Source organism: Magnolia sinica, chromosome 12 (assembly GCF_029962835.1).
Source record: "Magnolia sinica isolate HGM2019 chromosome 12, MsV1, whole genome shotgun sequence".
NCBI lineage: Eukaryota > Viridiplantae > Streptophyta > Magnoliopsida > Magnoliales > Magnoliaceae > Magnolia > Magnolia sinica.
In genome coordinates, this window is record NC_080584.1 from 46,345,152 (window position 1) to 46,417,240 (window position 72,089).

The following is a 72,089-nucleotide window of genomic DNA, read 5'->3' on the forward strand; positions in this document are numbered from 1 at the left end:
GGATGGACTTGCTCCAAAAATCCCCTACAATACAGCAACACTACATTTCAAATATATGGCCTGCAGTTATGAAGAGAAATACTGCCATGGTCTGTATTCAATGGAGGAAAATGACCAAAGACTAACCACAAGGAAGACTCTTGGAACAGATCAAAGGGGTCTCGATTGCCAAACAACAGGCTCACTTGTAAGAACTGAGAAACTAAGTGCACAGCACTAACTCTGGTCGATAATCTTATAATTCCTCTAAAACAGAAAGGGAAATTGATTAATACAAACCTCCAAATAATTCAAAGTTCTATAATGTTTATATAATAAATGTTTATGTTAAAACTCCTTCCTACCCATCCGTTGACTAATCAAACCGTTTTCACAGAGTGTGAAAGAGAATTCTCTTTCATGGCTATTCTTCAAATCATAGAGTTCTCTTAAGACAAAATTGAGAACACAAACCCATAAGTTGTTCATATCGGTACAGTTCAACATCTCTGAAAATAATAATTCGAGTTATGGAAAGCCCGACGGAGAAGGTCCGTTGGTCTGCGGCGGCGGCGGCGGCGATCTGGGTCTTGCATACTCCGCAAAAATTACCCAACCATCTAAGAACTACATGAGAAGAAAATAAATATCAGAGATTCAAAACATAAGATAAAAGATAGAATGGTGGAAATAACCTTAGGGCACATTTGAAATCATGGATTCCAGGAGAAAAGAAAAGAAAACGCAATGATGTTTCACCATCAGACGAAAATAATGGATATGGCTGTGTTTGATTTGAAAGGAGAACTCATGTGAAAAAGCCTAACAATGACTGTGTGGAATCCATTTTTGTTAACAAATCAAATGGCAAAAAAAATGTCAAATCAAGGAAAACTATTTTCTTTTCCCATGGAATTCATGATCTCCAACAGGCCCTCCTTGGACTTTCTACAATGTGAAAGACTGAAGCAGAGTGTGATCGTTTCAAAAGACTAGTAATGCAATGAAAACGAAAGCGGGGCCGCACTGCAGCTGAAAGGAAGTGGGCATTTCTGTTATTTTGTTGAAAATATGGTTTTCTTGTTTTGGAATTAACAAATCAACCCCAATTAATTGGGATAAAGACTCGATGATAATGACGGGCAGTGACAAATCAATGTGTCTAGTAATTAGATAAATTCATGAGGAATTATAAGGTCCCGATGAATTAGGGTGTGTAGTGCTCTGATGCACCTGGTACATACAAATGGGGCCTGTGATTTAGTGATCCAGACCGTTGGTTGAGACCCTAATGGATTGAGATTGCCCCAAAATCTCCATTCTGGACGAGATCCCAAACCTTCAATCAGCAGCCTGTAAAGAAAGACCTTCAAGGGCATAGAGAGAAGTCCAAAGATCCAATAGTCTCCCAATCTGGAGGATTTTTGGGGAATCTTCCATCAAAGGTGGGCCCCCATCAGAACAATGAAATGGATCAATGAACCATAAGCCACACTTCCACACACTTGGGCATTTGGACACTATACCCTGATGGTCATGGTACCCTATAGTTCCAACCAATACAAGAGGTTCAAACCTTCCTGCAAAATCATATGCTGATTCTTATACAAAAAGAAGCAATCCAGAATTTCATCATCCCGATGTATGGTCTAAGATGCTCGGATTTGGCATGGATATTAGGGCTGCAACTTGGGTTTGGCTCAACCTGGACCCAATTGACCCAACGCAAATTTGCATCAGGTTGGGTTGGGTTGTCAAGGTCCTTGGGTTGAGTTTGGGATGGAAAATGCCAACCCAAATTGAAATTGGGTTGGGTTGGGTTGAGCAAATTCAGGCTGGGTTAGTAACAATCACATGTATTTGTGTTGGATCAGGTCCAGTCAGGTCGGGTTGTAGAGGAATTCGGTTGGGTCCTCTAGAGGTTCAGGTTGGGTTGGACTCAGGTTGACCCTCAACCCGCCCGGGTTGCACCCTTTGTGGACATGACACGAATGACTTCTGCAACTAAAATTGAAGAATTGAGCATGATATGATATGGACATGTTAATAGTTTTTAAGTATCTCGAAATCATAAAACATGGTGAGGGAAAAATAATCTAGAGACTGCTAGTCTCGAAGATAATCTTGAGGTGCCCACACAAGGAGAGATTGGCAGGTCAATTAGCGTGACATGCCAAATTTTCATGGTTTTATCAGGTGGGGGTGGGGGCGCAGCATGAACATGCCTTGGACCAAAAATCAGGCTAGTCCATTCGTCAGGCAGAAAACACACCCATTTGAGATACAGTCATCAAATGGGCCATGTGCATGTTCATGGTGGTCAGCATCTCGCACACCCATGCCATGGAAATCACCTTGGAACTTCTCACTAATATTCTTTCATTCTAAATGTCCAGTCGGTAGGAGCCTAGTTGTGATGATGACTAACTTTTCATAATCTCGCACAGTGAAATGTATAACTCATGTAAATGCTAAGGGTGATGTTAGCTAACCTTTCCATCCATGCCCTTTATACCTTCGGCGGCGTCTTCTAGGGTTTCATATCTTACAAAACCGAAACCTTTAGAATATCCTGAAACCCGGTCTGTTACAACTCTAGCTGCAAATCAAAGTATCATATGAGAATTGGTATTCTCAAAGATGCAAATTTCTCAGTAATTCTAGAAGTGAAGCACGTACCATGGACAACTTGGCCAAATTTCGAAAAGGCTTCTCTAAGACCCTCTGATGTTGTACGTTTGCTAAGCCCTGTACATCAACATTTATTTAAAAGCAATAAAAAATGAAGGTTAACATGCGGGTGTAAAATACCATTTCCCACGATTGAGAAATATTTAGGCATAGCATGTACAAACTCAACTGACTATTACAGTAAAGAAAGAAGGGATTTTTACAGCACAGAATTCCTCAGTAATTATAATTTTACTGCATAATGCCTCTGGTAATCAGAATTTGTCCGGTGCCTTTCTGTGGGGAGAAATTACCAAAATGCCCTCATCTTCTTTTTTCTTGTTTAACAAGCGGTAAAGTTGAGAATTGTGGGGGCCACGTGGTATGTGCACCACACACAACCCATCCATAATATGCAACCCAACATGACGATTAGACGAACCAAAAATCTGGCTGGTCAAATAATCAGATGAGCTAAATGCGAATTTAGATGTGTTTGGCTGGTGTACATTGTTTTTCATTGTGTGCCCAACTCCTCATTGGATCAGCCATATTTTTATGTTCAGTTGATCATCATGGTAGGGTGCATCTGTTAGACAAGTTGGATGTCATACATAAACCACCTGGGCCCAATAATTATTGAATTTACCACTTTTTAAATAAGAAAATAAAGAAGGCAATTTGAACATTTCACCTCTCCAAAAGCACATCGAGGGAATTTTGATTCTTGGGGGCATTTTTTGGTAAAATTAGAAATAGTGAGGAATTTTGCAGTAAAAATCCCCAAAAATAACCGTTTCACTTACTACTTTGTAAATCATTAAGCCATAAGCATGAAATCAGATAATCATAATAAGTTTTGTTTTCTTCTTGGTAAGAATGTATCAGTTTCACCCATGTTGCCGTGGCAATCCAGTCCAGTCAAAGGTGACTAATTCTACTAACCAGCAGATGTTCTGGTCAGGGACTCTAGGTTAGGATAGCATCGTCTGGTTCTCAGTTTGTACAAGGAGGGCTCATTGATCAGTAATCCAGACAGGAGATGATGGGTCACAGAGTGAGTCGATCATGCCCTTAACATCCGCCAAATAGGAATATCCAGGCCAGCCAATATTTCACCCTTTCTTTCATTTGAATGTTGACCATGCTGTATTTCTTTTCCCGGTCATCCATTTGCATGGTACCAACGGAAGGGTTAATACTGTCCTATCAGAGTTACAGCTGCAATTGACCCAACCCAAGTGCCGTTCGGATTGATTTCCATTGTCAAGGTCCTAGGGTCAGGTTTGTGTTGAAAAATGACAAACCCGATTTGAATTCAAGTTGGGTTTGCCGAGCAAGTTCGGGTCAGGTCGTGTTAGGTTAGGTTGGGAATAATCATGTGGATTTGGGTTGGGTCAGGTTAGGTTGGGTCAAGTATAGAGGACTTCGGGGTTGGGTACATCGTAACAGGTTGGAATTCAGGTTGGGTTGGGTTGCGGGTTTGTCCTCTTGAGGTCAGGTTGGGCTCTGGTCAAACCTCAACCTGACCCAAAATGCCCAAGTTGAACCTCAACCCGACCCAACTAGACACTTTTTTTCATTTGAATGTCGACCATTGCTGTATTTCTTTTACTGGTCATCTATTTGAAAGGTACCAATGGAAGAGTTAATACTGTCTTGTCAGATTTGCAGCTGCAATTGAACCAACCCGAGTGCGGTTCAGATTGATTTCCGTTGTCAAGGTCCTCTGGTCAGGTTTGTGTTGGAAAATGCCAACCTGATTTGAATTCATGTTGGGTTCGTTGAGCAAATTCAGGTTGGGTTAGGTTAGGTTGGGAATGATCACGTGGATTTGGGTTGGGTCAGTTCGGGTTGGGTCGAGTACAGAGGACTTCAGGGTCGGGTATAGCCTAACAGGTTGGAATTCAGGTTGGGTTGGGTTGCGGGTTCGTCCTCTTGAGGTCGGGTTGGGCTGTGGTCGAACCTCAACCTGACCCAACCCGCCCGAGTTGCACCTCCAGTCAGAGTGCTTCTTGGGGCATCGGCCATCCATTGTGGGGCACAATTAGGTGATTTGAGAAAGATAAAAGTACATTTTTCCCCTCTTCCATTGTTCGAGTTATAGGTAACCACATCCCCGGAGTCTATCATTGCCTCATTAGAGAATTCCAAACTGAAAATAGATGGATTCACTTCTAAGAAGATGCAATATCACGACGAACATCTACCATCAATATCCTCCCCAACTAGCAAACAAGTGAATGCAGTTTACTTGACAAGTAAACTTCACTATTCATTATTCTTCAGATCTCTTGATTCTATCAGCTCCAAATTAAGGGAGGACTTTGCAGAAGGCATGTAAAGAAAGATTTGCAGATCTTATCAGCATGCTTGATTGGTAGAGCACAGATTGGATTCCTAGACATTTCCAAGTATCAATACTATAAAAAGAAATTAGAAGGAGATTAATCAAAGGAGCGAAGAGGATCCTCACAGGATATGTTTCAAGGCTCTGCCCATGTGTAAAATCCAGGCCATTCATTGGGTCAGGCATACATACCCCAGCCCAAAATCAGGCTGGTCTACTCCTATGCAGGCAACGCATATGTATGAACAAAAAGGACAAATAAATAACTGCTTGTCTATATTCAACATACAAAACACAGCCACCTGATGGAGTGCAGAAAATGCTTTTTTAAGTATAGGTTTTTTGTTTGTGTTTATATATCATGATCTGAGCCTTATCCTAGTTAATTGGGGTCAGCTACCCCAGTCCTGTTCTGGCAGTCCACTCTATCCAGGGCAATACCTATCAGTTAGACCATAGGTCATCAATTCATTTCTTACTACCTCCATCCACGTCTTTTTGAGCCTTCCCCTGCCCTTTTAGAGCCTTCAACTTGTACCAACTCAACCCCTTCGACTGGCACAGTTCTTGGACTTCGTTGTGCATGACCAAACCAGCCAAGTTTACTTTCCCGCATCTTTTTACCTATTGATGCTGCTCCTAAGTTCTCTAGACCATAGGTCATCAATGCATTTGTTTTTTTAATTATATCCTTCCTTGTCATGCCACTCACCCATCTCAACATCTTCATTTCAGCTACACTCATCCTATAAACATGCTGTTCCTTAACTGTCCAACATTCTGCCCCATAAAGCATGCCTGGCCTTATAGCTATTCTATTAAATTCCTTTTCAGTTTGGGTGCTACACGACGATCACATAAAACTCCAGAGGCACACCAGCTTGAATTCTATGGGTAACATCCTTCAAAATCTCTTCACTCTCGTGAATCTGATAATTCCACACCTCCACCCCCAAATTCTCTCCTACTCCCTCTCACTGTTTGCGCAAGTGCAACAAGGTAGACGCAACAAGATCAAAATGATCATAAATCTGATGTACATACCAGATTCAAAGACCAACTTGTTACAAACTCAACAATTAGGCCATACAATTGAGAAATACCACAGATGAAGGTGTGGGGGCCTAGCAACTAATGGTATCAGAAAATCAAGCAACACGTGTTAAAGAGCCATTTCACTCAAAATGATCATCACCCACCATAGAGAGAGGCTGTGGCATTTATAAGCCCCTGACCAGTCCTTACTGTTTGGCTCCATGGAATACTAAACGGATGTGAAACTATTTCCTGGAAACAGATTCCCAGTGAAAGAGATTTTATCTATGGTGTTTGAGTTCTGGGAAAGCTATTCTTAACATGGTATGCCAAAACAATTATGTAACTGCTGTTACATAGTGGTAATGGTAACCGTTGCGCGTTACTAGGCCGAAACGGCCAATATAGAAAAATGACCAGTAACAGTCCTGAAACAGTTTTTTTTTTTTTTTTAAAGGAAAGGCCGGAATGGCTGTATCGAAATGGTAATGACAGTAGCCATGATGGCGACTGTTAACGTTATGGAACACCTTCATTCTTAGGAAAATCCAATTTTGTATTTGGATATTGGGAAACAGATTTTAGGAAAGGAGAGGCCTTTTATCCTTTTCAAAAATATGACGTTTTGATAGAAATCGATTTCCCAAAATTTTGCAACTAATCTTAAAGATAAGAATCATAATTTTGGGATTCCTAGCACCCAAACATAAATTCACCCTCTCACTACTGGAATCCATTTCCCAAGGGTTGGATTCGAAGGAACCAAACGACCTTTTAATTGATGGATTTGCATTGGATTTGGATTTGACAAATTCCAAAATTCAATGTTTGGGAATCAAACTACAAATCCATGGATTTGGACGAACTCACATGCAAGTTATAGATTAGAAAATGTGCAACTAGCTGCATGTGAGGCCAGACATGGGGTATGTACAACATCCAATCCATCCAACAGGGTTGCCCGATCATGAAAATAGATTGGCCCAAAATTCATGTGAATCCAATCATCATGTCGACCACATGATAGAAAAATGACCAATCACCCAGAAACCTTGAAATTCGTTTGATGACCCACTTGATGGTTGGATCAGCATGATTTTGGGGCATCCCATTGGATGTCATACACACAATTGGGAAAATATATTAATTTAGGTGAATCCCCAACAAAAAAGCAAGCATGAGAGATTTGAAATCCATGGATTTTGCAAATTCCTGCCCCAACTACCTCACTGAAACAGCCCATAAAATTTCTTTCTATTTAAAACAATGATAACTTTTTTTTTTGAAAGGCAACAATGACAACTCCCTTCTACTGCCATAAAGAAACTTTCTAAATAAAAAATGAATATTAGAGAGCAAAATATTGCTTAAAAAATGCAAATCCACTATACAAAATCAATAATGCCAATTAAATAAATAATACCAGTTGAATAGGACATATAATGGCTGTAGCTGGTTGTATACACTTAAAAATAACAATCTGTAGACAGATATTGTTGGAAATAGATGCTGAATATAGAAAACACTATGCTGGAAATATGTAATAAACTATAGGAAATAGCATCTGATTGGTATATCTGGCCACCCAATGACCCAATTGATTATATGGGGCCCATGGTACAATCATTAGACTGGATAGGCTCCCAACTAAATCTGTGGGTCCCTCAATGTAATTAGACCATAGATTTGGTCCAGACCTGTCATCAGAACATGGATCTGATCAAAACCCTAAATCAAGACAATTTGGACCACCAATGTCATCCGAACATTAAAAATTGAATCTTTGGATGGTTGGATTTGTCAGATCTTTGATCAGGCACCCTTGGATGGGCTTGATCATGAATTGGCTAGCTTATAGGACCATCTGGGACCCATCTAACAGATGTGTGGCTTGGATGCATCAGTAGATTCCTGTAGATATCACCCCTCAATAGAGTATATAAGTTAACTAACGCAATCCACCCTTAAGGACGTCTTGCATCGATTCAATCCATAAATTGCACAATATCGTGTGAGCATCCATGTCCTCAATCTAAGCCTAGCCTAACCTAGGTCAGAATCAAACTTCACCAGAAACCCCATTCCCAGCATAGGGTGTGAGGCCCAACTCAATCCAAAGTGGTGTGGGACCCAATCTGGAATAGGGTTGGGGCCAAGGTATTCAATAATGGTAGCAATGGCCATTATGGTCCTCTAACAGTGAAAATCTTTTTCAAGGAAGAAAATGTAGCTGCCCTGTATCAGACCGTTACGGGCATTACAACCCCATATCGCCTGATGGTTCCCATCATTACCATTACTTAACAGCCGTTAAGTAACCATTTTTTAATACCATGGTAGGGACCCACATCCACTTTTCTGTACACAATATCTGCATGCAGGAAAAACTTTTCAGCGTTCCAGGGATTCGGCAACAAAATATGGGCCCTTGTAACGGACAAACTTTTTCAGTGCCCAAGGCCGATGCCAACTCTTTTAACAGTCTTCGGCTCTGATTTTTTAGGTTTTCCATGTCCAATTCCTTTGATTGATATGTCCATCTTGTTGCCCATCAAATTACCATTGCAATGGACCTAATTTCAGCTCAATCAGACCAATGGGCACCAAGTTATGATTGAAAAACCGAACAGTGCATGAGATCAATTGATTATTGCAAGCTGAAAAGTTGATCCGACTTGTAGACCTTATATCTCCCTAATCCCTAGGAATTTGACCCTCAAATCAAAACTATAGTTAGCCTATCCAATTTCCTTTCAAACAAGCTATAAACACCCAAACCCCGACGCCTGAGAACCGAGTTATGACCGAAAAGCTGAGAGGTAGGTGTGCAGGTAAAACGATGTATGAAATTATCCAAAACCCAAATTTGAAATTTCATTGAGCCGTTGACCCTTTTTTACCAAAATACTGTAAAAGACTTAGTTTGACCTTAACCTATAATCTTTTTACAAAACTTCCCCCTAACAACCTTACAAACGTGAAATCCCAATTCTACCCTTCCCAAGCTCCAAGATCATTACAAGTGTCTCAATCCCAACCATTCAACTTCAAACCCTCTAGAAACCTCCTAGAACCAAGGTATCCCGTATCGGTATCGGTTGGCGTAACGGTGCCCTCCAAAACCGATACGGATACGGGGGCGTAACGGCCCGTAATTGCACATTTTTTTTTGCCAAAAAAATATGAAAAAATATGGATTAAATCCGGAATATTCTAAGCATTCCAAATATGCATTCATTTATAAATTGGAACATGTTTATGGTGGTGTAACGGTCCACTCTTTGGTGAGAAGTTGTATCGGACTGTCTGATTAATTTTTGAACCAGGTAACCTGAATTTGACTACAAAATTCATATATTTAATTTTCTAAATATCTAATTTATATACTTAACAATTTAATATCTTTCTCCCAATAGTTCTTTAAAAAAATGAAATTAAATTAAGGTAGATGGCGTTGCCAATTTCGGGCTGACTTGGAGGACCAATCTATGCCCCAAATTAGCCTCAAATTCATGCAATTTATTGCCATTATCCCACTTATGTATTGGTGGACATTTATTGGATAGTGAATCATGAAAAAAATCAAAAGGCCCTATTTTAAAAAATAAAAGTCCACAAAATAACAATTAAAACTATTCAAATAATTTGATTTTGGCATTGTGAGTTAGCAATTGCAGTTCATAATTTAATCGGTAAATTTTAAGTTAATATATGTCTCGTGTACAATTTTTTAAGGGCCCGAATTAGGCGGGACTTGGATTGTGAAGTGTAGCACACGTGTCAAAGTTTTTTGGGGCCCACCCATGATAAATGTGTTATATCTAAACCGTCCATTCATTTGACGAGATCGTCTTAAGGCTTGACACGAAAAATAATACAAATCTAATTACCAAGTGGACCACACTGCAACAAGCAGTGGGGGATTAAACGTCTACCATTGAAACCTTTTTTGGGATCACAGAACTTTTGGATCAATATGAAATCTGTTTTTCCTCTTCATTCAGGTCTTTTTGACCTTATGAACGGATTGGATGGAAAATAAATGTTATGGTGGGCCTACGAATTGTTTAACGGTGAACATCATCATCTCCACTGCTATTTTTGGTGTGGTCCAGACGATCTTTGGATACGATTCATTTTTTGGGTAATGCTCTAAAATGATATTTAAAAATAGATGAACGGTGTAGATATAATAAATACATCACTGTGGAGCCCATATAACTTTGATCTCCTTTGAACCGTTTGTACAACTCGAAGCTCGAGGAGTGTCAGCGCTCGTCTTAGCGTGACACGTACCTACAACAGCTGTCCGAGAAGAGGAAGAAGAAGAAGAAGAAGAAGAAGAAGAAAGAGAAGAAGAAAGGTAAGTTTTTTTTTTTTCAAGGCCCGTAACAGCCGTTACAGGTCCGTAACGGCCGTTATGGCCTGTAATAGCCCCGTAACGGCTGTTATGGTTACAATATCGGCCCATTGCCCGTTACGCCCCCGTATCGCATAACGGGCCCCACCGTTACCGTTGCGTATCGGCCGTTACGTAACCGATTTGGGATACCTTGCCTAGAACCCTCCCTTAAACTCAATACTCCTCAATTCACTACAATTTATGGTCTGATCACCCAATCAACAACCCATGGCCTAACTTGTCATTCATCTAACGATTCACTATCTTTTAGATCACCTAATTACAACACTAACAACCCTCTCCTCCAGAGGCCCTTTTTTTTGGGGGGCGGGGGGGGGGGGACTCTTGGTAAGAAAATTTTTGCTAGCAGTGGAGAAGGCGGACTTGAGCCAAGAACTAGTAGCTTTGGGAGTTCTTCTCCCCCAAGGCCAACGAGTAACTCTTCGGAGTGGTTAGCTAAGGTTTCGGAAACCTTTGGAAGGAGAATTATTCCCTTGTTTTTCCTTCCTCGATTCACTTTTAAAGATCAAGTAAGACACACAAGGTAAGACACTCCTTCAAAAGGCAATTGAGCGCCACATCAACAAGAACAAAGTCAAGCATCAATCCTACTCAATTTGAAGATGAAGCATCAAGACATTGGGAGAACCAAATTCAGGCATCAATTTTATGCTCAAGACATACATAGTCCTGGCATGCCACACATAAGCCTTCTAGAGTTCATACGAATGGAAGATAAATATGATCCTAGTCGTCTATACTTCTATGATATGTTATATCCTACACAAGGACGCAATGGTTGGCAAGTGGGGGCAAGATTGCCATTGGTGCACGTGCAGCTTAAGGTTGCTTGTCAATTTTCTGCATCTTACATGGGTGCTTTCAACTTATGCATGCCATTGTCTTCACAACTCAACTCAGTACCTAGAAAAGTCAGTGAGTTAACTCAATTCCATCAAGACCCATGACAAATCGTGGATATAATTTGGTTATTCTATTGTACATGACAAATCATCCAATACTTACCAGCCTGTTGCAACTTTCCCAACTTGACCAAATCCAGGATTTTTTTAATGGGTAACAAATCCAATCATGCCTAGCGAGTTTATCTAGCACTGCATGATAGAGACCTCAACTTTTTTGGCAAATTCCTCTTTCCAAATAATGCACAAATATGGTTAGGCGGAAGTACAATGTTGGTTATGATCAGTGTTTTAAATATCAACGATATCAGTCGATATATCCCACATGTTTGATCCGGTAAACATTTTTTTATTCTCGATCCTTTTCTTTTTTTGTAAATCATGTTAAATCAGTGTCAAATTGTTACAAATCCATGTTTTTTCATGTCTTGCATGAAAAATCATGGATTGGGAGCTTCGATTTTGAGATTTGTAGAAGGACCAAGCTACAAAATTTTGAAAAAAAAATCCCAATTTCTCACAAATTGATTGCAATCTTTGTGTCCAAACATAAAATGAAACATGTATGTAACCTGATTTAGTGATTCTTCTTTTGCTTTTGAATATATTGCTTGTGTTTCCACGCGTCTTTTTTACATTTATAAATTATATGAATAAACTTTGAATATACTTGCATCAATTTAGTTAGACAACACATAGATTAGGACCCCATACAAAGAAAACCCATTATATTCACTTGTTTTTTTGTAATGTTTTGATTTTTAAGTGTGTATTGATGTCTTTTTTAACAATCACTAAAATTTCGTTGAAAAAATCTACCAATTTCCAATGTTTTCCCATGTTTCCAACAACAACGATACATTATGCGATACAACTGATATATCCCGTGTGATAACCGATACGTATCCGTATCCCAAAGGTGCGATATGTAATGCGATACCGATATTTCGAACATTGGTTATGATTGTGTTTGCATGTGGATGGTGTGTGGTAAACATGCATCAGTGGCTTCCCTACTATTTTGAGACAATTGCTTAAACACAACCCTACATGTGTGACTTCATGCTTAGTGGCTTGCCTAGCAATGACACCTCTATGACCTACTTTGCCTATTGTTCTTTAGGTAGTTCATGTAATAGCCGGGTTGGCGCAAATAATGGGTGGGACCTTACTGGCAAGTGTCAGTGTGAACCTTTGCCTTCGCCAATTTAAAAGCCAAGATAAATGAGGAAGGTTGGTGTCTAGTAGGAAGCTTATCATAAAAGTTTTGGTGATCTACAGTTTAAGACCCGGCCTTGAATTCATGGGGGACAGGCTACAATGATGATGATAATAATCATTATATAATTCAAGAAAATTGTAGAACACTTAAGTAAAAATCAGATTCCAATTTTATTTTTTTTCAGTCTTTCAACAGTTTGTTGGGTTGTAATCTAGTGTAAGACCATCCCAAATCTGTTCGTTCTTTCCCTTTCTCCTCAATCCCAAATTTGGGAACTTTAGGGCATGTTTGGAATGGGGTTAAACTGGGAAGGAAAGGAAAAAAGAAAACTGTGACATAAGCTGATGGTGAACTAACAACAGCGTTAAGGAAACCCTTCGCACTTATTTGTTTTGCTACTGAAAGTTCCGAAAATGCGCTTTGCATTTTTTGATGTTTGGTTTAGCATTTTTCAAGGAAAATTTCTTTTTCCTCCAATTTTCCATTTAAAATGTCACATCAATGGGTAACTTCTTTTCCCACCAATTGGCTTTTTAAAAAAGGATTTACTCCCTTGCTAAGGAAATGGTCAATTTCTTCTCTTTTTATGTTTCTCAAACAGAGGAAAACTTAGATCAAAGGAATACTATTCGCTTTCCTTAGTTTTCCTCCAATCCAAATCCAAATGTGCCCTTAGTGACTTTATTTTGTCATACCACCACCATTTGAGAACTCAATATCTATATGTTTGTTCTCCAATCCTCTGAAGATTTTTTGATGATTCTAAGGAGATGAAGCTCATTTTTGGTGGTTTATAATCCAGGATTTTGCTTATGAAAGTCCAGACACCAACTTCCCAAATGACAAATCCAACTAATTAAAGCAAAATCTTTTCCTCCTAATTATATTGTGTTTCCATATACAATCTAGCGAGGACATCAAAGTCCACCTGGAGGACATCTGGAGCGTCCTCCAACAGTTGGACCATGTAGATCATTTGGATTTTAAAAAAAATAAAAATGGGCCAGCCGTTCGCACAAATCAACAATTGTTGTTGATCCAAAAGGTCAGATCCATGTATGGCCTGCCGCTCTCCAACAAATCAAGAAGCATGGATAAGTGGAGTATCCAAGTATGCGGATGACAAGTGGCCCACGACAGAAATTGAAGCCAAATCTTACCAAAGCCCACCAAGGCAGGCCTAAGCTACATACAAATGAAATCCAAGTGCATGCAGAAATTTTGAGGGCCCACTTTGGGCCTTCATATCTCAATCTTTACAAGCTGGATTTCCATGATTTTTGCATCATTGCACAGCTAACATGTCCACCTGTCAAAAAGGTGCTTGGGTCTCTGTGTCAACTTTTTCACACTTGCTGTTTGAAAGCCTCCAAAAAAACAGACTTTAACTATCATGGGCAGACTGTAAAACATGTGTGAACGCGACTTTGGCAGAAATTTCTTCTGCTTCCTCCATATTTTTCAAATTTCTCAAACCATTGTGTAGGCCCCAATCTCAAGTTCATGCGGGTCCCACGCAAAAACATGGATCTTCACAAGTTCTCCCACGCAAATTGAAGGATTCAGTTGTGGGAGAGGGAAGTGTTTGTTTCCAAATGTTAGAAACTAAAAGGGCCTGTTTGTATGAGGGTAAACTAGCAGAGCATTCAATTTGTGTCTGCAGGACATTTGCTCTTGCTTGGGAAGTGGAGGATGCCACAATATGTTGTTTGCCTTTGCCATCCCCACCTCAACAAGGAAGTGTAGCTTCTTCTCCTTCTTTTTTTCAAAAAGTCAAATGGAGGTAAAAGAGTTTGCCTCTGATGCGACATTTTAAATGAAAAAATTGGAGGGAGACGAGGTTTTCCTTTGTGGAGTTGCAAGTTGCAACCTAAACACTCAAATGCAAAGACAGAGCGTTTTCCATGACTTTTCTTTAGCAAAATGAACAAGTGCAAAGGGTTTACTTCCCCTAGTGCTGAAGTCAGTTTGTCATCCGTTTATGTCACAAGTTTGCTTTGCCATTGCATTCTCCTAGTTAATCCCCAATCTAGATAGGCCTTTAATGGCTAAGAAGTGGAAGCAAGAGTGGGAGCATGAATCCAAACTGCATTTAGAAGTAGGAGTGGCATCAGCATAGAAGGATTAGGTGACTAAGCACAGAGGGAGGGAATATGAGTGTCCATGATGTATGGGAATGTTTTATTCCACTATATGTAACCAATGTTTGAAGTATCGGTATCGCGACAAGTTTCATTGGTCAGGGATATGGAAACAACATTCATATTGCTGATAATCAGAAATGTGGGGAAAACGGCGGAATTTTTCAGTGAAACTTCAAGAGATGCTAAAATGCATATATTTGCATATTTAGGAATAAAAAAAATTGCAACAAAATTGCAAAATAAAATAAAATAATGTATATACAATAAGTTTGCATTTAATGGAGGTGTAAAGCATGTGTTGTCAAAAGAAATTAGTCCAACCATCCCACCAATCCCATTTATCCATCCAACCATCCAAACATCTATCGATATTTTAGAATGTAGACAACACACAATATCTCGTCGACAACTAAAAAGGAAATGAAAGACTATGGCCTCAATAATGCCCATGTTGCAAATTGCAATAAAGATAATCTCGCGATATTATCATTAACAATTTGAACATTACATACAACCATGTGCCATAAAAATTTTAAATTTGATTTTTTTTTTAATAAATAGATTTTTGGCAATATCGACACATTGGTAGTATTATCGAAATATCATAGATACACTGGTGGTAAAAGCAACACCTGGAATTTACGCAATCAACAATATCGGCGACACAAGCAACACTTGAAATTTATGCAATCGAAAATATTGGCGACACAAGTGACACCTGGAATTTACACAATTGAAAATATCAGCGATGTCGATACATTGATGATACTCAGTGATACATCGCTGATACGTAGAATTTCTGGTACTACCAATATTATCAATATCGCTACCACTGTTATCATTATCACCGGGCTGGAGATTACGGATAATATCAGGAATACTTCCAACAATGTATGTAACCAATAAATCTGCCACAACATTAGCCTCTCTACTAACATGGATACTCCATCTAGCCACTGTCTTTGATGTCCACTTACACCTTTCATTACATATACCGTAGACTTATGATAATGGAATTAAGTAGCGGTTTCAGAGTGCAACAAGCTTGGGACCGAAACCGGTCTGACTCAATCCAATTTCTGTCCCATATCAGTGTGGTGACTTGTTCCATTTTGGACCGAACCAATATGGCTCAAAAGATACTGTGCGTATTGGATGATTTTTCAAACCATGTTGCAAATGGGTAGATCACCAGAACTAAACCTCTTACAAGACGAGAGAAAGGCAACAAACATCCATGAGGTCTTCAGTTGTTGTTGATACATGCACATGGGCACATCATACTAAAAAAGGCTATTGAGGCATCTTGAACCACTATAACAAAAGCATAACAGAGAAGTAAATCCACCATCGCTACTGCCTGCTAATACAATTGAACCCCATATGCCGCATGTGTGTCCATGAGGGTAACTTATCTAAAGTCAATACATGCATATGGACTGATCTGTATTCTTTTAAAATATCCATGGTGGTGACAACTTGGGTGTCGATAAGAGATCTTTGAGACGAATGGCTCTATTATAACCAAAGATTTTATATTAAAATAACCAAATTTATTATTAATATTTTGAAAGACGAAATTTTATTAAGAGAAAACAAGAAAACCAACAACACAACAAGGGAAGCAAAAGAAAAGGAAAGAAAGAAAGAAAAAAAAAAAAAAACTATATAATCTGAACCCCCTGGCTGGCAAAACCCCCAAAGAAAAGCACTATTCCTAAGAAGCCCGGTCCCTGAACAAAATTAGGACTTTGCTAAATATCCCAACCTCTGACATTCTTGAATTATTGAAACACCGATTGTTTCTGCAAACACTTTGACGAGAAGTAATTTCTCGAATTCGCCTGGAAAGAGGAGCAAGAGTTCATGGCCCTAGTGCAGGGAGATATGACGGTGGCCCAATATGAGGCCAAGTTCACGGAGTTGTCTCACTTTGCCACCCATCTAGTAGCAGACGAACCGCGCCGAGTGTGTAGTTTCCTACGGGGACTAAGGAGTCAGATTGAGGGCAAGTTGGTTGCCCTAGAGCCTAGAGCTTCTATAACACCCAGAAAATGGTGCATGCGCCCTTACCTCCACTCTTGAGGTGTGACTTGGTGAGTTTTATTTTATTTTATTTTTATTTTTATTGGTTTGGTAGCGTCTCCCCTTAACAATGATATGACAACATCCAAAATATATATCGATTCAATTACATTATTACATTCCTAAATGAAAGAGTTAGCAAAAGATGAAAAGGAAATCCGCTACTCATCCAGCTACCTCGACTGGCTAAGGTTCCTTGAAAAGTTAAACAATAATGGAGTTAGCTTTAAAAGCCCAATGGGTATATCTCATCATGAGTAAATCAAAACGCAATAAACATAATAATGAGAATGTAATACAAGAGTCATCATACTAGTCATCAATACAATAGGCCATGAATGCAATGCAAGTATGGGCCATCTCCACATATCCCAATACAATAGGCCATGAATGCCATGAATGGAAATGCAAGTATGAGTAAATAATGGAAACACAATAAACAATATGATGAGAATGTAATACAAGAGTCATCATGCTAGTCATCAATACAATAGGCCATGAATGCAATGCAAATATGGCCCATCTCCACATATCCCAATACTGTCAATCTGAGTGAATAATAGGGACATCCCTTCTAACATGGCCTAACTCTCTTGCCACTACCCAACCATGGTGATGGGGTATCTATGCACTCAAGGTACTCGCCCACCCAACCCAATGGTAAATCACATTTAGATATGACACATATGGTAGGCTTGTTATACCTCTACTCCATCCGACCTCGGCAGTAGGACTCCCGCGGGTCTACATATCTATCATATTCAGCCCAATGATGAAGGGACACATTCGTGATAACCCTAACTTACCTCAACACTCGAGGACCCCAGTCTACAAAATACATCCACCTGACCCGGCCCAATAGGTAGGCTTCTCAAATCTCTTCTATATCCAACCTCGCTGATGGCGCATCAGTGTACTCAAGGGACTCACCGACCCGGCCCACTGGTAAAATGCATTTGGAAAGGATGCATTTGGTAGGCTCATTACACCTCTACTCCGCCACTACTCGATCTCGACGATGGGGTATCTGTGCACTCAAGTCAATGACCCACCAGATCCGATGATGAGGGTCTCAATGCGCAAGGGTATGAATATTTACGACTTATCAAAAGGTCCCAACATCCCACTCCCATAAATCCACCACCCTCAACAATAACCATGATCCCCATGTATGAGTCATCATGATGTAACGGTGAAATACATTCAATACGTGGCAAGTCTGCAAATAATACTAAAATGAACATTTATCGAAGTCAAGGTACATATTTAGAATCTATAATACGAGTTCACTCACAATTCACAATATCATGATTCAGAGGTCTAGGAATATCCGTATCCATACAGTAGATCAACTACATGAATCTATCATATAATTTTGATATCATCATTTATTAAAGTCAAGGTACACATTCTTAGTACATAACACAAGTCCACTCACAATTCATAATATCATGATCCGAAGGTCTGTGAATATTTGTATCGGTATGCAAGATCAATTACAAGGATCTGCCATACCACACTAGGCCTCTGTGCTACAGAAGGATTTCAGTAAAGTACTAGAACAAGGCTAACTGCACATCATAGAGGTGTATATCACATAAGTTAAATGTGTCACTTAAGTATACCCGAACAATAGTCTACATGTGCATACCATTGTGCACATTTCATTAGTCTAATATTTCCTTAGGAGCACAGAGGTCGTATCAGCGGGAGCAGCAAGTGTAAGGGTTACAGTATTAGTAAAGGCCACCGATTCAACAGAGGTCGTAATTCTAGTATTCGTTGAGGCTGCAATTTCAGCAGCAGCAGTTGAGACCCTAGCAACAGCATCAGCAACAGAAGAGAGATCGAGCCTCGCGCCTATCATCCCAAAGTTGGGTTTTTGCCTTGATGCAGGGAGACCCAAATGCTTCTTGATTCGTGGTGGAAGGTACCGTAGTCATTTTTGCATCCCCTACTAAGGTTCTTTTTTATTCCAAAGGTATACATTTTTTTATTTCTAATGCTTTTGCACAGACTTTAGGTATATTCTTTGAGCCCCTTGTGAAGCAGTTAGTCGCAAGGACACCTTTAGGGAGATCTGCCACCTTAGACCTTTCATGTAGATTCTGCCCTATATTAGTTGCAAATTTTGTGTTGTCCACCGACATGATCGTCCTGAAGATATCGTAATAGGAAGTTATTTTAGGGATGCATTGGCAGTCAGCATTTCACGCTACATTAGACTCCTGTGAGAAGACGATGACTTTCTCCACTCATGGGCAACCGTTATTCTAATACCTGAGGATGTTGAGAGAGGGACCACTGGCGAGCCTTCTAGCTCTCACGAGGAGACAAACAACCAGAGTTGAATATCGACTTGTTGCCAGTAGTCTGCAAGTTTCCAAATGTCTTACAGGAGATACTCAATTTACTACCTGCGAGAGGTGTTGACCAAAAGGAATAGATCCAATTGAAGGCCATACCGCTTACCTCTTGTGAGGGTCCAGTGAGGGTATCACAGTGAGGTGAGGCAACTTGGGAGCGCGAGGCCAAGATTAGAGAGAGATACGCTCATCTGTTTGATTAGTTGTTGTATTTGTGCCTTCAATTTCAAGGACAATTTTTTTTTTATAATGAGGGTATACTGTAATCTCTGGACTTTCGATATATATGCTTGGAGTTGAAGATTTACTATTCATGTGTACTTTCCGCATGTGTGCACCAAACTACATAACCCCGCTCAAGTATACTACCCCACGCACGTACGTACTCTCGCACATGTTCATAGCACATGCGCACATGCACACACAAATCTCTACATGTTGATTTGTTGACCAAAGAGCTGGACTTGTTGACCAATGACTTGAAATGGACCCCATATGCCACATCAACCCTCACTTTACACCTCGCTTAGCTTTTGTTGGCTTAGACTTAGTTCAAGTCAACAAAGAAAAGGAATTCTCTACCCACACCCCCCTCCTTTACCCATAACATCACTCCCCCTCTCCTCTCCCATACCTGGCCCATACTCTCTCTCTCTCTCTCTCTCTCTCTCTCTATATATATATATATATATATATATATATATATACCCATACTCTCCCTCTCCTCTCTCATATCTCCTCCCATGCTCCCCCATGCCAAAACTAATAGAGAGAGGAAAATCGTTGCTTTACACACTAGGTGAGTCATCTCGCTCCACTCTAGCCTTGTTCTTTTTGGGCTCAAATCGAGCCCACCATGTTGTATGTGCTATATCCATGCCATCCATCCTCTTGACCTAGGGCGTGGTTGCAGCAGGACGCTGCAACGTTTGGCGGGTGGGTAGGAACCATAGTCCCAGCCATGGGCCCCACTGTGATGTGTGTAGAACATCCATGTCGTGCATTTGGTGGACCCCCTCCTGGTTGTGGGCAACCCCAAAAATCAGCCATATACGAAGCTCAGGTGGCCCACACGGCAGGGAAACAGTGTGATTGAACTTCTGCCATTGAAACCCCTTTCTGGGTCCAGAAGTTTTAGATCATTATGAAATTTGTTTTTCCTCTTCGTCCGGGTCTGTGTGACCTTACCAACGGACTGGATGGAAGATAAACGTTATGGTGGGCCCCACGTGGGACCCACCTGACGGGATAGCGGATTGGCTGGTGAAGCGCTAACGGCAGCTACACTGCTGCTGTCATGACGTCAGCAGGTTCAGTCGGTCCCACCTGTATTGGCATCAACAGGGTCTGTGGGACCCACATGTGGTATGTCTTATATCCAAACCATTCATCCGTTGAACGGTGTGCACCAGTAGCCCTCCTAGCTGATGTGGGTCCCATATGATATTTGTGTTACATCCAAAATGTCCATCTGCACGGACGTCAGAAGTTCCGTGGACCTCATCATGAGGTATGTGTATTATATTCAAACCGTCCATCTGTTTATCCACACCGTCCAGATTGTGCTGGACGGTGCTGGACAAGGTTTAGACGGTACTGATTTGCATAGGCAATGTTTGGATGGTGCCGATTTTTAGGACAATGTTTGGACAGTGCTGATCATCATTAGTGGGCCATGTGCCCCATAGAATGATAGTGTACAGTGATATACATGTTACACATACAACTATTGAAATGATTTTAGATGTAATCCAAGCTCCTATCTGTGAGGCCACTTTGATGTATTTTGTGGCCCATTCGAGAGGCCCGCTTTGATATACTTGTGGCCCATCATGATGTATCTTTGACCCATGAGCGGGGCCCACCTGTTGTGTATTTGAGGCCCGTGTGATGAGGCCCATGTGATGTATTTGAGGCCCAGGTGCAGGGCCCACCTGTTGTGTATTCAAGGCTCGATGTAATGTATTAGGGCCCGTGGGTTGAGGCCCATTGTGATGTATTTGGGGCCCATGGGTTGAGGCACATTGTGATGTATTAGGGCCCGTGGGTTGAGGCCCATTGTGATGTATTCAAGGCCCATGGTTGAGGGAGCAATGTTAGTTAAATGGCCACATTGTTGGGCAATGATGGTTTAATGTCCACATGGTGACCTTCCTTTAGGCCTTGTTCAGCTGATTCCGATTGTTGAGGGCGATTATCAAGGCCAATTCCGGTTTGTCGAGGCCGGTTATTAGTGCCGGTTATCAATACCGATTATCGATACCGATTATGAGTATGTGACAGTATAGCATCATGATACCTACACCTTGAAGCCACCTTGTGTATATATTAGGCTCATGGGAAAGTCCAGTTTATTGCGATAGAGAGGGTAAGGAAGCTCACTTATTGCACTTAGACTCAGATAAGCCCTCGGTGGGGGGATATTGTGACGCTCCATCACTGTGATCACATGTGGGCGGACACTGATGTGGGCGGGGCCTGAGGAGCCTGAGCGAGCTACCAGTGATTGACAGGCTACTGTGCTGAAAGGCTACTGTGCACACAGTGAAGGCAGAACTTTGTCCCACATCGGTTGCATTGTCCGATGTTGTGGTGGCTATAAGTTGGATTCTTTCCTTAACTATCGTGACGTGTTTTAAATCATTGAGTTTATCTTGATATTTGGACTAGATCCGCCGTCCTTCTGTGGACCCCCATCATTCGTATGCATGTTGTGATGGATGATTGATTAAAGCAGACGCTATTGGGCTGAGATGTTTATGGGACTCCTTGTGAGACGGAATTATTCCCACATGATCGCGTGATACGCGTAGGTTTGATATATGATATGATATTGGTTTATTATATTTTTGCATCGCATAGCCTGGATAAGGCTGATGGTATTTATGGGCCTATCAGTATGTTTTCGCATTATTCTGATATCGTATAATTTATAATCTTGCCAGTATTTTGATATTGAATGATTTGTAGACTTGCAGTATTTCCGCTTACTCTGATTACTCTGATATTGCTTACTTGGGACTTATCTTATGTACACACTTTCACCACCCACTAAGCTTTCTATAAGCTTATACACGATAAATGCGTGCAGGTGGCGTTAGGTCGTAGCAGCGTGGAGCTTGGAGCATATAGCTGACTTCCAGAGCTTTGATTTTGACATATGTATTTCCCTTTCAGCATTGTATTCAAATGATTATATTAGTGGATATGTCATGATGATGTTGCTTTTGTGATTTGGGTAAACTTATGGTTATGCTTCTTATGAGACAAATTGATGTTAAAAATCCTCCTTGTAGGATCTCAGGATCGGAACTTGGTATATGGGCGTTAGGAGCCGAGAATGGGGTACTACGAAGGCTGTCGGCATCGGATTTGGTGATCGGGATTCTTATGAATCCGATTTCTGAGTTTGGGGCGTGACAGACTGTCACGCCCCAAACTCAGAAACCGGGCTCACAAAATTCTCGATGCAAATGCGGAATCATGGAGAACCAAATATCAGATGCCGATGATGCAATGCAATATACAAATCCTGAGGAGCAATGAATACCATCAACCTCATCTATGCCATGCATCGAACCTGCACATATCCGCGATCATGTGGGGATAACTCCGTCTCATAAGGAACCCCATAAATATCTCAGCCCAATGACATCTGCTTTAATCAATCATCCATCACAACATACATACGAATGATGGGGGTCCACAAAAGGATGGCGGGTCTAGTCCAAATATCAAGATAAGCTCTAAACAAAGAATACTCTAAACCTGATACTGCATATCCTTCCATCAACGGTAAGGGGTGATATAGACTACTTTGTCGAAGCTCACTGATTAAAACGCGGCACGATAGTTAAAGAAGGAATCCAACTTATAGCCACCACAACATCGGACGATGCTCCTGATGTGGGACAAAGTTTCACCTTCACTATATGCATAGTACCCTACCAATCTCTATCGCTCAATAAACTGAACTTTCCCATGAGCCAATATATACACAAGGTGGCTCCAAGGTGTAGGTATCATGATACTATACTGTCACATACTCATAATTGGTATCAATAATCGATATTGATAATCGGCCTCGATAATCTCCATCGACAACCAGATTCGGTAATCGGGAATTTTGTGAGCCCGATTTCTGGGTTTGGGGCGTGACAGTGGTGATGCAGGATATGAAATTTAAATATGATATGCAAGAATTCAGGCTTAAATCAGACTAATGCAAAACGATCACATAATAATTCCATATCCCACACAAAAGTTCAAACATTCAAGTAAATGAGAATCTGCACGGGTCCAGGCCTACACAGGCTAGGACTGGATCAGTAAAATTATGGACCAAACAATGCTCAAAGGGAAGTAGAAATCAACTACATATGCATAGCAATCAGTCCCTAATCCAAGGAATTCCCCAATTTCGATTTAAGGAACCCTAGGGTGAGAAAAAGGGCAAATCAATTAGGGATAATACAATCTAGGGTTAGGGTTATGAAAAACTAGTGTAAAATAGAAAAATAGGAAGAAAACCTTAACCAAACGATAGCTCGCACATGCGCTGGGGGCTTGAATCCCAAAACAGCCTTCTAGGCTCTAGTTGGTCAGGGGGGACTACAAACCCTCCAAATCTCGTGGCATTCCGACATGCGGTCGGGGCGCAGTACTTCGTCGAAATTTCGGCCCTCATGCAGGGCCAGATTCTGAAAATTGACTGTAGGAAGATGAACGGCTGCAAAACAGACGGATTTGATGCGAGGATGATTGTAGAATGGGAGAAATATGGATGATATGAGATGATGACGGATCAAGATAGATGTGACTTCGCACCACGGTAGTTAGCCCTTCGATGAAGGGAGGGCTTTGCACCCACTTGAATTTTTCACAACTCAGAATTTCAAAGAGCAGAAAAAAAAATGCAGGAATTTTTTAATTAACTTCAATGAATCAAAAGAACTACAAGGGGTGCCTATTTATAAGAAAACCCTATAACTCAAAACTCGCGCCATGTGCGCAACTTATTACTTGGCGATGAAGTAAACCAAAATAAAAACTAATCAAAAAAATATAAAGCGTTCATGATATTCTAAATAACATAAATAATCAAAACCTAAAATATGAAATCAATCCGACTAGTAGGCCACGATCATGAGATCCCATGATGGGCTTTTCTTGACTATCGGGCCCACTCCAATGAACCAAAACTCCGTCTTCTAACTGGAAGTCCTCCCTGGACGTCGTCATCGAGCCAGATCGACGGTGGGGCCCTCCCTCTCCTTCCGTACGTGCGTAGGGGGTGGCATGCGTATGCGTGATGTCCTCATCACGTGGGCCCAAAATAAAGGCCAAACCAGAGCTCAAATGGACCATGCTATCCGTCCTCTCAGAAAGGATGTGAGCACCGGTCTTGGGAGCAGTGAGAAGCTCTCAAATCTCGGGATTGCCAAAATTATTAAGACTAAAAAATACATTAAAAATATTAAAATTTTAAAAATGTCCTAACAAAATAAAATAGTCATACTAAAAAATTAATACTCTACACTGCCCCGATGCCCTAAAGTTAGGGACCAAGCAAGTGCAACATGTAGATCCATGCCCATATGACCAACACTAACATCCATGTCGAGTAACATATGTACTAATCAAAAGGCCAAAATTCTTGGAGATAAGGCCAAAAGGGAACACATCACGCCCCCTACCATAGGAAAGATGATCACCTTAATTACTTGAAAATGCCTGCTAGAATGATCACACTATAGAAAAACAATTTGACACAGGACAACTAACCACTTGCTTTAAAAGCTTGAACTGATAAAGCGTGGCGTATCAATTCCTTTATCTCATATCCTAGGCCCCACTTCACATGGGTCAGGCCCTCCGCCAAACCCCCTCGTGGGCCCCACATCACATAGGTCTTGCCTCACACGGACCGCCCATCCCGAGTGTGCCATCGCCTCACGCAAGCCGCCCCACTCGAGCCCAGTGTGCAAATGCACCTGTATTAATCACTACCAGTGAGGAATCTCAAAAACGAGATCTCTTGCTTTGATACCACTTTTGACGCAGGACAACTAACCATTTGCTCTAAAACCTCAAACTAATAGAGCATGGCAAATCAATCTATTTATCTCCTAGCCCAAGCCTCACTTCCCATGGGTTAGGTCCTTAGCCAAACCCCCCTCGTGGGCCCCACATCACATGGGTCTCACCTCACACGAGCCACCCACATCACATGGGCCACCCACCCTGAGTGTGCCCACGCATCCCCCACTGGAGCCTGGTGTGAAAATGCCCCTATAGTACCATTGCTATACATTTGCAAGTTTTCTATCATTCTCAAGCTTAGGAACAAATGACTATACCTAACTACCAACCAAATCCATAAAAACATTTGAATAAATCCAATGAAAACTTAAAGTTAGCAAGCACAAAAAATAAAAAACAAAAAACAAAAAACTAAGGCAACAATAACAAACTAGAGATGGGATTATCGCAACCTTGAAGCATCTGACAAACACCCTCTCTATTGCCCTCTCTAACATTCAATTCACCAATTCTGTAATGAATGTGAAGAGAACAGTGAAGGACCTCCTTAGTTGAAACCAAACAACAAAAAGAAGACTTGAAGAGATTGTTAATTAACTAAAATAATCTCATAAACAATGTTACAGAAATCAGTTGAAACATATCAGATTATCAGTATTTTGAGAAAAAAACAAAACAAAACCATCAATAGTGTCAAAAGACTCAAAACACACACACACAAACTAAAACCAATATATTTTCTTTATTTTGTATGTTCCATGATATGACACTATTGACCCAAAGTAGTGATAGGCTGATATGTTTCACAGTTCTAGCTTACGACCTTTACGACCCCATAAAGCATAACAGTTACCACCGTTACCATTATATATGACCATTATGTGACTGCTTTGGAATACATTGATCTCAACATGCATTTTGAATTGTGAAATGCTCATAATCCCACCAAGGCACCAGCTGTCTTTAGATGGTTAAAGATAATGTGCACACCAGCCCTCCATGCTCCCTTGGAGCATTGAAGTCGGGTCCTTAGAGGAGATAAATCAAAATCTTGTTTGTATCACCAGAGTTTGAAGTATCGGTATTGCTACAAGTTTTGTTGGCTGAGGATATGAAAACAATATCTATATCGTTGATAATATCACCGATAACAGGAAATGCGGATAAACATTGGGGAAATATGGGAAAAACTGTGGTATTTTTCAATGAAACTTCAGGATATGCTAAAATACATATATTTGCATATTTAGGAATAAAAAATTGTAAAAAAAAATAAAAATGCATACATAATAAGTTTCCATTTAATGCGGGCCTAAAAGCATGTGTTGTTGATAGAAATCAGTCCAACCATCCCATCTATCTACAACAAATCAGTCCAACTATCCCATCTATCTACAACAAATCAGTCCAACCATCCCATTTATCTATCCATACTTCCATCCCATCCATCGATATTTTAGAATATCAACAACACAAGATATTTCGTCGAGAAATCGTCAACAATTGAAAAGAAACAAAAGATTATGGTATCAATGGCGCTCATGTTGTGATGATAGTATTATCGTCAACAAATTTAACACTGCATACAACCATGCGCCTATAAAAATTTGAAATGGAAATTTTATTAATAGCAAATTTTTTAGCAATATCGATACATTGGTGAAATTTCGAAATATCGTCAATAAACTGACGATACAAGCGTCACTTGGAATTTACAGGTTGAAAATATTGGCGATACATTGACGATATCAATACATATCTAATGCTACCAATATTATCGGTATCGTCGAGCTGGAGATATGGATAATATCGGGGATATTTTGATAATATAGAGGATACTTCAAACAATGTGTATCACTGATGGACATGTTTGCATGAGAAATGCAAACAATGACGTGTTGGACAGCAACCCATCCCCACTGTACATTTTGAAATTGGACATCCCATCTAGCGGGCGCCACATGGAAGGTAGATAACTCAAAGTTAGGGTATTCCGTAATGGCAATGGTGGCCATAACGGTCACCACCATTACCTTTACGATACGGGTTGTAACGCCTATTACGTCCCTCGTAACGGCCATTATAGTCTCTTATTTTTATAGAAAAAAACCAAAGAACTTGTATCAACCCCGTAATAGACCATTATGGGGCGTAACAGGCCATTACTAGGGTTGTAACAGCCTTTACAACTCTCTTTTTTTCCGTAACGTGTAATGTGTAACGGTTGCCACCGTTACCTTTACGTAATGGCCTTTAAGACAAACCATGCTCAAAGTATCAACGACTGGATAAGACTAGAGTTCACATCTCCCACTTCTCCACTCAGAATATTGGCCATTAACCACTTTGGCTTCCTATGGTTGGTCCAATGCGCGGTTTTAAATATTGAAAGAACAAGTCAGCTCATCCGAGTCAACCCTGGTTAGGTCTCAAACTGGCCGAATCGGGTTCATCCCTACCAGGCCTGTTTTGGGTCAATGAATCATGGTCGATCACTGGGATTTAGAACCGGTATTACAGAGGGCATCCTCCAATCAGAATGATCTTGAACCCAACAGATGAACGACCCAGATTCATGCTAGGAAATCCAGCCTCTTCAAAGTCTTGATTTTGGTTGTCAGGGCCTGGCAATGACCTATCACCATGCCATATGCATCAGGACCGTTTCGAACTGTCCTGATGGATTGGACAGTGAAAACAAGCAGACAGTCGGCTGACGCATGTAATCTATGGTACGATATTGAGATGATGAAATCCAGCCTCTTCAAAGTCTGGTTTTTTCTTGTCGGGCCCGGCAGTGACCTATCACACTACCGCGTGCATCTGGACCGTGTAGGACTGTTCTGATGGATCAACCCCTGCAAACAAGCAGGCGGGAAGCTAACACGTGTAATATAGGTAGGATTTTGACACGATGAAACCCAACCTCATCAAAGTCTTGATTTTGCTCGTCCGGACCCGGCAGTGATCTATCACACTGCCGTGTGCATCAGGACCGTCTGGTACTGTCCTGATAGATTGGCCCCATGCAAACAAGCGGGCAGAGATGTGTGTGAGTGAGTGAGAGAGAGAGAGATTGCCTGAAACGAAGAGATTGGTGGAAGGTTCGGCAGCGGGCTGAGGAGTTGCAGCTGGAGCTGGAGATGAGAAGGGAAATGTCGAGAAGACGCGTCTGGTGATACCAATACGGCCAGACACCGCCGCTCTCAATGCTGCCATCTCTCTCCTCTCTCTCTCCTTGCTTTACGCTGCTCCGTGGAACCGAATGAAATTGAGGTTTTTTCCTAGGACGCGGATTGCGTCCTACCCCGCCCGGACAGTAATCCGTACAGGTAGGGCTACGTGGGGCCCACCGTGATGTAAATGTTTTATCTACGCAGTTCATCGCCTTTCTCGTATCATTGTAAGGTATCATCGTAAAAATGAAGCAGGTCGACAGCTCCGGTGGACCACACCAAAGTAAGCTGCAGTTATAATGGAACCCACCGTTGAAACCATTCTAAGGATGTTTTTTACCATCTAACATATTCATAAGTAGATTTGGATGAAGTGAAAAAACAAATATTAGCTTGATCCGAAACTTCTCCGAACTCCCAATAAGTTTTTAATGGTGGACGTTCAACCCCACTTTGTGGTCCGCTTAAGCTCTATACCTAACTCGTTTTTGGCTCATACATTGCGGTGGGCCCCATGGAGCCCTGCCCCATGGATTACCATGGGGAAAGGACGAAATCCGCGTCATTTTTCTGAGCTTCATACCCAGGACTAGAGCATTTTACACAACTGTGGATCAAAATCCTAGCCTGGTTTGGCGCCATGGATTTTAAATTCCTGATTTGAAATACCTTAGGATTTTTAGAATCCTTCTATGTATTTGGCACCGTGGATTCTATTCATAATAAATTTAAAAGGGTTTGAATTTATATACTAAATCAAATTAAATAATTCTAATTAGTATATGTATGTAAATTTTTGATACAATGAATTTAATAAGTCTATTAAAACATATATTTTAGTCAAAATTTCTACTCATGTAATTTTAGTGATGCAGTTGATAATACGATTGTTTTGGAATATCCTCGGCGAGTCGGGTCATGTGCCTATTAAAGTGGTAAACTAACTACACACGCTACACATGTGACTCGTGAGAGAATTTTAAGATGTATTCCTAGCTTACACTTTGAATTTTAAACCCTATTTGAGGGGATTTGAAATGCCCAACCGCTTTAAGGTGCCAAACAAAAAAGGAATTTGAAATCCCATCAAATTCCTCAAAATCCATAGTGCCAAACAATCCTTGTTAAGTTGGTTTAACCATCCTATTAGTGTAGGTTGTGCCGGGCCTCACCTAAGAAGATGCAGCCCTTGCCATGGGGCTTATCTTGATGTATATACTCTACATCCATAATGTTCAATCATTTTCCATACCATTTTAGGATATCATCCAAAAAAATGAAGCAAATTCAAACTCAAGTGGACCATATCATAGGAAACAATGGTGATTGAAAGACCTGTTATTAAAACTTCTCAGGACTCATTGTAATGTTTATGTAATGATTAATTGCCATCCAACCTATTGATAAGGTCACATGAACATAAATGAAGTGAAAAACCCAATATTAGCTTGATCCAAATCTTTTGTGGCTCATTAATAGACAATTACCGTGTCTTCCTAAGGTATGGTCCACCTAAGTACTGGATTGCTTCATTCTCAATCGTTCAATACAAGTCTGCCAATCCAATAGCCAAATATTTTAACTTACAAGGTATTATCTTTTTTTCTTCCCTTTAGATATGCCGTGTATGATCCATTCTAAAATTTGTTGTGTAAACCCATAACGTTGGGTCCAATCATATTAACGATTTGGATCTTTGAAATATGATCTAACGGTTCATAACTCCATAAAAATGATAATATACATGTAGCTGAAAAGACCACGATACCCCAGTCATGGCTAGATAAGGGTTAGGGTTGTCTTGGTTGGAGAGCTCTCCATGTAAGAGGATCCCCCTTGGAAGAAGCAATGTGAGGCCCACCACGATGTTTGTGAGAAAAACCACTCCGTTTATCATTTTGGCTTATTCATGTTAGGATACAAGTCCTAAAATGAGCCGGCTGAATACATGAGTAGTTCGCGGGAAAATGGTGGGGATTGAATGCCCATGGGCCAAAGAAGTTTTTGATTAGGATAATATTTGAGTACTTTATAATTCATCCCAGTAAGAATACCCTCATGAACGGTCTGGATAGCAGCCGAAAGATGATTTCAATGGCTGACATTTCCATCCCTACCATTTCAAGTGGGCTCCACACTTAAGTGTCAGGCCTCCCTAAAATTTGAGTTCATCTCCTGACATAAGCTCCCAAAATTTATGGACGAAATGGATTTCTCATGACGTGGTAGTGGGCCACATGGCTTGCCCTAACACGAATTCCCTGGGGTCCGCATTTTGAGAAGTGGGGCACCATTTTCATTGATCTCGACCATTAGTGTTTTACTTTCCATCTTGGATGGAAACCTTAGTAACCCATAAAGATCACACAGATTAGAAGATCCTGGTCACTGATCTTGTGATTTTGTGGTCGAATGTGTACAGTTGTCATATTTCTTAATATCTATTCAATAGGCCACGAATCAAAAGTTTAAGATTGTCATATGTTGGAGAATTCTGATATGGTCCCATCCTAAGAAATAAATCTGACCACTTGTTTAGTATAGAAAAAATGAGCACGGAGAAATGGAGACCACCCCTCATTCGGTTTGTGCCCTTTTCTCTCGTGGTCCCGAATGTATATCTGAAATCCATCCAGTCCATCAGGTGTGGCCCACCATGTATGGTCTTCATCCCCAATATCAGACCAGATGAGAGCGCAGGTGGGCCACGGCACAGGAAACTGTCGTGGGGACGGGCACACCCTACACAGCCATCCAGTTGATAGATAATGAATGAACGGTTGAAAGTGGAACAGCTAGTGTTCCAAATCCCAAGTGCAAAATCAGATGGTTATTGTAATCTCTTCAGTGTAAAATTTTGAGTTCCACTTCATCCATAATTCGGTTGGCGACTTGGATGGTCTGATTGATTGCCGTACAACTACCCCACGTGTACGGATGGAGCATAGATCACAACTCAAACTGATTAGGACAGTCCTATCCAATTGATGATTTTTTTTTTTCATGATCTGTATTGCCGGAGCATGGGCATCTTGAATTAGACTGATCTTTTTCTTTTTCTTTTCTTTTTTTTTTTTTACTTCTTTTTTGAAAAAAAAAAAATCTCTATTTGATGGTCACCAATTGGATGGTCTGGATTGCTCTATCGGTGTGCTTTTAATTCAGGATCAAGACCACGGAAAATACCCAAACTACATCTGCTTGTTTCAAGCGCGTGATAGAGGGTATAATGTAATGAGTATAGATCTTCGACTGCACAATATTCTCGTTGTGAGTTCCATAAAAAGTGGGGTCCATGCTTCAGTAGATCAGGCTGTGTCCGGCCGCGGCTTTGTGGATCCATGATTGTGGGGCTTATCATGATGTATGTGTATTATAGCCACACCGTTTATCTGTTTTGTCAGATCATATCCAAATCTTCGGTCGACCACACCATAGGAAAAAGTAGTGATTGAACATTAAAAATTTGTTAGGTGGCACAAAAAGTTTTGGATCAAGCTATATTGGTGTGGTCTTTTCATCCAAGTCTTCGTGACCTTATCAACAGGTTAGATCGCTAATAAACCTTCCATAACTCCTAAGAAGTTTTGAATGGGAGGCATTCAATCACCACTGTATCCTATGTTTCCCATGGTGTAGTCCACTTGAGATTTGGATCTGCTGCATTTTTGGCATCATACCCTAAAATGACCTTAATAAACAGATGATCAGAATGTATGTAAGACACACATCACAATGGGGCCCACAGTCAGGGATCCAATGCATTCACGGAAGCTGCGTTCTGTGTGTCGAGTTACATTGTGGATGAACTGCCCTGCAATGCTCTCACATATTGGAAGATCTTAGCCACCAATCTTAACCCCTTGTCTCAGTTGAATGTGGACCATTAGAGCTGAAAAGTTAAAGGGTGTGATCCCTATCTATGATGGGCCTTAGCTAGTTGTGGTCTAGATTACTGAACCATGGGGTTCCACAACTGAATGTATTGTGCAAAGCCTTGTGTGTATTTAAAATAATTTTCAGATATAATATGATCTTTCTTGTTCCCTGTTCACTTGGCATGGGATGCTTGGGAGGGAGCCCAATTACAGGGCCTACAACTAGCTGTCTGGCCTATTAGGTTTCAGGTTCTCACACAGTGCAGGTTGATCTTAGGCTTGTAATATATGCATGGGTAAGGAATGGACTTGATTTTGAAGCTTGAGTAATAAATGGGCCTAGATTGGGCTGAGGTTTTCCAAAAATCTCTCTTAAGGCCTGCCATGAGATAGTGCGTTTAGGCCTGAAATTAAAGGATTGATTATTAATTGAGTGAGGATTGAGCTTGTCTTCACTTTTAGGTGTGATTAATAATCGGGTCAAGCTTGGTTAACCTCCATGGCTTTTGGGTCTTCAGCTCCCGAGTTCCAACGCATCACTTATGCAATATAGATAATGATGATTAAATGTTCTCCATATTAGTACATTAAACATGAATGAGATTACACCAAATCAACATATCATACTCCAGAAACAATTAGACTACGCAAGCGAAAAACTGTGATAAGTATATAAAACATATAAGTGATTGTAAATCCTCAGAGTATGAACATGTCGACAGGTTAAATAATTACAATTATAGTTCTAAAATTCACAAAATGATACAATGTAATGTCCAACTAATTTTATCTCTAAAATCCCGTTGACGCAACTTCAGGTCTACAGAGACCCGCCGGAGAGTTGTATGTAGGAGAACTCCTCGTCGTCGTCATAAAAGTTAAGCTCTGCCTCGTAAGCATCGCCATCATCTGCAACTAAACTAGAGTTTGGTTGGTGTTTTAAAACACTGTCCCAGAGTGGGAGAGAGTGATCAACTCAATGGAGCTATAAGGCAAAGGTTAACATGTTATCAATTCAGTCAAGCAGTAATGATAAAGCAGTACAACAACCATGTCCTAAGTACTCTTGTTAATGCATGAATGATATGCTGTAATGATGCATGCACTCGCCTGCACTCTCTCAGCAACATTATCTCACGATCACGCATGGTAAACTCCCTAAACGTGCGCTTCCTTGCTAAAGCACATGCAATGTGGTGCATGTACGTGATTAGCCAAGTTCTTAATTAGACCTATTCATACAGAAGGTTTGAGAAGCTAAGGTATCTCCCTTTATATCATTTACCTAAACGATAATCCATTTAGGGTCGTCAATCCTAGCTAATCACATACGATAGGCAGTTCCAAGTAGCTACGGAGAGGCTCGTCACATCAGCGCAGGCCTGATTTATACTCGATGTCACTACGAAAAGACTCGTCACCTTAGCGTAGTCCTAGTATATACTTGAGGTCACTACGAGAGACTTGTCACCTAATCGTAGGACGACAGCTCAAATACAGTATCTCATACCATCGTATTCGGCTCACGAGTTTGGGTTGCTCACTGGTCACTACGGGGAGGCTCGTCACCCCAGCGTAGGCCGACAGCTCGACCACGGTGTCCCATACCACCATGCCCGGCTCATGAGTCTTGGCGGATCATGGTACGAAGGTTAAACGGATTTTTCACTGGTAAGTTAGTACCTTAAATTCAAGCGGTAGCGTCCATACATGGTGAACATACATTAGGCTAATTGGGTTACTGGACAAGCTCGACTAGTACGAGCGTACGTTGAATTAATCGACATGGAGCGCATACACACTCCTCGTGGTCTAACCACTGTCGATAATCACCGTACGACTTGGATTCATCGAACATATCTGTCATGGCTAAAACAGTTCAACTACCGATTGTAAACTATTACCGATTGCCTGGACTACATCGTAGCTCCAATCACACTCCAAACAATAGCATTCACATGTGATAGTCAAAGACAACACGTGACAACCAATCTAAATATAAATCTCATTTGAACATTTCAACAAACAAGTAGTACACATGTTATCATACATAGGCATTTCATGCATAAGTCACATAGTAGTAAGATATGTTACATAAAGGAAACTGTAACTATAGATAAGGGGATTGGGAATCCTATCTCAACACCCTCATTAAATATATTTCAACAAGCAATTTCTCATTCAGACATTTTATCAAATACTTAGACTACACATATCACATACATGTATATAAATTTGTTAAATACATATTATAGCAAATCCTTTCACATAGGAGTTGCCACACGTACAACAATCATGTATTCCCAAACAACAATCATGGTAAGCATAAATCATAATTCCATATCCATACAAACATTTAAACAAACACATGGAATGCATTATTTTCAATATAGTTCATATCTATGTGTAATATGCGAAAACATCATATTTAAGCATAATTGATAGCAATCAAGTCAATCATAAATCATTAACTGACATTAAAAACCTTGAAAACCATAACCTAAATGTTTATAGTCCGCACCTTTCGTCGGTAAACTCGTATCGAACTCAGTTCGAACACTATACCTTCGTCTACGGCACAATGGCTACCTGAATCACGAAATAAATTAGCTATTTCGTCGATTCATCTACTAAGATACCTAAAATAAATTAGGGTTTGGATTACTTACCTAAAGACGGAGTCGAAATCGCCGGTATAGCGATCCAGGTAAGAGGATTTGACATGTGGAGTGGTGGGATCGAATCCCAGCAATGATCTCTCAATCTCTCTCTTCTCTCCTCACTCTTTCCTTCTCTTTTCTCTCTTCTCTCTCCTAGGGTTTAGAGAATTCGTATATGAGAGATGGGTAGGTTAAGGCCCTTATATAGGCCCAGAACTGATGTTAATGGCCCCAGGGCCATGGTATACTTAGGATATAGCAAAAGGTCGGCTATTTCGGGCCAACAGAGCTCATCTAGAGGCCCATTTTCTGCATACGGTTCAAAGAAAGTTCCCTAACAATGGATTTATGCCAGGTTAAGTTTTCAGTCCGATCGGACTTACGGATCGACCGTGGAGGACCAGTTTCAGTTTAACGGTCATCGTTACTCGATCAGGGCTACAAGTGTACTGACATGTGTTGAGAAATTTTCCTGATCTAAGAGTGTAATTGGGTCAGAACCTGACGGCTTGAAACCTTAAACTTGGCCTGCAAGTGAACGACCCAATTCACTTAAGTTTGAGTTTATTTTCTAAAGATATTTGCGTTTCTCACACACTTCACTCCGGGCTCAAGTTGTGCGTTTCTGGACACTATTTGGACTTGATTTTCGAGATGGTTGTCAAGCCCAGTAAGGTGGCCATAACCGTACAGTTTCACGGTAATCGAACTTTCGACGCGCGGTCCAAGTCCGATACGGAGTTTTAATGTGCTCCTGAGAGCAACTGGGTTTTGTGATTGATCCAAGATTTTTAGGTAATGTAGAGTTAGCGATTCTACTAGTTTTGGGTCTTGCAGTTCGTATAGGAAACAGTTCAAGCTAATCTGCTTATCAATTCAGTTTAATATTTAATTAATTTTCGTCTAATTTTTAAAGGATTCGGTCCTTAGTGATTTCTGCCTGAGGTGGTACTCGGGTCTTTGTACGGATTTTTTCGAGACGTTAAATCTACCCCCCCTTAAAGAAAAATTTCATCCTCGAAATTAGTACCTTTTCATACTCCTCGAGAATTTGAGGGTAGTTCTTTCGGACCTCGGCTTCTGTTTTCCAAGTAGCCTCTTTCTCAGTGTGATGTGTCCACAGCACCTTCACAAATGGAATCACCTTACTGCGCAGCACCTGCTCCTTCCGGTCTAGAATCATGTCGGACGCAGTACATAAGTAGTATCCTCACTCAACTGTACCTACTCCCATTTGACAATGTGGGAAGGGTCAGGAACGTATTTCTTTAGCATAGATACGTGAAATACGTTGTGTACGCCGGCGAGTGGTGTGGGCAAAGTAAGGCAGTACACAACCACACCCACTCGATATAGAATCTGGAATGGGCCAATGAACCATGACGTCACCTTCTCCTTCTTGCCAAATCGAAGGACTCCCTTCATTGTGGAAACCTTAAGAAACATATGGTCCCCGACCTCAAACTCTAGCGGTCGCCGCCTCGTATCGGCGTAACTCTTCTATATGCTCTGTGCTGCAAGAAGCCGACGCCTGATAATGTCAATCTTCTCTGAGGTCGCCTATACTAACTCTGGGCCAATCAAACTTTTCTCGCCCACTTCTGCCCAGCAATGCGGTGCTCTACATGGACGCCCATACAGTGCTTCGTAGGGGGTTATGCCAATACTCACCTGAAAGTTGTTGTTATAAGCGAACTCAGTATAAGGAAGATAGTCATCCCAACTACCCTTGAAATTAAGCACACAAGCTTGCAACATGTCCTCTAACACCTGATTTACTCGTTCCATCTGTCCATTCCTCTGTAGGTGGAACGCGATACTGAACTTTAGTTTCACACCCATCGCTTCCTGGATACGCGTCTAGAAGATAGATGTGAATCGCGTGTCTCGGTCCGACACAATCTCCATAGGAATTCCATGCAGATGTACTATCTCCTTGATGTACAGCCTGGCCAAATCATCTGCAGAGTTTGAAACTCTAATCGGAGAAAATGAGTCGATTTCGTCGACTGGTCCACGATCACCCAAATGGAGGCATGTCCCTTTCTCGTCTTTGGCAACCCTGAAATGAAGTCCATAGAAATGAAATCCGATTTCCATTATGCTATGGGCATGGGCTGAAGCAGTCCAGGAGGTCGGCGGTGTTCGGCCTTAACCTGCTGGCACGTGAGACAACGGGACACATAATCTGCTATGTAGGCTTTTATGTTGTCCCACCAGTACGACCTCTTCATGTCCCGATACATCTTCGTACTACCAGGATGCATCGCCATCTTCGAATTGTGAGCATATTCGAGAACTTCCCTCCTCAAGTCATGAAGGTTTGGGAAGTATAGGTGGCCACGATAACGTAAACCCCCATCCGTACCAACTCTCATTCCGAGTCTTCACTGTTGCTCACCTTCTCTCTCATCTTTGCTAATAGTTCATCGTCTTTCTGAGCCGCAATAATCCTGTCATCAATGAGCGGCTGCACACGAACGTGTGCGACGCTCTCGAACGGCTCATCTACCGTAAGCTCTGCTCAAAGTCTCGCAAAAACTCAACCATGTTCCACTCATTGATCATCAGCGGAGCCGCAAATGCTATAGTCTTCTTGTGGCTCAACGCATCTGCCACATGATTAGCCTTGTCAGGATGGTAAGAGACCTCGAACTTGAAGTCCTTTAAGGTTTCCATCCATCGCCACTGCCTCATAGTAAGGTCCCTCCACGTGAATATGTACCTAAGGCTCTTGTGGTCGCAAAAGAGCTCAAACTCTTCTCCATAGAGGTAATGTCTCCAGAGCTTCAATGCAAAGATGATGGCCGCTAACTCTAGGTTATGCATAGGGTAGTTTTCCTCGTGTTTCCTCAATTGTCGCGATGCATAGGCAATAACCCTGTGCTTCTGCATTAGAACACAACCCAAACCAACACGAGACACGTCGATATATATTATATACTTGATCCCTTGCTCTGGCAATACTAGCACAGGAGTGGACATCAACTTATCCTTCAGTTCCTGAAAAGCTACTTCTACCTTCTCATTCAAGGCAAACTTAAGATCCTTCCGAGTCAGCTGTGACAACGGTCTGGCTATCTTGGAAAAGTCCCTAATGAATTGATGATATCAACCTGCCAGGCAAAGAAAGTTCCTCACTTCAGTAACCGAACCGGGTTGTTCCCAGTCCTGAACCGCGGTCACCTTAGCAAGGTCCACAGCTATCCCTTTCTTAGACACCACATGTCCCAGGAATTCACTTATTCCTTCTAGAAGTCACACTTCTTATACTGGGCAAACAACTGGTTCTTTCTAAGCATATCAAAGACTACTCGCAGGTGCTCCTCGTGATCTTCCCGACTCTTTGAGTATATCAGGATGTCATCTATAAATACGATGACGAATCGGTATAGATACGCCCGAAAAACTCGATTTATCAGGTCCATAAATACGGCCGGTGCATTCGTGAATCCAAATGACATCATAAGAAACTTATAGTTCCCAAAGCTGGTTCTGAATGCTGTCTTTTGCACATCTTCGTTCCTGACGCGCAACTGGTGATACCCTGACTGTAAGTCAATCTTAATGAAGTATCGTGCCCCTTTCAATTGATCAAACAGATTGTCTATCTTGGGCAAAGGATACTTGTTCTTCACCATCACCTGGTTCAACTTATGATAGTCAATACACAACTATAGTGATCCATCTTTCTTCTTCACGAACAACACAGGTGCTCTCCAAGGAGATACACTCGGTCGTATGAAGCCTGCAACCAACAGATCATTGATCTGTCTCCTCAGTTCCTCCATCTCACATGGAGGCATGCGATAAGTTGGTAGTGAAATGAGAGTCGCACCAGGCACAAGGTCAATGGTAAAATCGATCTCGTGCTGAGGAGGTAATCCAAGTATCTTCCTGAACATGTTTGTAAAATCCTGAACTACTGGCGTGTTCCCAAGTGTCGGACCATCAACATTCTCTAGCAGGGTAGTATAACGACTAATACAGTAGTACCAACTGACTTGTACTGGGAATGTAAAGGTCGTGCCCTTAGGTCCATGGGTTGTCACCACCCTAGCATCACAATCGATCTCTGCCCTCATCTTGGTGAGCCAATCCATACCGAGGATCACATCGTAATGACATGGCGAGGTAATAATCAGGTCGACGAGTACTGTTCTGCTCCCTAAGTCTATCGAACAACCCTTACACATCTTGGTAGTATCTGAGAAGGTTCCCTTGGCGGCAAGGAGTCTCAACCCAACCATAGGACTAGTTTCCAACCCTATTCGCTTGACCGCCGTGCATGATATGATAGAGATAGTGGACCAGGTGTCCACCAATAAGAAGATTGGTATACCTTGGATATGTGTCGTGATTTCGAAAGTCAATGGTGTTGTAGTGGCTGCCTCGGATGCCTTAGCTGCAAGTGAGTGCACACGAACCTATTGAGAATGGTTCGACCGCGTTGCTATAAGTCATTGAGGCGGCCTGAATCGAAGTGCAGGTGGTGCTAATCGCAGAGGTGGAGCTGTGATGGTTGATGTAACTGACGGTTGATCTTCTAAGGAGGCGCAAAACCGTTGTCCCTCATCTTGGTGAAGTAGTAAGTGTCACTGTGGCTCGACCTCTTGCAGTAAGTGCACTACAAGTCTGCTTACCTCAAGTGGGTCGATGGAGCCGCAAGTCAAGGAGGCGAATCTGCTCATGGCCTCTTGCCGAGGAATGGTCTGCTCGGTAAATCTAGTCGAGGCTTCTAATCCACGGGAACGCGTGAACAGGATAGTCTGTCCCCATCCTGCTCAGCTCCCAAAGACATGTTCACTAGCTCAGCATAGTTGGAAATGCTAGCACAACGTATCTTCATGCGGATATCGGGCTGCAGACCATCTGAAAAATGCCGCATCCTCATTGGCTCATCCGCTAGTATCAGAGGAGCGTACCTAGATAGCTTCGTAAAGCAGTTCTCGTACTCTGCTATAGTCATTCCTCCCTAATGGAGGCGAAGGAAGTCACTCTCCTTCTCATTACGGTACGTGAGGGGAAAGTACTTCTCATGAAAGCGAGTCTCAAAAGCTACCCATGTCCATACATACGCAACAGACACTGTCCGTAGGATGCTATCCCACCAGAGGCTGGCCTCCTTCTCAAACATGTAAGTGACCAGCTCTACCTGCTCTGCCTCAGTGCAGTGCAACGGCTTCAGTATCTTAGAGATGCGGTCAAGCCAATACTCGGCCTCCTCGGGTTTGTGAGTACCCATAAATGTAGGAGGTCGGAGCACTGAAATCGGTCGAATAAGCGGCTAGCACCCACATTCCCAGTAAGGTGCATAGGTGGTGCAGGCGGAACCACGCTCATGTTATGGGCAAGGGCCCCAGCTATAGTGGTCCAAATCTGCTGCTGCTGCTGCATGAGGAGCATCATCTGCTCCAACCTATCAGGAGGAGAAGCCGCCTAAGGTATGTGAGGCGTCGAAGTAGACACACGGTTCTGCTTAGGAACCAGTGGCGCAACAAGTGTCGGCCCATTTGTGGGGCCAGTGGCTGGCTGCGAATCCGGCATAGTCTTGTGATTCAGGCCCAAGTTGGGGTCCATATGACTATCGCTTAGGAGAGGTGTCCTGTCAATCAAATCACCAAGTGTAAGACGTGCCGTACTCTGAGTGGCCTTAGGTGGCATTTCTTATATACAATATAGGGGGCAACATGTGTAAGATTTTGCACAACAACATTCAATTTCTCAAGCATTCCACGCGTTTCATAGTAAAGGAGCTACATGCATTTCATTTAACAAAATTTGTCACAATACATGAGATATAGCTTTACATGAATCATGATAGGAAACGCATGTGAACTAATCTAATCAAGGCCTTAAACAACAAACACACCATCAACCTACCCTACTATTAAGCTTATCAAGGCTATAACACAGGAAACAAGAAAGCAAAGAAAACTCAAGGACGACTAGAACATAAGACTAGTCATCAGAATCCGGTGATGGAGGAGGAGCACCCTTGTCCTTCGGACAACACAGGATAGCCTTCAAGGTGCGAGACACCTTCTTAAATTTCTGTTTCATGGTAGCCTGACCCTCTTCAAGCTTAGCCTAGGTCTCACTGACCTCCTATCGCAGTGCGATCTAGCCCTCCTCGATTTGAGCCAAGCAGGCTTCCATCGCAGTCCGATCACTGTCGCGCTCATGTGTGGCAGGAGGAGAGCCCACATCAGTGTCTTGGGCCTCCTCTTCTTCCTTTTCCTGCTCTTTCTCTTCCCCGCTTTCTTGCTCTATCTCATCTCTACCTTTTTCATCACTCTCTTCCTCTTCACTTTCTGTCTCATCCTCACTCTCATCGAGTCGGGCTTGACGTTGTTGTGGCCCAATATTCATGTTGTTGAGAGTAGTGTCGTTGATGAAATGGATCGGCGCAAGCCTTTTTGACCCAAGTTTGTAGCCAAATTCATGAGCAAGCTTGCATATAAGTCGGCTGAATGGGAGTGAAATGCTTATCCTAGGAGAGCGCGAATGGTCAGAACTATCTGGAGTAGTACATACGTAGGCAGGCACAGTTTGTCTCCTTACCCAGCTTGATATAAGAAATATACCATCAGACGCATGCACTCGCTGCATTACTCTATCTGAGATACATGTTATGTGTGAAGATGTGGTAGAGCAGGTGGAAGTCAGGAGTCATCTTGGACGCCAAGAAGCAATTGCATGGATTCCAGTGGACCAATCGGCCACAAAGAAATTGCGTGTGGTGATCCTTTTCACGCGCACTCCTGAGGTTCTTCTCGATAGCATGAACCTCTCCACGCGGCACCCTCATGATCCGGGCTATCAAGTTCACATCGACTATGGCTTCCCGCCTTCCCACGGGGATAGAAAACTGCAAAGGCTCCAGCAGCGGCTCTCGTATATGGGCGTAGAAGGCTCGGACAATGCCCTCATTCGCACGAGACTTGCCCTCAAATATGGGACCCCACCCGACATCCAACAGAAGATCCATCGTTGGATAAAGTCCAAATAGTTTCTCGTACACATGTGCTTCAAAGAGAACCTTATGGCCTTGAAACCTTCCGTGAGCCATATCCGCCAGTAGAACCCTTTTGAGAGGAAGCTAGGGATCGAGATCCCGCTTCATCCTGATCTCTCATTCAACGCTTGAACTTGCTTCGACGCCTTTCTGCCTCCTCGAATGGGTAGGGCGGCTGGGCCTGGCTTCATCCATGGAAGCCCTCTTCTTCCCCATAAGGGAAAGGAGTGTAGAAAGGGAGAAAATCACCTCCACGAGCTCGAAAAGAGCCATTTGAGTGAAATAAAATGGAAGGATAGGATGGGTTGGTGGACTTTGAGATTTTTGACACACAAAAGAGGGTTTGTGTACTCAAATGGGAGGGAATGAGAGACATAAGAGGTGGGTTTGAAAGGAATGATGGGAGGTGTGTATGGAATGATGAAAATGAAGAAGATATGAGAATGGAGGGGTGTATTTAGGGTGAAAAATCAAAATTTTGAGAGCTTAGAGGGTTTGGAAACTTGAAAATGGAAGAATGAAGAAAGAAAGGAACATATAGAGTGGTCCCACACGATTTCATGGGCCCCACGTGCGTGCACATTGATCGGCCCAACCGGCCTGCTGTCCGTGGACGGCGAGGCCTCGCCGATGGGGCGATGGCATCACCGTCCGCTGGACAGTGGGGCGATGGCTCGTCTCAGGGGCGATGGAATCCCCTCGGGTGTTGTTTGTGTGCAGGGTCCACTTTGGATCCCCCAATTTGCACCATTTAGGCCCCCGAGTCCGTTTGAGCCGTTTTCGGGATCCATCTCGCATATATTCATGCTTTTAGGGTTGTTTGAGTGTGGAATAGGCTGAATACTCATCTAAACCTGTTGATTGATGGTCTGGAAAAGGGTTGGGGCCATCTCGCACAATCGCAGATGCTTACGAGTCCGATTTCAACGGTCAGTTTCACCTGTCGACGAAACTGAGAATCCTATGACTGTTTCTACGTTTTATTGCTCACTCCTAAGTCAAAGTACGTTAGTGTGCATCGTGTGTCTATAATTCAGGTTCATTTTAATCCAAATCATGCTCTAATACCAACTTGTAACGCCTTGAAAATTGGGGGTCGAGCAGAAGCTTAGCTTTCGAGTTCTAACACATCACTTATGAAACATAGATAATGATGATTAAATGTTGTACATATTAGTACATTAAACATAAATGGGATTACACCAAATCAGTATATCATATTTCAGAAACAATTAGACTACGGAAGCGGAAGACTGTGATAAGTATATAAAATATATAAGTGATTGTAAGTCCCTAGAGTATGAACATGTCGCCAGGTTAAATAATTATAATTATAGTTCCAAAATTCACAAAATGATATAATGTAATGTGCAACTAATTTGTATCCCTGAAATCCCATCGACGCAACTCCAGGCCTATAGAGACCCGCCGGAGAGTTGCATGTAGGAGAACTCCTCCTCGTCATCATAAAAGTCAAGCTCTGCCTCGTACGCATTGCCATCATCTGCAATTAAACCAGAGTCTGCTTGGTGTTTTAAAACATCATCCTAGAGTGGGAGTGAGTGATCAACTCAGTAGAGCTATAAGGTAAAGGTTAACATACTATCAATTCAGTCAAGTAGTAATGATAAAGTAGTACAACAACCATGTCGTAAGTACTCTTGTTAATGCAGGAATGATATGCTGTAATGATGCATGCCCTCGCCTGCACTCCCTCAGCGACATCATCTCACGATCGTACATGGCAAACTCCCTAAACGTGCGCTTTCTCGCCAAAGCACATGCAATACGATGTATGTGCGTGATTAGCTAAGTTCTTAATTAGACCTATTCATACGACAGGTTTGGGAAGCTAAGGTACCTCCCTTTTATATCATTTATCCAAATGATGATCCATCTACGTTCGTCAATCCTAGCTAATCACATACGATAGGCAGTTTCAAGTCACTACGGAGAGGCTCATCACCTCAACGTAGGCCTGATTTATACTCGAGGTCACTACGGAAAGGCTCGTCACCTTAGCGTAGTCCTAGTATATACTCGAGATCACTACAAGAGGTGCATACGCACTCCTCGTGGAGCGCATACGCACTCCTCGACATGGAGCGTATGTTTAATTAATCGACATGGAGCGCATACGCACTCCTCGTGGCCTAACTACTGTCGACAATCACCGTATGACTTGGATTCATCGAATGTATCTGTCGTGGCTAAAACAGTTCAGCCACCGATCGTAAACCATTACCAATTGCCTAGACTACATCGTAGCCCCAATCACACTCCAAAAAATAGCATTCACATATGATAGTCAAAGACAACATGTGACAACCAATCTAAATATAAATCTCATTTGAGCATTTCAACAAGTAAATAATACACATGTTATCATACATAGGCATTTTATCTATAAGTCACATAGTAGTAAGATATGTTATATAAAGAAAACTGTAACTATAGATAAGAGGATTGAGAGTCCTATCTCAACACCCTCATTAAATACATTTCAACAAGCAATTTCTCATTCAGGCATTTTATCAAACACTTAGACTACACATATCACATACATGTACTAAATTAGTTAAAACAAATATTATAGCAAATCCTTCCACATAGGAGTTGCCACACGTACAACAATCATGTATTCCCAAACAATAATCATGGCAAGCATAAATCATAATTCCATATCCATACAAACATTTAAACAAACACATGGAATGTATTATTTTCAACATAGTTCATATATATGTGTAATACGCAAAAACATCGTATCTAGGCATATGTGATAGCAATTAAGTCAGTCATAAATCATTAACTGACATTAAAAGCCTTGAAAACCATAACCTAAACATTTATAGTCCACACCTTTCGTCGGTAAACTTGTATCGAACTCAGTTCGAACACTATGCCTTCGTCTACGACACAACGGCTACCTGAATCACGAAATAGGTTAGCTATTTCGTCGATTCATCTACTAAGATACCTAAAATAAATTAGGGTTTGGATTACTTACCTAAAAATGGAGTCAAAATCGCCGGTATAGCGGCACGTGGAGTGGTGTGATCGAATCCCAGCAACGATCTCTCACTCACTCTCTCTTCTCCTCACTCTTTCCTTCTCTGTTCTCTCTTCTCTCTCTTAGGGTTTAGAGAATTCGTATGGAATGAGAGAGGGGTGGGTTAAGGCCCTTATATAGGCTCAAAACTGATGTCAATAGCCCCAGGGCCATGGTATACTTAGGATATAGCAAAAGGTCGGCTGTTTCGGGCTAACGGAGCTCATCTGGAGGCCCATTTTCTGCATACGGTCTAGAGAAAGTTTCCTAACAATGGATCTATGTTAGGTTAATTTTTCGGTCTGATAAGATTCACGGATTGACCTGGAGGACCAGTTTCAATTCAACGATCTTTGTTACTCGATCACGGCCACAAGTGCACTAACATGTGCTGGGAAATTTTCCTGATCCAAGGGTGTAATTGGGTCAGAACCTGACGGTCTAAAACCTTAAACTTGGCCTGTAAGTGAACGGCCCAATTCACTTAAGTTTGAGTTTATTTTCTAAAACTATTTGCATTTCTCACACACTTCGTTCCGAGCTCAAGTTGTGTGTTTTCGGATAATATTTGGACTTAATTTTCGAGATGGTTGTCAAGCCCAGTACGATGGTCATAACCGTATAGTTTTGCAGTAATCGTACTTTTGACGCGCGGTTCAGGTTCGATACGGAGTTTCAATGTGCTCCCGAGAGCAACTGGGTTTTGAGATTAATCCTAGGTTTTTAGGTAATGTAGAGTTAGCGATTCTACTGGTTTTGGTTCTTACAGTTCATATAGAAAACAATTCAAGCTAATCAGCTTATCAATTCAGTTTAGTATTTAATTAATTTTCATCTAATTTCTAAAAGATTCGATCCTTAGTGATTTCTGCCTAAGGTGGTACTCGGGTCTTTGTACGGATTTTTCCGAGACATTACAGTGGAAGAGGTAAGGGGTCGAACATGGACCTGATTCGAAAGCCTAATTAATAAATGGGCTATGGGTGTGGTTTTGCATGTTCTACTCAAGAGGCCTTACATGAGCATGGAAGAGGGTCATTTATGATGACTTTGGTCATACAAGCCACTTATTGCTAACAAAATATAAAGTCGTCGCCAAAGATTTTGTGGCGACGAGTGTTGATTGTTGTCAATTTCGTTGCAAATATGATGTCACAAATTCTATTTAGTGATAAAAATAGCATGAGTTAATTATTTGCCACAATCTAACAACTTGTCGCAAAATATTAACGATGAGTTGACATGTTGCCATTACAGATCACAAAACATTGCTAAAGTTGAAACTCGTCGCTAATAAAGACTTGTGTTATGGCTTATAAATCTACTCGTCGCTAAAAATTTCAAACACATTGCCAAAGACTTTTGTCAATGAGTGTTCATCGTGAATTATATTGATTTATTTATTAGCGACAAGTAAAAGTCATCCTTAATACAAATATTTTTTTTCCTATTTGAACCAACTAATCGAACAAAACAACATGTTTTAATCAATATTCATGATCATCCACTGAAATAAAAAATATTTTATAATTATCTAGAATACAAAAAAAAATACACATGTCCAAATAGTCCAATAAAAATCAATAAAAAAATGTACATTCTCGATAATGTAGTGGGGCCTATGAAGATAACATCAGTCTGTAGGAAAATCTGCAAAATAATTAAAATAAAATATGATTAATGATTATTCTATAGTACTTTTATAATTTAAATATGGTATTCAACTTTCCATTGATGATATGATTGGGGTTGCTCTAACATAAGGGTACATACCATCTCCTCCAACTGAGCCTGTCGTGTCTACATATCATTTACTGTCCCTTGCATGACCTGCAACTCAGTCCTAAGTTCAGCCGCTGTTGCCTTTGCCTGCTCAGCCCTCCTTGTAGCCTTATCCACATCAGCATGCCTATGATGGGTCGATGCAGGGACCTCCCCATGCCCAAGACCACGGAAGTAGCAAGATCCAGAGCTAAGAACCCTAAAACATGCTTCGTTTGCTATCAACGGTACAGTGTCCTCTGATTGAAATTGAGTATGGAATTGTAGCATTTCATTATGTAATCTTAACAAAGCATTATCAATATGAAATGAGGAAGTAATAAAACAACTTTAAAATAAGTTAAAATAATTCTTACATATAAAACATCGCAACGTGAAGTCACCCAAGTGCTCGTCATCTTCCTAATGCGTGTGTTCCGATAGAAAGTAATGAGATAAAGCTCCTTTTAGGTCTCCTGTTTACACTATTCCATTTAAACAAGAAATATTATATTTACAATGTTACGATAAGTAATGTGATTAATAAAATAAATTAATAAATATAAGACAAATAAAGTATTATACCATCTAATTAAGAAGTCGGACAAACGGCTTTGAACTAGTTGTGTGGTTCACCATAAGCTTGGAGTGATTCTCTGCGTTTGACTTATTCATTTCCTACATTACAAGTACAAACAAGTTATTACAATACTTACAAAGAAATTATTGAAAACTAAACATTAATAAAAATTGGATCTCACCAAGAATGCATCGGACTTGAAAATACTGTAAATTTTATCCCAATCCTTGAGGGAGATGCCATCATACAGGTGTTGTCAGGCCTACTTACAATCTTTTTTTTTTTAGTAGGAATGACATCGGTTCTTATATTGCCTAAATCGATTGCCCAAATACATCTTAAGCTCATTTTTAATATTACCGAGTTCCATGTTAATGTCAAATTTATCATGATAAATAATATATTACTCGAATCAATAATTTGTAAATAAATTTAATGACACAATTATTTAAAAGAAAAAAAAAACTAAAATGAAACTTAGTCTTCAGTTACCAATATTCAATTGTGTATAACCACCTTGTTAATATCAGGCACGGACTCCCAAGACCCACAGGTAAGGGGCACCCACCGTCAACATATCATCCCCACCTCGGTCCTGAAAATGGTCACACATAGCCCCATCAATCTATACTTCCTTGGTGGGAAAGTGTATAGGGTCGTTGGCCCGTCATCTCCAAATGCCTAGTGAGAGCAAGTTCCCTTGACTTGCCACATCCTTTTTTAGACATGTTGGAAGTTTCATCTGCAAAATGAAAATAATACAATTTAATATATACAAAGCGAACATTAATTAAATGTAAGAGAATTCCTTATAGACACTTAATTTTTCGTTGAAATCCATAAATACTTTTAAAAGTATATATATTTTTTTGAAATCAATGAAAACTTAGGCATTTGTACAGAATTGTTTCTAAATATAAACATAATAATAAAAAATATATAAATCTTACTAATACCAGATAGATCTGTAGATGTCAGCGTTGCCCCATGGGATTGACCTGCAACGTTTGATGGTGATTGTTGGGCAGAGGAATGATGGACAAAAGCCCGTGAGGAGGGAGTTTATGAGGTGGGAGCGTGCCCCAAGCGTAACTTTTGTAAAGAAAGTCATGCAATGGAGGTGGAGGCCAGTACACGTCTCTTGACATCACTGCCGAGTGCCATGGTTGTTAGAACTGGAGATTCAAAATATAAATAATACAATTTAAAGAACATAAATAAATAAATGACACCATACGAAGAAAATATTCAACATGAAGAAAATAACTTTTATTTACAATTTTAAAATGTTATACAAGCTAAAACTTACATGGCCATTTCATGTATAACGATCACTACATAAAAGTTGTACTTCGTCATCCCAATCATCTCTACTACCATTTTTATTATCATTGATGAAAATTTTATCTTCTTCAACATTTATTCCATTGGCATCAACATACTCTGAGTCCACGTCATCCCTAAACATATGGTCAACGTTATGATCGTCATCTTGCACAGTCCCATCAACCATATATGATGTAAAGGGATTTTCTTCTTCCTCCTCAACTTGTTCATCTTCCTCTACATTTGGAATATCATACTATTTTTTAGGTGGTGCCTTCAGAACAACATGCCAATTGGCTTTCAATTTAGTATTCTTAAGGTAAAAAACTTGCTCAACCTGAATAGCTAGTGCGAATGGGTCATCCTTATACCATTTACGAGAGGAATTTACGCTCATGAAATGATTGTCTCTTTGTATTCCCATTTTGTTATTACCAACATCCTACCTGTCATATTTGAAAAGGAAGACCTGATTTCCTCCATAGTATTTTAAAACAATAATGTCTGTCAATATACCAAAGAAGTCAAACTATAAGTTTTCTTCATTATCTCTATTCACAACCACGCCACGGTTTTAAGTTTTACTATTTTCATCGTGCTCGTTGGTTTGGAATCTAATTCCCTGGACAATGCAACCATTATACTGAATGACTCGTGAATTAGGACCACATGCTTATGAATACAGTTCATCTATCACTTCAAGCGATTTATGTGCGTGCAATATTTTCATTTATTGAAAATAAGTGTAAAAGAGATTAATAAATTATAATAAATATTTATAAATATTTATAAGGATCTTTAAGTAAACACGGTCTTGATGACTTACATGTTGCTCAAATCAATTTGAAAATTGTTGTTCTTACCTATGTTGCACATTAGTTGTGCACTGTCTCTCGAAATATTGTTTGTGTTCCCTACATATAAAGTATATAAATGCTATAAATTGAATGCAAAATATATGAAATATGATTAAAATTTAAAATATCTCACTTACATTAGATAGTCGTTGATCTCAAGACTATTATTTAGCACGTACATTCGTGCCCTGCAAGCTCGGTTACACTCAAATACAACTTAAGCTCATTTTTAACATTACTGAGTTTCATGTCAATGTCAAATTTATCCTAATAAATAATATATTATATAAATCAATAATATGAAAATAAATTTAATGACATAATTATTTAAAAGATAAAAACTAAAATAGAACTTAGTCTTCAGTTACCAATATTCGATTGCGTGTAACCACCTTGTTAATATTAGGCACGGACTCCTAAGACCTACAGGTAAGGGGCGCCCACCTTCAACATATCACCCCCACCTCGGTCGCAAAAATGGCCACCCATGGCCACATTGGTTTATACTTCCCCGGTGGGAAAGTGATATAGGGTCATTGGCCCGTCATCTCCAAATACCGGTGAGGGCAAGTCCCCTTGAACTGCCACGTCCTTTTTTAGACGTGTTGGAAGTTTCATCTGCAAAATGAAAATAATACAATTTAATATATACAAAGTGAACATTAATTAAATGAAAGAGACAATACCATATAGACACTTAATTTTTTGTTGAAATCCATAAATACTTTTAAAAGTAGATTTTTTTTTGGAAATCAATGAAAACTTAAGTGTTTGTACAAAATTGTCTCTAAATGTAAACATAAGAATAAAATATATGTAAATCTTACCAACATCGGATAGATCTGTAGATGTCAGCGTTGCCCCATGGGATTGGCCTGCAATGTCTGATGGTGACTGTTGGGCAAAGGAATGATGGACAGAAGCATGGGAGAAGGGAGTTTGGGCGGTGGGAGTGTGGCCCAAGCATAACTGGGGTAAGGAAGGTTGCGCAGTGGAAGACTCACTAGAGGATAACTGGGAGGAGGCCAGTATATATCTCTTAACACCACCGCTAGGTGCCATGGCTGCTAGAACTGGTGATTCAAAATACAAATAATGCAATTTAAAGAACGTAAATAAATAAATGATATCATACGAAGAAAATATTGAACATGAAGAAAATAACTATTATTTACAATTTTAAAATATTATACAAGCTAAAACTTACATGGCCATTTCATTTATCATGATCACTACATAAAGTTGTACATCGTCATCCCAGTCATCTCCACTATCATTTTCATTATCATTAATGAAAACTTTATCTTCTTCAGCATTTATTTCATTGACATCAACATACTCTGAGCCCATGTCATCCCTAAGCATTAGGTCAACATTATGATCGTCATCTTGGACAGTCCCATCAACCATATATTAACTTTAGGGATTTTCATCTTCCTCTTCAACTTGTTCATATTCCTCTACATTTGGAATATCATACCAGTTTTTAGGTGTGCACTTAGAACGACATGCCAATTGCCTTTCAATTTAGTATTCTTAAGGTTAAAAAACTTGCTTAGCCTGAACAACTAATACAAATGGGTCATCCTTACACCATTTACGAGAGGAATTTACGCTCGTGAAATAATTGTCTCTTTGTATTCCCGTTTTGTTATTACTAAATTCCCACCAGTCACATTTAAAAAGGAAGACCTGATTTCCTCCACAGTAGTTTAAAACAATAATGTCCGTCAATATACCAAAGAAGTCAAACTATAAGTTTTCTTCATGACCTCCATTCACAACCATGCCACTATTCTGAGTTTTACTGTTTTCATCGCACTCATTGGTATGGAACCTAATTCCCTTGACAATGTAACCACTATACGGAATGACTTGTGAATTAGGACCGCATGCTAATGAATACAGTTCATCTATCGCTTCAAGCGATTTATGTGCGTGCAATCGTTTCATTTATTGAAAACAAGTGTAAAAGAGATTAATAAATTATAATAAATATTTATAAATATTTATAAAGATTTTTAAGTGAACACGGTCTTAATGACTTACACGTTCCTTAAACTAATTTAAAGATTGTTGTTCTCGCCTCTATTGCACGTTAGTTGTGCGCTGTCTCTCGATATATTTTTTATTTTCCTTACATATAAAGTGGATAAATGTTATAAATTGAATGCAAAATATATGAAATATGAGTAAAATTCAAAATACCTTACGTGCATTAGATAGCCATTGATCTCATGACTATTATTTTACATGTACATCCATGCCTTTGCGAGCTCAATTACACCCTTCTCATCATGTGTTGCGGCTCATAAATGGCGTACATTTTGTGCAAAGACATACAATCGCCCATGTTATTGTCCTTGAACAATATCATAATCTCACTCTTATCAATTGAATCTTGTCTCAACATGTTCAAAATACATCGAGAAGACATTCATACACCCATTATTAATATAGGTTTCCGTTCTCGAACCTTCTGGCGTTGCTCTATTTCTTACATACTTCATTAAAGTGTATAAGAATCTGTTGACATGCATCATCAAACCCATAAATATAATTAATATATATGCATTATTAACATGAAAATTGAATAACGATCAAATTTACATTTATACATTTCCTTTCGATTGGATACATCCATCGAAATGACACAAGTCCGGCAATGATTGCCTCATGAGGAAGGTGTACAATTAAATGTACCATGATATAAAAGAATGTGGGCGGGAATATCTTTTCGAACTTGCATAATATTATTGAGATGTCCTATTCCAATTACTATAATGCTCTCAAATTCAACGTCTTGGAACACAACTCATTGAAAAATAATCCCAGCTCAATTAATGCATTTGAGACATCCTTACGCTTGAACCCACGAATTGCCATTGGTAGCAGTTGTTGAAGAAGAATATGACAATCATGGCTTTCCATGCCTGATACTTTACAATCTTTGACATTTACACGTCACGCGATGTTTGATGTGAACCCATCTGGAAACTTTACATCCTTTAACCATTCGAATAAACTATTTTTCTCATCCCTAAACATTATGTAGTAAGCTGGCGGTATAATATGTTTATCACCATTAGGAATTAGCCACAATTCATTCCTTATCCCCATTTTCTTCAAGTCCATTTGAGCCTTCGGAGTGTCCTTTATTTTTCCTTCGATATTCATATTATTCCCAGGACATTTTCACAAATATTCTTCTCGATGTGCATCACATCCAGATTGTGCCTCGGTTTTAGTGTTTGCCAATATGGTAACTTAAAGAAAATGCTTTTCTTCCTCTAATTCAACTTGTTTACAGCAAACTTGCTCTTCTTAGTATTCAGTCTCTTTTCAAATTATACATCTTTAATTGCCTCCATTTAAGTTAATATATCGTCCCCGATAGACACTTAGGTTCCAACCGCATTTCCCGTTTACCATCAAAATCTTTACATCTTTTTCGCCATCTATGTTGCGGAGGGAGGAAGCGATGATAAACCATATAATAAATCTTTCTCCCATTCTTTAATAAATAAGAAGTTATTTCCTTGTTACACGTAGGACATGCCATCTTGCCTTTTGTACTCCACCTGGAAATGTTTCCATAGGTAGGAAAGTCATTAATGGTCCATAATAATGTTGTATGTAATTGAAAATTCTCTTTCTTTGACGCATCATATATCTCTACGCCATCTTCCCACAAATCTTTTAACTCATCCATCAACGGGTGCAGATGCATGTCGGTGTCATTTTCGGGAGACTTTGGGCTAAGAATAAGCAAGGACATTATTAAGAATGGCCCTATCATGCACTTCCAAGGCTGTAGATTATACGGAATAAGTATAACCGACCACATGTTGTAAGCGGTACTCATATTTCCAAATAGATTGAAACTGTCGTTAACCAGTCCAATTCGAGGATCGTCGGCAAACCAACCATGCTTCTTGTCAAATTCTTACCAGGCTTCAGAATTTATTGGATACCTTAATACCTTCTCCCTTGGGTCTATAATGTGCTACTCTTTATGCCATCTCATATCAAAAGTTGTCTTCCCGCTCATAAACCATCTTTACAACCTTGGTTTTAATGGGAAGTAATGCATGACCTTGTGCGGGATCTTCTTACCCCTAACATTTACACGTTTGTATATGAACTTTTTGCATTTTGGACACGTATCATTCTTTTCATGCTCCTTCTAGAAAAGTATACAATCATTCTTACATACATGTATGGACAACATAAAATTTGCAACTAATATAGGGCAGGATCTACATGAAAGGTTTAAGGTGGCTGATCTCCCTAAAGGTGTGTGAATCAATTTAGTCTCAAATTTATTGTTGAAATATGGATTTATGAAAAATGATGCTTGGGCACATGATGCACATTGTGATTTTCATTATATTCTCTATCAATGATTTCATTTTTGTGATTTTCTAATTCAATTATGTACGCCTTTGGCAAGAAAGCTGGTTTGTAGAATGCCCCAATCTTATAGCCATTGTTGCTATTATTGGCTCTTATTTATCCCAGCAGTCAGTTAAACTAGATATCCTCTATTTTCAAATTCAATTGTCTTTGTAGCATGTTTATTTGAGCCTACAATTTCTATCCCATTTTTTCTTATTTATGTTGTTACGGGTAAAATGGAACTAAACAAATGTATAAGACAGATGAGCCGAGCAGCGAGACTCATTCACTTTATATTGCTTGAGGGCCGAAAAATCACCCCAACCTTTGGCCAATGAACATTTCAATAGTGGGCATTCAATCCCCACCATTTTCATGTGGACCACTCAAGCTTTCAGCCTACCTCATTTTTAGACTCATAGCCTAACATGAATAAGCCAAAATGATAAATGGATTGGATTTTCTCAAAGATATCGTGGTGGGCCTCAAATATCTTCCATGAACAGGAATCCTCTTACACAGGGAGCTCTCCAGCTAGGACATCCCTTATCTTGCCCTGACTAGGCTATTTTGGTTTTTTCAGCTACATGTTTACCATCCTTTCCTTTTAGAGATGGAGTTATAAAATGTTATATCATATTTCAAGGATCCAAACCGTTGATATGATTGGTTCTAGTGTTATAGGGTTTAAACAACACATATTCTAAAATTGATAATTCACAGCATGTTTAAAGGGAAAAAAAGATAATACCATGTAAATATCTAACTATTGGATTGGTGGACATGTATTGAATGGTGAAGAATGAAAATATCCAAGGTCATATTTCCAAGATAGTGTGGTCCTTAGCATGGGGCCCACCATGATCTATGTATTCAATATCTAATTCTGAATGATGATAAATATATGGTACCACCAGCTTGCTACGCAATGTTTAGGGATGGGAAAAAGAGTTTATGCGAATGGTTAAAGGATGTAAAGTTTCCAGATAGGTTCACATCAAACATCACTCAATGTGTAATCATCAAAGATTGTAAGGTACCAGGCATGGAAAGTCATGATTGTCATATTCTTCTTCAACAACTACTACCAATGGCAATTCGTGGGTTCAAGCGTAAGGATGCCTCCAATGCTTAATTGAGCCGGGATTATTTTTCAATGAGTTGTGCTCTAAGACGTTGAATTTGAGAGCATTATAGCAATTGGAATAGGACATCCCAATAATATTATGCAAGTTCGAAAAGATATTTTCGCTTACATTTTTTGATGTCATGGTACATTTAATTATGTACCTTCCTTGTGAGGCAATCATTGTCGGACCTGTGTCATTTCGATGGATGTATCTAATCGAAAGGTAATGTATAAATTTAAAGTTGACCGTTATTCAATTGTCATGTTAATAATGCTTATATATTAATTACATTTATGGGTTTGATGGTGCATGTCAACAAATTCTTATACACTTTGAAGATGTATGTGAGAAATAGAGCAAGGCCAAAACGTTTCATAGCGGAAACCTATATCAATAACGGGTGTATGAATTTCTGCTTGATGTATTTTGAAGATGTTAAGACAAGATTCAACTGACAAGAGCAGAATTATGATATTGTTCAAGGACAATAGCACGGGGGACTATGTCTTTGCACAAAATGCACACCCTTTAGGAGTCGCAACACATGATGAGATGGGTGTAATTGAGCTCGCAAAGGCACAAATGTACGTGCTGAATAATAGTCATGAGATCAGTGACTATCTAATGTAAGTAAGGTATTTTGAATTTTACTCACATTTCATATATTTTACATTCAATTTATAACATTTATTCACTTTATATGTAGGGAACACAAGCAATATATTGAGAGACAGTGCATAACTAATGTGCAACAGAGGCAAGAACAACAATTTTCAAATTGGTTTGAGGAACGTGTAAGTCATCAAGATTGTGTTTACTTAAAAAATCCTTATAAATATTTATAAACTGTTATTATAATTTATTAATCTCTTTTACACTTGTTTTCAATAAATGAAATGATTGCACGCACATAAATCGCTTGAAGTGACGGATGAACTGTATTCATCAGCATGCTGTCCTAATTCACGAGTCATTCAATATAATGGTTGCATTGTCAAGGGGATTAGGTTCCATACCAACGAGCACAATGAAAACAGTAATGCTCAAAATAGTGGCGTAGTTGTGAATGGAGATCATGAAGAAAACTTATAGTTTGATGTCTTTAGTATATTGATGGACATTATTGTTTTAAACTACTGTAGAGGAAATCGGGTCTTCCTTTTTAAATGTGACTGGTGGGATGTTAGTAATAACAAAATAGAAATACAAAGAGACAATCATTTCACGACCTTAAATTCCTCTCGTAAATGGTATAAGGATGACCCATTTGCATTAATTGTTCAGACGAAGCAAGTTTTTTTAACCTTAAGAACACTATTGAAAGGCAATTGGCATATCGTTCTGAGGGCATCACCTAAAAACTGGTATGATATTCCAAATGTAGAGGAAGATGAACAAGTTGAAGAGGAAGATGAAAATCCCTGAAGTTAATATGTGGTTGATGGGACTATCCAGGATTACGATCATAATGTTGACCTGATGCCTAGGGATGACATGGGCTCAGAGTATATTGATGCCAATGAAATAAATGCCGAAGAAGATAAAATTTACATCAATGATAATGAAAATGATAGTGGAGATGACTGGGATGACGATGTACAACTTTTATGTAGTGATCATGGTACATGAAATGACCATGTAAGTTTTAACTTGTATAATATTTTAAAATTGTAAATAATAGTTATTTTCTTCATGTTCAATATTTTCTTCGTATGATGTCATTTATTTATTTATGTTCTTTAAATTATATTATTTGCATTTTGAATCTCCAGTTCTAGCAGCCATAGCCCTCGGCGATGGTGTTAAGAGATGTATACTGGCCTCCTCCCAGTCATCCCCTAGTGAGCCTTCCACTACATGACATTCCTTACCCCAGTTATGCTTAGACCACACTCCCACTGCCCAAACTCCCTCCTCCCAAGTTTCTGTCCATCATTCCTCTGGCCAACAGTCACCATCAGACATTGCAGGTTAATCCCATGGGGTAACGCTGACATCTACAGATCTATCTGGTGTTGGTAAGATTTACGTATATTTTATTCTTATATTTACATTTTGAGACAAATCTGTACAAGCACCTAAGTTTTCATTGATTTTCAAAAAAATCTACTCTTAAAAGTATTTATGGATTTCAACGAAAAATTAAGTGTCTTTAAGGCATTGTCTCTTACATTTTATTAATGTTCATTTTGTATTTATTAAATTATATTATTTCATTTTGCAGATGAAACTTCCAACACGTTTAGAAAAGGATGTGGTAGGTAAAAGGGACTTGCTCTCATTATGCATTTGCAGGTGACGGGCCAACGACCCTATATCACTTTACCACCGGGGAAGTATAGACTGATGGAGTCATGGGCGGTCATTTTTGCGACCGAGGTGGAGTGATATGTTGATAATGGGCGCATCTTACCTATGGGTCATGGGAGTCCATGCCTGATATTGACAAGGTGGTTATACGCAATTGAATATTGGTAATTGAAGACTAAATCTCATTTTAGTTTTTTTTCTTTTAAATAATTGTGTCATTAAATTTATTTACAAATTATTGATTCGTGTAATATATTTTTTATCAGGATAAATTTGACATTGACATGGAATTCAGTAATGTTAAAAATGAGCTCAAGATGTATTTGAAGGGGATGGGCCAACGACCCTATATCACTTTCCCACCGTGGAAGTATAGACCAATGGGGTCATGGGTGGCCATTTTTGCGACGGAGGTGGGAGTGATATGTCGACAGTAGGCGCCCCTTACCTGTGGGTCTTGGGAGTCCGTGCCTAATATTGATAAGGTGGTTATATGTAATTGAATATTGGTAACTGAAGTCGAAGTCTCATTTTAGTTTTTTCCTTTTAAATAATTCTGTCATTAAATTTATTTACAAATTATTGATTCGTGTAATATATTATTTATTAGGATAAATTTGACATTGACATGGAATTCAGTAATGTTGAAAATGAGCTCAAGATGTATTTGGGCAACCGGTTTAGGCAATATAAGAACGGATGTCATTCCTACTATAAGAAAAAGAGGGGTCATGAGGAGGCATGACAACACGCGTAAGATGGCATTTCCCTCGAGGATTTTGATAAAATTTGCATTATTTTCAAGTCCGATGCATTCTTGGTAAGATCCAATTTTTATTAATGTTTATTTTTCAATAACTTTGTTATAAGTATTGTAATAACTTGTTTGTACTTTTAATGTAGGAAATGAATAAGATAAACACAAAGAATCGCTCTAAACTTATGATGAACTATACTAATAGTTCGAAGCCATTTGTCCAGCTTTGTAATGAGATGGTATAATTTACTTTATTTGTCTTACATTTATTAATTTATTTTATTAATGACATTACTTATCTTAACATTGTAAATATAATATTTCTCGTTTAAATGGAATAGTGTGACAAGGAGACCTATCAGGAGCTTGATCTCATTACTTTATATTGGAACACACACATTAGGAAGGTGACGGGCACTTGGGTGATTCGGCGTTGTAGGGAACTAAATGTAAGAATCATTTTAACTTATTTTAAAGTTATTTTATTACTTATTCATTTCATGTTGATAATACTTTATTAAGATTACAGAATGAAATGCTAGAAATTCATACTTAATTTCAGTCAAAGGACACCGCACCATTGATAGCAGACGAAGCATGTTTTAGGGCTCTTAGCTCTGGATCTAGGTACTTTCGTGGTCTCGAGCAAGGGGAGGTGCCTGTATTGACCCATCATAGCCATGCTGATGTGGATAAGACTACGAGGAGGGCTGATAGGCAGAGGCAACGACGGCTGAACTTAGGACCGATGTGCAGGTATGCAGGGGACGATAAATGGTATGCAGACACAACAGGCTCAGTTAGAGGAGATGGAGTGTACCCTCATGTTAGAGTAACTCTAATCATATTATTAGTGGTAAGTTGAATGTCATATGTAAATTATGCAAGTACTATAGAATAATCACTAATTATATTTTAATTTAATTATTTTGTAGATTTTTCTACAGACCGATGCTATCTTCATAGGCCCCACCGCATTATCGAGGACGCACATTTCTTTTTTTAATTGATTTTTATTGGATAATTTGGACATGTGTATTTTTTTTTTGTATTCTAGATAATTATAAATTTGGTTTTAATTTAATTAAAATATTTTTTATTTCAATGGATGATGATGAATATTGATTAAAACATGTTATTTTATTCGATTAGTTGGTTCAAACAGGAAAAAATATTTTAAAAAATATTTGTATTAGAGACGAATTTTACTTGTCGCTAATGAATAAATTAATATAATTCACAATGACCAACACTCATTGACAAAAGTCTTTGGCTATGTGTTTGAGATTTTTAGTGACGAGTAGATTCATAGGCCATAGTACAATTCCTTAATAGCGACGTGTTTCATGTTTAGCGATGTTTTGTGATATGTAATGGCGATGTGTCAACTCATCGTTAATATTATTTTGCGACAAGTTGTTAGGTTGTGGCAAATAGTTAACTCATTAGCAACGACTTGCTATTTTTATCACTAAATAGAATTTGTGACATCATATTTACGTCAAAATTGGCAACGATCAACACTTATCACCACAAAGCTTTGGCGACGACTTTATATTTTGTTAGCAATAAGTGACTTGTATGACCAAAGTCATCATAAATGGCCCTCTTCCATGCTCATGTAAGGCCTTTTGATTAGAAAATGCAAAACCACACCAATATCCCATTTATTACTTAGGCTTTTCGAATTAGGTCCATGTCCGACTCCTTGCCTCTTCCACACACTCAATCCCAACATGTATTTAGTTAAGGACCCAAAAGCCATTAAGGTCAAGTGGTCAAGCAAGCCCGACTCGATTACTAATCAGACCTAAAAGTGAAGACAAGCTCAATCCTCACTCAATTAGTAATCAATCCTTTAATTTTATGCCCAAGCCCACTATCTTGTGGCAGGCCTTAAGAGAGATTTTTGGAAAACATCAGTCTAATTAGGCCCATTTATTACTCAGGCTTCAAAATCAGGTCCATTCCTTACCTATGCATATATTACAAGCCCAAGATCAACCTGCATTGTGTGAGGACCTAAAACCTAATGGCCCAAACAGCTGGTTGTCGGCCCTGTAATTGGGCTCCTCCCAAGCATCCCATGTCAAGTGAACAGGGATCAAGGAAGATCAGATTATATCTGAAGAATTATCATAAATACACACAAGGCTTTGCACAATACATTCAGGTGTGAGTCCCCGTGGTTCAGTAATCTAGACACAACTTGCTAGGGCTCACCATAGATAGGGATCACACCCTTTATTTTTTAGCTAGCTCTAACGGTCCACATTCAACTGAGACAAGGGGTTAAGATCGGTGGCTAAGATCTTCCAATATGTGAGAGCATTGGAGGGCAGTTCATCCACGGTGTAACTCAGACACATGTACAAGATGCAGCTTCCGTAGACACCGCACTGGATCCCTGACTGTGGGGCCCATCGTAATATGTGTCTTACATACATGCTATTCATCTTCTTATCAATGTCATTTTAGGGTATGATAGCAGAAATGCAGCAGATCCAAATCTTAAGTGGACTACACCATAGGAAACATAGGAAACAGTGGTGATTAAATGTCTGCCATTAAAAACTTGTTAGGAGCTACTGGAAAGTTTATTTGTGATCTAACCTCTTGATAAGGTCACAAAGACCTGGATGGAAAGACCACACAAATATAGCTTGATCCAAAACTTTTTGTGCCACCTAACAAATTTTTAATGGTCAATCACTGCTTTTTCTTATGGTTTAGTCCACCTGAGATTTGGATATGTTGCATCTTTTGGCTAATACCGTAAAAATGATTTGACAAAATAGATAGACGGTGTGGCTATAATACACATACATCACGGTGGGCCCCACTGTCATGGATCCACCAAAGCCGCATCCAGACACAACCTGAATTACTGAAGCATGGACCCACTTTTTACGCAACTCACAGGGAGAATATTGTACGATCGAAGTGTAAGTGCTATGTTATATATCTAGCACCCTGTGTTGTAAAATTTTGTAGTGACAAACCACTTTGGAATGATGGACTTATTCAAAGATGGAAAGTTCACCTTCATATGAAGATGTGCTACAAGTCATGAAGATTGTTCTATCTACATCAACTTCAAGTACAAGACAGGGTAAGATCAAATGCTACATGAAGATTGTTCTATCTACATGAAGATTGTTCTATCTACATTAAGATTGTTCTATAAACTTCAAGTACAAGACAGGGTAAGATTGTTCTATCTACATGAAGATTGTTCTATCAACTTTAAATGCTACATCAATTTCAAGTGCTACTACTAGTTCAAATGCAAGTTCTATTTCAAGTCAAAGTGCATGTTCAACTACAAGTACTAGTTCAAGTTCGAGTACGAGTTCAAGTTCAAGTACTAGACCAAGTTCAAGTGCTACTTCAAATGCAAAATCAAGTCCAAGTGCACTACATGGTTAAGATCAAGTTAAAGCTTCAAGTGTATAAGATCAAGCTTCAAGTACATCAAGTAGAAGATCAATCGGAAGCAAGTGAAGCTACAAGTTCAATGTTCAATATTTCAGGTATAAATGACCTTAGAAAGACCTTAGGTTTAGGTCATTCATATTGCACATTTAATATGGATTATTGTGCTAATTATAGGCTTTGCTTCAACTAGTCCTAGTCAATGTTCGACTAGTCCAGGCTTAGGCTTGACTAGTCCAGGAATTTTCTCGACTAGTCAAGGATTTGTTGCAATTTTTCAAAATTTTCTGATAGGGTCACGACCAGTCAAGTACCCTGCTCGACCAGTAATGGGAACTGGCTTGACCAGTCGAGCAGTGCTCGACTCAAACTCCAGTAACCTTTTTGAGGCCCACTTGACCAGTTGAGGGTCGTTTTTATCTGATCATGCTAGAATTTTTGAAATTTGGTCGTTCCTTGAACCAGTCGAGGCTGACCTTAGATTAGTCGAAGGAAACATTTTTTGACCTATAAATAGAGGACTTTTCTCAGCTTTTTTCATTCATTCAAAGCTAAATCAAGGCACCACTCTGAGAATAAGGTCCCCGTGATTGTCAAGCTATTGTCTGGTAAATTAAGATTCTTTTGTATAACTTTTTGATTTCTAATTCTTGATCTCTCTTTGTTTAAATTTGATTTTATAAAAAGGGTCTTCTTCTCTACCCCTTTTGAGATCTAAGGAATTAAATCAAAGTAGCTTAAGGTTGGATTAATTTAAAATTCATTTAGACCTAGAACCCTTCTATATGTGTGTTGGACATTGAACATCTACATCTTCAAGTGAAGCGGTTTTACCTGGCTACATCAAAATAGAATCTAAAGATAAGTATTTTTTATTTTTGAGATCGCCAAAAAATCTCTGTAATGGTTTTGACTGAGATAGCTAGAAAATCTTAGCGCGGGGTTTTTAATTGTGATAACCCATTGAAAACACAATTGTACAGGTTTTAAGGTGAACCTTGGAAAACCTTGTTTCATAGTGAACACCAATATCACGTGGGTTGTGATTATTGGGAGTGGAGTAGGTGTGGCTGTTTGAGAACAGTTGGTGTACACATCGAACCACTATAATTCTTGGAGTTTAGTGGATGATGATGTATGTGACGAATGTGTGGTGAATGCTTGTATCTATTTCATGTACATGTGGTGAATGTTGTAATAGCTAGATTTGTTTCTATTGCTTATTTTTTTAGTTTGGGTTTTTGATCCTTACTGAGTTCAAGAAATCAGGTTGTCTTACAATAAACTTTGGTTTTTGGTGTAAGGTTGTCCTTGAAATAATGTTTGAATCAACTTCTCAATACTATTGCAATTGAGTTTATTATTTGATTCAGCTATCTACATTTATATTCCATAATTTATTTTTATTTGGCATAGTCCTATTTACTCCTCCCTCTAGGATTGAGAGTTTGCCCTTTTCAAGTGGTATCAGAGCCCAGTTGCTTATTCTTTTGGATTTATTTTCTGAGTTTATCGATCTAGAGCTTTTAATATGTCAAATTTTAATATCCTTTCTATTTCTAGGCCACCACCATTTAATGACTCCAACTATGCTTATTGAAAAGCTAAGATGATGATTTTTCTAAAATCCATTGATGAGAGCGTGTGGCAAGCCACAATGACTAGATGGAATCCACCGATGTTTGAGGTTCTAGGCAGTGATAGAACCAAGTCCATGAAGGAAACATCGTTTTACGTGTGGACAACTCTTTAGAAAAATGAGAGCAGTGCTAATGCTAAGGCTTTAAATGCAATCACTTGTGCACTATCACTTGATGAATTCAACAGAATCATTTCATGTGATACTGCTAAACAAGCTTGGGACATTCTTGAAATGACATATGAGGGAACAACTATAGTAAAAAGTCTAAAGTTTAGATCCTCACCACTAGGTTTGAGGAAATTCGTATGGAAGAAAATGAGTCTTTCATGGACTTCTATACATAGTTAACTCTATGTGGGGTCTTGGAGATGGTATCTCAGAAAGCAAAGTCTGTGCAAAAATACTGCGATCACTTTCTGAGAGATTTAATTCCAAGGTGACTGTCATTCAGGAACTTAGAGACAGATTACATGAAGGTTGAGGAACTTGTTAGTTCACTTTAAACTTAATGGTTAAATTTCAAAGCCCCAAAAGGTAAGTCCATAGCTCTTAAATCATCCAAATCTATTTCTCAAGATAGTAATGTTAATTCTGATTTTGAAAACTTGGAGGATGATATGGTTTTACTTACTAAAAGGTTTTACAAGATTTTTAAAAGTAAGAAAAGAGTTGATTTTCAAAAACCCTCTGAGAAGAAAAAGGTTAAATCTAAAAACTGAAAATCTCTGAAAGATAGTCAATGTTTCAACTGCCATGAATATGAACATTTGACAAATAAGTGTCCAAAAAGGGACAAGCCAAAGAGAAAAGGCATGTTAGCCACATGGGATGAATCATCCAGCTCTGAAGCTTCTTCTGAGTCGGATGAATCAGAACCCGAAACTTCAAATGAAGTCAAGGCTTTAATGACTCTAGCCAGAGTCACTTCCATGGATAGTTGTGATTTAACTGAATATGAAAATCTGAGGAGTGACCCTGGAAATGATAATGAAGATGATCTTCAGGATGCCTATAATGCCCTATATAGGAAAAATTGTAAGATTGCTATCAAGCTAAAACTTTAAAAAGAGAAATTTCTAAAATTAAAAAAGGATTTTGAAAATTCAGTTTTAGAAAATTCTCATATTTCTGATTGTTTTGAAAAAGCAAAATACGATTTAAGTTTTAAAACTTCTGAAATTGAAAAATTAAGGACAGAAAATGAGAAACTAAAACTTGAAGTTTCTTCTTTATTGAGTTCTAAGGATACATTGAGGTATGCCCATGGAGACCCTAAACTTGAAAAGTTATTAACCACATCTAGAAAATATGGAGACAAATCAGGTTTGGGCTATGTCAAAGATATACCTTTGAAAAATAAGAGTGTATCTCCTACATTTGTCAAAGGGAAATCCTCTAACTCAAAAGGAAAGAGCTTGAAAAAATGTAATCAAAACAACTTTAATAATGCAAAAACTTTTCAAGCTTCTAAAGTCAATACTAATAATGTCAGCTTTAAAAAACAATGTTATAATCCTTTAGCTGAAAAAATTGTAGATTTACTCAAGGAGCTTCTCAAATCTAACTCTAATACAAGAGTTGATAGACAAAATTATATCAAGTGAAGGAAAACCAACAGTGCTCTAAAACCTAAAACAATGATGAAATGGGTTCCTAAGGTTTCTTATCTTGTTGCCCACACCACCTTCAAGGCTTCGAGTCAGTCAAAGTGGTACCTAGATAATGGTTGCTCAGGACACATGACAGGTGACAGAGATTTGTTCACCAACTACAAAGAAATGACTGATGGCTCAGTCACTTTTAGTGATGGAAGCAACTGCAAGATAATTGGCCAAGGTCTGGTTCAAATTTCTAACCTTCCTCTTTTTGAAAATGTTTTATTTGTAGAATGGTTTAAGCACAATCTTTTGAGTATTTCTCAAATCTACGATAACAAGCATAGTGTTAAATTTACAAATCAAGGATGCGAGATCTTAAATGAGAAAGGTTGTGTGATATTAAATGGTCGTAGAACATCTGAGAATTGCTATATCATTAATAAATTTTTCTCATCTAAATTATCCTATTACATGGTCCAAACTGATGATACTGAGTTATGGCATAAACGCCTTAGACATGTAAATTACCAAAATCTGTATAGATTGAGTAAAGTTGATCTTATTAGAGGTCTACCCAAATTAAAGAAAATGGATAAAATATGTGGCACATGTCAAATTGAAAAACAAACAAGGAGTGGTCAAAAGAAAGTGAACTCCTCTACCACATCCAAACCTCTTGAACTTCTCTACATGGATCTTGTTGGACTAACCAGAATGGAGAGTAGAAGTGGTGAGAAGTATTTATTGGTAATTGTGGATGACTTTACTAGATTTACTTGGGTAGCATTCATGAGAGAAAAATCTGAAACTCTCGATGAAGTTAAAAGAATACTTAAGCATATTTAGATCGAAAAAGAAATGAATATCGTTAAGATCCAAAGTGATCATGGATCGGAATTCAAAAATAGCAATTTTGAGAAGTTCTATAGTGATCATGGTATATCACATGAGTTTTCAACTCCTAAGACACCTTAACAAAATGGGGTCGTTGAAAGGAAAAACAGAGTACTACAAGAGATGGTTAATGTAATGTTAAATAGCATGAAGTTACCCAAAAATTTATGGGTCGAAGTTATTAATACTGCGTGTTATATTATAAACCGTGTTTACATTAGAAAATCTAAAAATAAAACGGCTTATGAATTGTGGTTTAATAAGAAACCTGCAGTTAAATACTTTTAAATTTTTGTAAGTAAGTGCTATATTTTACGAGACCGAAAAAATTTAGGGAAGTTCAATACTAAGAGTGATGAAGGGATATTCATAGGTTATGCTCTGAATAGTCGAGCATATCGTGTTTTCAACAAGAGAACTGGTGCCATTCAGGAGTCTATAAATGTCGTTATTGATGATCATCTGAACACACCAACATCTAGTTCAGAAGATGATGAAGTCAATATAATTGAAAAACCTGACTCCTCATCTTGTCCAATCAACACTGAACTACGATTAGTCAAAGACCATTCTACTAACCAAATACTAGGTAACCCTCTCACTAGTGTGCGTACTCGAAAACAACTGGAAAACATATGCAATTGTGTGTGTTTTACTTCCCAAATCGAACTAGCCAATGTAAAAGAGGCACCTACTAATGAAAATTGGATAGTTGCCATGCAAGATGAACTGAATCAATTTGTTAGGAATGATGTATTATATTTGGTTCCAAGACCATCTGATAAACATATAATTGGAACCAAGTGGATTTTTAAAAATAAATCTGATGAATTAGGGAATATAATCAGAAACAAGGCTAGACTGGTTGTACAAGGGTACACTCAAATAGAAGGAGTTGATTATGATGAAACCTTTGCCCCAGTAGCTCGTCTTGAATCCATCAGATTATTCATATCCATTGCATGCTTTAAAGAGTTTAAGATTTATCAAATGGATGTTAAAAGTGCTTTTTTAAATGGTGATCTACATGAAGAGGTTTATGTTGAACAGCCTACGGGTTTTGAGGACCCCAAACACTCAAATCATGTGTATCACCTTAAAAAGGCACTTTATAGTTTGAAACAAGCTCCCAAGGCGTGGTATGAAAAATTGACTTAGTTTTTACTAAGTCACAATTTTGTTATGGGGAGTGTTGATAAAACTCTTTTTGTTAAAAAATATAATGATCACATACTAATAGTATAGATATACGTTGACGATATTATCTATGGTTCTACTTGCTCTAACCTGTCTATTGAGTTTGTAGAGCTTATGCAATTTAGGTTCAAAATGAGTATGGTGGGAGAATTAAACTACTTTCTAGGCTTACAGATTAAACAACTAGAAGACGATATCTTCATTTCTCAAACCAAGTATACCTTAAACCTGGTTAAGAAATTTGGATTTGAATATGGTAAGAAATTCAATACACCTATGAGTACGACTCTCAAGCTCTTAAAAGATACAACAGGTAAAAGTATAGATCCTTGATTATATCGTAGTATGATTGGTAGTTTGCTATACTTAACTGCAAGTCGTCCTGATATAGCATTCAGTGTAGGTATCTGTGCTAGATATCAATCAGATCCTAAGGAATCTCATCTTATTGCTGTCAAGCACATTATTAGATATGTTGCAAGTATGTTTAATCTAGGCCTCTGGTATCCGTATGATACAAATGTTCAATTACCTGGTTATACGGATGCTGACTGGGCTGGGAACATAGATGATAGAAAATCTACCAGTGGTGGATGTTTTTATGTTGAGAATTGTTTAGTTTCTAAGCACAGTAAGAAACAGAGTTCCGTATCATATACACAGCTGAGGTTAAATTCATATACACAGCTGAGGCTGAATACATTATAGCCGAAAATGCTTGTACCTAGCTAGTTTGGCTGAAAAGAATGCTTAATGATTATGACTTTGCGCAAGATACAATGATATTGTATTGCGATAACTCTAGCGCAATTAATATATTTAAAAATCTCATCCAACATTACCGTACGAAGCATATTGACATTCGATATCACTATATTCAGGAATTAGTAGAAGATAAAAGCATTTCGTTGGAATACATTCAAACAGAAAATCAGCTTGCTGACATATTTACTAAACCACTTGACAGGAATAGGTTTTTAAATTTGAAAATGGATATTGGTATGTGTAATTCTAATTGAGATTATCATGTTTGCATGTTTTATTTTTATGAAAATAATTTTTGAATAAAAATTTGAATAAATATTTTGAATTTTTAATGCTTGCATGACCGGTCGAGCACATACTCGACTAGTTGTGGCTCGACGGGTCGAGCATGTACTCGACCGGTCGAGTTGCGCAGTTGGGAGCCTTTATGAGTGAGAAAATCACTTTTTCTTCTTATCTTCTCTTCTTCCTCATCCAGCCCCCTTTTGACTTGTTGAACCCATCTTCAATTGGTGCTTTGTAAGTGCTCCATTTTTTATTTCCTTTCATATTTGGGTTCCTTGATACATATATTGCTAGATTCTTGAGATGATTTGAGCTTTTCTTGTGTTTTTTAAGGATTTCTACATAAAAATCTGTTGGGTTTGAAATCCTTATTTCATTTGTTGAATTTCTTCCTTTTAATCTTGCAATGGAAGGACGATCTAAAAAGAAAGCTACTAAAACTTCCTCTTCTCGATCCACTCCTATTAGGGTGGGAACCCTACGTCCTCTCGAAGAAGACCCCGAGTATGTGCGGTATCTTCGTAATCGTGAGGTTATCGTTGAGCGGTCGGTCAATTTAAACATCTTACTCGATTTCAGCTCCTTCCCATCCTTACCGCTGTAGGTTGGGAAAACATCTTAAATTGGGGCAGACCAGCATACTGCTCCATTGCACAAGGGATATTTGCTTACATTAGTGATATATCTCTTGAAGACTTAACTTTCTCTATTAGCTTTAGAGTAGGTACATTTCAAGTCAATCAATACTTAATTTCAGGTTTACTTGATGTTAATGTTAACGATGATGGTATTCCGATACCAAGTTTAGCTGAAAAAATGACTGAATCAGAACGGCGTACACTAACCCGTAAATTATGTAACATAGACTCAAAATGGAGTGCGGGTAATGCGCTTTGGGCCAATCAGATGGTGTCCAAATACAGGGTACTTCATTGCAAATGTTTATCCTCGCTTTGGCAATAAAGCTGAATTGACTTCTTTCATGGCTCTCATTTTGCATTCCGTTGTGTCGGATATTCTCATTTGTCTTCCATCCTTAATATGCTATATTATCATTCAATTCTGTTTTCATCCGTGTCACACCCCAAACCCAAAAATCGGATTCACAGGAATCCTAATCGCTGAATCCGGTGTCGACGGCCTCCGTAGTACTCCATTCTCGGCTCCCAGCGCCCATATGCCAGGTTCCGATCCTGGGATCTTACAAGAAGGATTTCTCAACGTACATTTATCTCGTAAGAAGCATAACCACAAGTTTACCCAAACCACAATGGCAACATCATCATCACATATCCACTAATATAAACATTTGAATATAAAGGGAAATACATATGTTAAAATCAAAGCTCCAGAAGTTAGCTACATGCTCCAAGCTCCACGCTGCTGCAACCTAACATCACCTGCATGCATTTATCGTGCATAAGTTTATAAAAAGCTCAGAGCGTGGTGTACGTGTGTGAGTAGTATATGTGTGCTCAAAATGTAATATCAAAGTAAACGAAAGTGCTGGTAAATCCACGAACCATATAATATCAGAGTAAGCAGAAATACTGACAAGTCCATAAACATATTATCCACCTCATCCAGGATATATGATGAAAAGATATAACAAGCCAATGTCATCTTCTGAGAAAGCAATATAAATTGGCTATGTAATGTGGAAATATAATGAACCAGATATCAGATATCGAAGATGCAATACAATATGCAATTCAAAAGAGCTACAGATACCATCAGCCTCATCTGGGTCATATAAATGCAGAAACATAGCAACCCAAAATGCCATATGCCGAGGATGTAATGCAATATGCAATATGTGGTGCGAATAAAATGGCCAAGCTGCAGTATGAAGTCGGGATGATAGTACGTGGTATCGCAAGCTATGGGGCCTATCACAAAGAACTTCTATCCAAACCAGTCCCATACCTGAATTTGGATAGATAGACTCAATGTGGTCAGCTCCTGATTTCGGGTTAGTCGCACGCCCCAACTGAATTCTTGGCCATTGTAAAAGTACACATAACAATTAGTTGCGCACTACCAGCCCAAGTGGATAGTGAATGAATGAATGAATATAATACTGAGTATGTAACTCCTGCTCCACAAATCGGTACTGTACATCTCTGGGATCATCACCTGGGTCTAGTACACTCTACGTACAAATCGCCGCCCACTGACGCGCGACCATACAAGTGGAAGAGACCTCACTATCTACCTGGCAAGTCGATAGCGGACCCATTCACGAGCTGGTCAAACTCAGCCTAACTATGCCCCCTACTCTCGGGCGAGTAAGGCTACACCTCCTCTCAACCGACTGTGACATAGTGGGAGAAACGGCCTCCTGGTATTCGGCACTCAGGCGCTCATGTATCCACTCAGTCTCGACGTTGGGGAGTCTCCTGGCCACGAAGGTTTAGGGACTTTCACCTACGGACAGCCAAAGTGCCCAAATGCCCGAACCAAACATTTTCTGTATCCTATCTAGCCATCTACGACATGCCTGTGGAAGCTACAACCCTGATGTCGTTAGGGCGTATAGTAATCACAACACACAATGTAAGATGCATGAGTTATACAATCTAGTCATGCATCAACCCTACGCATACCGTGCGCTCATGTGAGATAACCTCCGCCTATCAGGGAGTCTCATAACAATCTACCCAATGACATATGCAATGGTCGACCACATCTCATAACAAACATACAGATGATGCATATGGGCATGTAGCATGATGCTATGCTATTACATACTCATAATCAGTATTAATAATCGGCATTGACAATGTGGACATTTAACTAACATTACCCCCAAGGAATGGCCCACATAGAGCCTAACATATAGTGGACCCATGGCCTCACACAAGGGCCTAATATACAACACCATGAGCCTCACTCGAGAGCATAGTACACATCACGATGGGCCTTACATACATCACAATGGGCTCCATCGCCTGGCCTTCAAATACGTCACAATGGGCCTCATCCCATAGGGCTCATATACATCACATTAGGCCTTAAACACTGGCTGAATACACATCACAATGGGCCTCAAATACAGGCCATATATACATCACATTGGGCCTTAAATATGGGCTGAATACACATCACAATGGGCCTCAACTATGGGCCACATATACATCACATTGGGCCTCAAACACAGGCCGAATGTGCATCACAGTGGGCCTCAAATATGGGCTGCGTATTCATCACATTGGGCCTCGACAATCAACCTCGATATCTGGCCTTGACAATCGGCTTATACAATCGCCCTTAACAATTGGAATTGATTAATAATCGGCTTCGATGATCAGAATCGGTAATTGGCCATAATAATTGGAATCAATCGATAATCGGAATCGGCAATCGGCCACAACAATAAGAATTGATCAATAATCAGAATCGATAATCAGAATCAGCAATTGGCCATGAAAATTGGCATCGATAATCAACCTCGATGCAAGGCAGAGTCCATAAATGGACGGCCGCTGATGGATCAACGAAAATCAATGGGGCCCAAGCGTTTGGGTTAACCCACTAGAGAATGATGAGGAAGGGCCTAACAAGGCCTACGGGAAGGTCACAATGTGGTCGTCCAACCATCATTACCCACCAATGTGGACCTTTAACTAACATTGCTCCCAAGGAATGATGCTCATAGGGTTAATTATATAATGGGCCGAGTCAATAGGCCGACTCCAATGGGCCAAGTCAATTGGGCCGATCAAATGGGCAGATACAAATGAGCTGAGTCAATGGACCGACTCAAATGGGCCAAGTCAATGGGCCCTTAAATACATCAAATTAGCTTCATCAAGTGGGCCCCTAATACATTAAATGGGCTGTACCAACTACACCCTTCATCCATTGTTAGAGATCATTATAGAGCATTATATATAAAAAAATGAATCATATGCAAAGGATCATCTGGACCATACTGCACATAATAGTAGTGATAAATTTTCCCACTGTTAGAATTTATAAGGCCCACCATAGCATTTATTTACCATCCAGACTGTTCATAAGGTCATAAAGACCTGAACAGTGAGGAAAACAAATATCATGTTGGTTCAAAACTTCTATAACCCAAAAGGGGTTTTAATGGTAGGCATTCAATTCCACTGTTTTGGCAGTGTGGTCCACATGATATTAGAT

General features: G+C 39.6%; 1 protein-coding gene across 1 annotated transcript; it reads right to left on the reverse strand.

Moving 5' to 3' along the window:
* Positions 1–286: 286 nt before the first annotated feature.
* LOC131221309 (organelle RRM domain-containing protein 2, mitochondrial-like) lies at positions 287–28,512 on the reverse strand. Its single transcript, XM_058216518.1, has 4 exons — positions 28,299–28,512; positions 2,659–2,727; positions 2,472–2,578; positions 287–606 (listed from the first exon to the last, which is right to left on the reverse strand). Exons 1-4 carry the CDS (start codon positions 28,435–28,437, stop codon positions 508–510), a joined length of 414 nt encoding a protein of 137 aa, XP_058072501.1. The 5' UTR covers positions 28,438–28,512; the 3' UTR covers positions 287–507.
* Positions 28,513–72,089: the final 43,577 nt, after the last annotated feature.

Coding starts and splice junctions, on each gene's coding strand:
- LOC131221309 (XM_058216518.1), bottom strand. CDS start 28,437: ATGGCAGCATTGAGAGCGGCGGTGTCTGGCCGTATTGGTATCACCAGA. Junction 2,579..2,658: donor ATTTGGCCAAGTTGTCCATG/GTACGTGCTTCA, acceptor TTTGATTTGCAG/CTAGAGTTGTAACAGACCGG. Junction 607..2,471: donor TAAAGGGCATGGATGGAAAG/GTTAGCTAACAT, acceptor CTTCTCATGTAG/TTCTTAGATGGTTGGGTAAT.